The sequence below is a fragment of the Mercenaria mercenaria genome, chromosome 12, assembly GCF_021730395.1.
Source record: "Mercenaria mercenaria strain notata chromosome 12, MADL_Memer_1, whole genome shotgun sequence".
NCBI classification, from domain to species: Eukaryota; Metazoa; Mollusca; class Bivalvia; order Venerida; family Veneridae; genus Mercenaria; species Mercenaria mercenaria.
In genome coordinates, this window is record NC_069372.1 from 9,009,315 (window position 1) to 9,062,943 (window position 53,629).

The window sequence follows — 53,629 nt, forward strand, 5'->3', positions numbered from 1 at the left end:
GCGATGATTGATAGCATCTTTGATTTTGTATTCATTGTACTTCACTGGATCACTTTTAAGTTTTTGCCTTTTTCGTTCATAAGAGCTTTTCATCTTCAATTCTGGGCTCTCAACAGGACAGGATTTAGTCATCTTCATCTTGACTCGCAAGGGATACCTGAGAGATTAAAACAACTTTAGTACAGCAAGTTAATACCAATAAATTTAATTTGGTGGTAGTTGTGTATGAAGCAATGAGTCTGCATATATATATTTTTAAGTATGACTTCCAAGAATACCATTAATATTTAGATCTAGATACACAGTTTTACAAGACACTTGAGATCACTGTCAAAGGGTTCACAATTTAATACACATTTCTGTTGATGTTTTATTGTTGTTAAAACAACCTTTAAAATGTGACTCTATGACATGGCGTCAAGCTACATCAGTAATGATTTACTATGTTTATTAAGAACAGAACAGTAATTTCAATGTATAAGAGATGCAAATTATTATTTATACCAACTATTCTTGCTAATACAGATTAATGGAAACAATATGAAAATAAACCTGAGTGGAAAATTAAGACAGAATTTAGATGTAATTAAGACACAAAATTTTGTGTCTAGTTACAGCATAAATTTGTATCAATGACTACTGCGAAAATATTTGCATCTTGATCAAATTTTCAACATTTAATCACATAAAAACTCATAACTTTCAAAACTAACATTTTCTGCAACAATCGGATTAAGATTTCAGGACAAACCACAAATGCAACTGTAAGATGTAACAAGGACAGAGACAAGGTTGTGATGATAGTAACATGGACACGATGCTCTGGTGTCAAGTTACATCTTCACCATATATATTGTATTTTTAATATGTCCCACATGACACAATGTCAAACAACTTCCAACTTAAATGGAAAACTGCATAAAGAACAAAATACTTAATGCACAAATTTAAAATCACTAATGACTGTCTAAATAGGACATGATCATTATTAAGATGTAACTTTGAAACAAAAGTTCACGTCCAATTACATCATTGTTAAGTTTTTAGCTCACCTGTCACATAGTGACAAGGTGAGCTTTTGTGATCACGCAGCGTCCGTCGTCCGTCCGTCCGTTCGTCCGTAAACTTTTGCTTGTGACCACCCTAGAGGTCACATTTTTCGTAGGATCTTTATGAAAGTTGGTCAGAATGTTCATCTTGATGATATCTAGGTCAAGTTTGAAACTGGGTCACGTGCCGTCAAAAACTAGGTCAGTAGGTCTAAAAATAGAAAAACCTTGTGACCTCTCTAGAGGCCATACATTTCAAAAGATCTTCATGAAAATTGGTCAGAATGTTCATCTTGACGATATCTAGGTCAAGATCGAAACTGGGTCACGTGCCCTCAAAAACTAGGTCAGTAGGTCTAAAAATAGAAAAACCTTGTGACCTCTCTAGAGGCCATATTTTTCATGAGATCTTCATGAATATTGGTCAGAATGTTCACCTTGATGATATCTAGGTCAAGTTCGAAAATGGGTCACGTGGGGTTGAAAACTAGGTCAGTAGATCTAAAAATAGAAAAACCTTGTGACCTCTCTAGAGGCCATATTTTACATGAGATCTTCATGAATATTGGTCAGAATGTTCACCTTGATGATATCTAGGTCAATTTCGAAACTGGGTCATGTGAGATCAAAAACTAGGTCATTAGGTCTAAAAATAGAAAAACCTTGTGACCTTTCTAGAGGCCGTATTTCTCAATGGATCTTCATGAAAATTGGTCAGAATGTTCACCTTGATGATATCTAGGTCAAGTTCGAAACTGGGTCACGTGCGGTCAAAAACTAGGTCAGTAGATCTAAAAATAGAAAAACCTTGTGACCTCTCTAGAGGCCATATTTTTCAATGGATCTTCATGAATATTGGTCAGAATGTTAACCTTGATGATATCTGGGTCAAGTTCGAAACTGGGTCACGTGGGATTAAAACTAGGTCAGTAGATCTAAAAATAGAAAAACCTTGTGACCTCTCTAGAGGCCATATTTTTCATGAGATCTTCATGAATATTGGTCAGAATGTTCACCTTGATGATATCTAGGTCAAGTTCGAAACTGGGTCATGTGGGGTCAAAAACAAGGTCATTAGGTCAAAAAATAGAAAAACCTTGTGACCTCTCTAGAGGCCATATTTCTCAATGGATCTTCATGAAAATTGGTCAGAATGTTCACCTTGATGATATCTAGGTCAGGTTCGAAACTGGGTCAGGTGCGGTCAAAAACTAGGTCAGTAGGTCTAAAAATAGAAAAACCTTGTGACCTCTCTAGAGGCCATATTTTTCAATGGATCTTCATGAAAATTGCTCAGAGTGTTTACCTTGATGATATCTAGGTCAAGTTCGAAACTGGGTCACGTGGGGTTAAAAACTAGGTCAGTAGATCTAAAAATAGAAAAACCTTGTGACCTCTCTAGAGGCCATATTTTTCATGAGATCTTCATGAATATTGGTCAGAATGTTCACCTTGATGATATCTAGGTCAAGTTCGAAACTGGGTCACGTGGGATTAAAAACTAGGCCAGTAGGTCTGAAAATAGAAAATCCTTGTGACCTCTCTAGAGGCCGTATTTCTCAATGGATCTTCATTTAAATGGGTTAGAATGTTCAGCTTGATGATATCTAGGTCAGGTTCGTAACTGGGTCATGTGCGGTCAAAAACTAGGTCAGTAGGTCGAAAAATAGAAAAACCTTGTGACCTCTCTGGAGGCCATATTTTTTAAGAGATCTTCATGAAAATTGGTCAGAATGTTCACCTTGATGATATCTAGGTCAAGTTTAAAAGTGGGTCACATGCCTTCAAAAAAAATTGGTCATTAGGTCAAATAATAGAAAAACCTTGTGACCTCTCTAGAGGCCATATTTTTCAATGGATCTTCATGAAAATTGGTCAGAATTTTTTATCTTGATAATATCTGGGTCACACATTCTCAAAAACTAGGTCACTATGTCAAATAATAGAAATAACGACGTCATACTCAGTTCAACACTGGGTCATGTGGGGATAGGTGAGCGATTCAGGACCATCATGGTCCTCTTGTTTATTCATATCAGCTGATCACATGTAAAAATTGCTATTTTATGTTTAATTTTAAATACAAGGTACAACAAGCTAGACAAATTCCCTTACAAATGTGAGTTACATAGCTGTCAAATCCACTTAATGATACTTCACAGGTAAAGATGTATCATGGACAACAACATCTACTGCTTTTAAGTAGCAGGGACACCAAATATGTGCTCAAGTTACATCATAACCACTTATTTAATCATTGTTTGTATGTTTAGTACTTTTAATCAATAAATTCTTCCTTACTACACAAACACAGAGGGGTAGATTACATAAATTATATCCATGGTTTTGCAATGATAGTTTGTAATCTCTACCAATTAACTTTACTGTAAGATGTTACTAGGACAGCATCATGTTATACAAATGACAAACAAGGACACTAAATATGTAAATGTTACATCTTGGCAATTCTTTACTAATATTTAATAATTTAAGCCTGTTTTAAGAGTTTTGGAACGTTTAAATGAGGCACGGCGTGGCCATAAAATTGCTACTTGAGCATTATTTAAAAGTATTTTGAGTAAAACCGGCAAATAACAATAAATTGTTCTATGACGTAACTACGAAACGAGAATTATAACTTTTGTGTCAATGTTTGTCTCCTGATACCATTTCTTTATTTTAAGTTGTGCAATGCCTATAAAAATAAGACTCACTTGAAAACGTATTTAGTTTTGATATCGCGTACCACAAAGGGTTTGATGTTTCATTTATAAAGTATTTTAATTGAGAATTCAAAACGATGTAACCCGCCCGCTTAGCTCAGTAGGTAGAGCGTTGGTCTACGGATCACGGGGTCGTGAGTTCGATCCTCGGGCGGGGTGTATGTTCTCCGTGACTATTTGATAAACGACATTGCGTCTGAAATCATTAGTCCTCCACCACTGATTCATGTGGGGAAGTTGGCAGTTACTTGCGGAGAACAGGTTTGTACTGGTACAGAATCCAGGAACACTGGTTAGGTTAACTGCCCGCCGTTACATGACTGAAATACTGTTGAAAAACAGCGTTAAACCCAAAACAAACAAACAAACAAAACGATGTAACAAAGACCCTAAATTGTAAGTAAAATCTACTTAAACATGAAAAGACGTAACGTTTTTGCCAACTCACCTTTGCCGATCTGTTTTGTCCGCCATTTTTGCTCTACCGGTCGCTTAAGCCTTTTAAACTTCCGCTTTCTTCTTCAAAAATACACAAACTAACGAAAGTCCGAAATAGAATTAAAACTACTTTAAAAATGCCTATTTTTATTGATTGTAATGACGTAACATTTTAGACACGATATCTAGGTGAAAAAAGTAATTACACGAGAAAAAAATGCGTCGCTGTCGGAAAACGCACATTCGTACTCAATCGATTACGTAACAAGATTCGCACTCGATCATTAAACGTGATTTAACAAATTCTAAAAATAGGGAAATCGGCACATCCGCCAGACGTAACAATATGGACACGAAAGTTACGTCATTTTTAGGCGGTTGTATTTCATCTAAATTATGCAAATCTTGTGTTATTTGTCATAACTATTAGCATTATTTGAAACATTAAAACGTTATGGAACAAAATAATTATTTGCACCCAGAATAGGACTAACATTTTTTAATGTTGATGCAATTTCCACAAAGCCTTTTCAGAAATGAACAGGATTTTGTCCATAATTTGACATAATAAACTTTGTTTAATTTACTGTTTGCTACGGGACCTTTAATTGGTATACTTGAGGACACTTGCACATTCAAGACATACATAAATGGTGTGCAGTTATTTGTTCCTTTTCGAAGAAAAAACAGTTTAACTCAGTTTTGGTCAGATGTAACCAAATTGTGCTGGACACAAAAACATGCTCATATACATATCTCATTTGCTGACTACTTTAATGAAGGTTAGCCAGTGCTGAGGAATTTGTATGTCTTAAGTGAAGATTTTAAACCTGCTTTAGTGACCACCTGACCACCCAAGTTAAGCAATTAATTTCAAGACAACCACAGTTTATATTATATAAATTAACTTCATCAAATGACAGCATGACTAACATGGCATAGTATTTTTCAGTCAAGAAGTCTAACAGGATAACCTTTGAAAGAAATATGCAAAAAGGAGTCATGAAATAGAATTACCCATAGATGGGTACCATCACGTACAATCGATGGATACATCTTAAACAGCTCACTCCCTATTTCCCGGTAGTCCCCAGAACTGTTGTCCAATCCAATTTGTGGAAAGAATGTGATGAAATGATATGCACATTCTTGTATCAGTTTGGACCAAACCAGATGGCTCTCCTTTTGAATCAACTTCTTGTGAACGTATTCACTCAATTTGGGCATATTTTCAGTTTCTGGGCTGTTACACTGCTTTTGATAAGGCTCTGGCCGTCTCTCTGACCGATCTTTACATGGCTCTGTTCGTCTCTCTGACTGATCTGCAAAACATCACACTTTATTTGTACAAAAGAAAAACCAAGATGATCATGACAGTCTTGCAATGCTCACAAAGCCTTTAAACAAATAGATACAGATTTTTTAGTTTCATGAATGAACAAGTCCCTAAAAAAATGTTCGTGTAAATTTATTTGAAACATTTCAATTATTTGATTATTTCATCTTGACATTCTCGTTTAACCAATATTTTAACATATCTGTTGAGTATTATCTGTTAAGATTATTATAATATTTGATCAACCATTTACTTAATACTATTAACTTGCACATACTGCACCAAACCGACCCCCACACAACCAACTTAAATAAGAAACAATGTAATTTAGAATTAGTAATTATTCTTTTCCAACAAATGCTTTCTTCCATTCATCATATATCCAGCCATACGAGTTACTTCAGTGAAGACCAATTATAATGTTATGACCTGGCATTTATGAAAGAAATCACAGCAGTTTCAAAATATTTACCATTCATATCCATGGTTTGATTCTGTTCACTAGCATGAACTGTTAAAACAGCGGCTGCCCGTTTCCACTCTTGGCCGACTTCCAACACCATGATGACGTCATCTTTCGTGAGCAGGGATAAAACTTTCTGTCCCATCCACCTCTAGCACTGCCCGTACTTCATCCATCAGAGTTTAACTGCAGCTAAATATAAATAAGGAAAATAACTAAAATTAATTCTTTGTGCATAGAATTAGCAGTCTATGGCATTCTTATTATATGAAATGGGCCTAGTGTCTATAAAATTTTCTGTCTTACCAGAGATTATGAGGCCTATATTTTATCAATTAATTTAAAATGTAACTTATTTTAGTACTGTGGCTAATTGTTTATGTGGAAACAGATCATTTTACAAATTTCAATTAAACTTTTTATTAAAACGTAATGTCGCATAAACGAAAAATATGAAGTTCAGCAGGGTAGTTTTATTTCAATTTTCATATATTACCCTCTTCGATAATGGCTCACAATGCGCCTTTGGCTCAGAGAAGAAGCTAAAAACTAACCAATGCAACATCTATCAGAAAGTGTTCAGCGTATTAAGTTGACTGTCATTGTGTTGGTAAGAGTAGCTGTCCTTACCCATTGTTCATTGGTAATGTTTGTTTTTTGTTTTTGTTGGGTTTAACGTCGCACCGACAAGTATAGGTCATACGGTAACTTTCCAGCTTTGATGGTGGAGGAAGACCCCAGGTGCCCCTCCGTGCATTATTTCATCACGGGCGGCCGCCAGGGTATAACCACCAACCTTCCGTAAGCTAGCTGGATGCCTTCCTCACATGAATAATTCAGCGCCTCGAGTGAGGCTCGAACCCACATCGGTGAGAGGCAAGTGATTTTAAGTCAGCGACCTTAACCATTCGGCCACGGCGGCCCCCTCATTGGTAATGTACATTCACACAAAATCAGGAATATAAACAAAATGACTAAAAAGAGCTTACCTTTTTGCAGCACCTCTTCCACCAAGTGATTGTGCCACAATTATTTTCTTAGTATCCCTGCTCCTGTTCCATACTTTAAACAGCCTTTGTGGCATTTTGCCTATTTATGCACTTAAAACTGACGCTTTACTTTTAAAAAAGAAATAAAGAGCAATTTAAATTTTGTTCTGTATAGAACTTTCTGGTAACTGACTGATAGTTTCTTAATGAAAATAGTCCTATGTTAACAACAATTACCTTTATTAATGTCAGATAATTACCCATAAAAAGTTTATTATGGCCTTACGTACAAAGTTACATACCTGTGATTTAATATCTCGACAGGTATGAAAAACTTACACAATATGTGATAAACACTGCATTGTGTTATCAATTTAAACCCCCAACTGCCATATAAAAGCCACAAGATGGTGCTGGGGCAGGTTTTTATAAAAATTATGCATGTTTCACACCAGAGAGCCCTTTTTCAAAATTTTAAATAAACTACTGAATAAAAAGTTATGAAAAAATTGCATAAATACACATTGAAACATTCTTTATCAATTGGTGTTTTTATTTTCTAAAACAAAAAATTGTGAAGTATAGTTTCAAAAAATTATTTAAACCTAACTGCCAAAAATTTGAATTTGCCGGGAGAAGCTAATGAGGTCATGAACCCTAGAAGAACAGAGAATGTAAACAATTCCCACGTTGTTAATTTTATCAACAAACCTGATCAGCAGAAGGCTTCATATGTATCAATGGAATTAACACCTAGAGTGCATTGCAAAACTTTTCCAGAAAAGTAATTTTGAATTTTTAAACCAAGTAGAATATCATAATCATTTCTACAGTTATATTTTTATATGTTATTTAAGAAATGTTTTAAAGAAATAGGGAACTACTAATTACAGACATACAGTGATAAATTATTTCAAATAGCTTATCATTTTTAGCTCATCTGATTTTTTCGAAAAAAAATTATGAGTTATTGTCATCACATGAGCGGTTGTCGGCGTCGGCGTCGGCGTTGCCTGGTTAAGTTTGATGTTTAGGTCAGCTTTTCTCCTAAACTATCAAAGCTATTGCTTTGAAACTTGGAATACTTGTTCACCATCATAAGCTGACCCTGTATAGCAAGAAACATAACTCCATCTTGCTTTTTGCAAGATTTATGGCCCCTTTTGTACAAAAACGTTACGTCTTTTCATGTTTAAGTAGATTTCTACTTACAATTTAGGGTCTTTGTTACGTCGTTTTGTTTGTTTGTTTGTTTTGGGTTTAACGCTGTTTTTCAACAGTATTTCAGTCATGTAACGGCGGGCAGTTAACCTAACCAGTGTTCCTTGTTGAGTATTATGTTTAAGTCAACTTTTCTCATAAACTATCAAAGCTATTGCTTTAAAACTTGCAACAGTTTTTCACCATCATAAGTGGACACTGTACATCAAGAAACATAACTCTATCCTGCTTTTTGCAAGAATGATGGCCCTTTTTAGACTTAGAAAATCATGAGTAGGACAATATTTCTATTACACAAAAAAATCAGATGAGCGTCAGCACCCGCAAAGGCGGTGCTCTTGTTATTAGTCCTTATCACAGCAGCACTTGCTAATTTGTGCGTATTGTTCTGCATCCCAGACTTAAATAGTTTATTATTTCTGCATTTATTGCTAGATTTTCTCAATTAATGGACCTGCCAGCAATGGCAGAAAAGTTAAATGAATGTTTCACTGTTAAATTTACATTACGAAGTTTAAAAATCAGGAATGCTAGTCTCAACTCAATTTTTCATAGGATTGATACTGATATGGATGCACAATATGGATATTAAATAATAAGTTTTTAACCATCAAAACATGCAAACGGCATGTTCTAATCTCTGGCCTGGCCTGGCCCGATGAGCCCAATTTTCGACTTGGCCAGGCCAGGCCAGGTCAGATTTTATTGTACATAGAGAAATGAATGGCATGAAATCTAAATATACAATTACAATAGCAGGCAGTATTAACCTGCATTGTTTACTTGCTGCATGTCAAACAAAATGAGAAACCAGTCCCCTGGAGAATCATTAATTAGCCATCATTCATCTTATTTGAAATACAGATTTGCACTGAAGAAAATGGTGTAACTAAATGATAACTACCCATTTTTTTCTGTGATCAAATTATTTAAAGTCAACTTTAACACTTTTTCATTGATAAGTTTACCTGCTGCAATATAACTGAATATTTGCATGCATCTCTTTGGGAATTGTAATTACAGGTTGTGTCCCTTCTATCCTTAGCTGACCTTTTAACAGTTCAGTTGAACTTTTAATGTGTTTGGTTTAGTTATGATGTTCAATTTATGGAAGAGTAATAAAAATAATATTCATTGTGGGACCTCTAACTCATTGTCAGGGTGTTGGCATTTTAGATTATTGATATTTGTCTTGCACAAAAAAAATAATGGTGCATTGTGTTTATGTTATTTCTAAGTGATATATTTAATGCTAAAAGATGCTCTTGAGCCTGTTTCACAAAACTTTGTAGGATTTTTTCCACATACTTAGATCAATATAAAAACAATCTTACAAAAATATTCAGTATATGTATAACTTAAACTACAAAATTTATATATCGCTTCCCCGCACCATACTATCCCAGATTCTAGAACGGAGGTAGCATTATTTTAGAAATTGAAAGTTGTTGTCCGTTAGTATTGACAGGTGCCACTCTTAATTTTACACCATATTTGTAACCTGAAAATACCTAAATTGACCAAAATAACATGCAAAGTTTACCAATGACACAGTGGCGTAGTGATAAGTTCTGCGACTTTCACACATGTTACCATGGGTTCGATTTCAATTCAGATTGTTTTCATTAAATCAATATAATGTCATTTTATTGATACTGGTTTTATTCTTACAACATTTTATGGTAATAACTTGTATGTAGAAGAATGTCAAATACTTGTGTATTTCTTTCAATAAATGAACAATAAATCACGATAAGTGACAATTTTCCTGCATTCTGTTTAGTTTACAGAGGAAATTAAAAAAAAAATGATAATGAAAATGGTCAAACAGGTCACGGTTTCGAACTTACAGTCCCGAGATTGGTAGCTGAACGTTTTGTCAGCACAACTTTATCTGCATGTACAACCTGGCAGTAAAGAAATGTTTATATTTTATTTGGTTTTCAATATTTATATTTTTATTTATGTTTGGGCACCGATTTTTTTACGGAAGCATATGGAATATTCTTGAGTGCTAGTTCAATAATTTCGGACAATACTAAATAATCCTCAATAGACAAAATAATAAACTTAGTTAGCTTATTCATATTGGGGGAAAACCAAGGGCATACACTTATTTGTGGAATGGAATGAGATACTTATTCCATTCCATTCCATTCCAATATCTCATTCCATTCCATTCCATTCCAAAACTTACTGATTTGTTTACATCTTAAGGTCATACCTCGTTGCCCTCATTGCCAAAGTTCAACTTCAGGTAGACTGTTAGCTAGACAGTCTCCAGGGATATGACTTGCAGAAAATCTGGCAGTTAAATGTTATTGCTATATTTGAAATTATTCAAATGGCTATGTTTTAGTTGTTTTGCCAGGAATAACAATTAGATTCCTTTACAGTCTTATTTTATTTAATTAAGGTGGAAGAGAGCGGGTGGGATGGGGGTGGGGGATAGGCACTGATATCAGAATGAATTAGTTGTCTTGACTTGCTTTGAAACATATGGACAGGTTATTTATTCTGATATGGGCACTTGTGATTAAGACCTGCAAATAGGTCGGAAATCATTGGTACATATTCAATACTCTAATCTTTGTCAACATTTTCAAAGGAGAAGTATAAAAATAATATAACAGATTTTGATACATTTTTTAAAGTTATACCAGTATAATGGTATGTTTTATTAATAGGGGGGGAAAGTGTAAACACTTCAAACTCAAAACTTTTCACAACATACCACACCCAAAATGCGGACTGAGTAAAGTGAGATATTGGGACAATTGTTGTTAAGCTCCAGCGCGTGTAACTCTTGGCAGTGTTACAAATATCACTGGCACTGACTTTAACTTCCTGTCTGAAGTGAACATGGTCTGAACCACATTGGTACCTAGATATAGAATAAAAAGGTTATTTAACATTGTACTGTACAATACGAGATATATCTGGACTCGTACCCACCTGAGAAAACCATACTGAGCTCGCCTAGCGGCTCGTCCAATATGGTTTTCTCAGCTGGGTATATATAGCCGGCCACCATGGCGTCCACCTCGGGATCGGGAGGTCGAAGGTTCGAGCCCCATGGGGATCGTTCGTCCGGGGGATGTTTGTCATGGGACTCGTTCCAAAATGGCTGGTTCGTGAGCCGCGAGCTAGTTAAATGAATGGTTACAGACTCCTATCCGCCTGGCGCCTGGCATAGTGGTAGGAGTTGGGAGGTAATTGGTACGCACAATAAAGGTGTCTCATAAGCCAAATTGGCTGGCGCTTTCAATAGGGGTGACACTATAATAAACAAGACCTTTACCTTTACCTTTTATATCTCCGTATTGAACAGAACAATGTTAAATAACCTAATAAAGTAGTATTTAGAAAAAATGATAACCTCCAGCTTTTTTTTTAGAGAAGGCACCCATCTAGTATGGAAGTTGATCTAACAAATAAAGGCCCCATCACATCTGTCAAGAGCTTGCTGCATCCTAAGAATATTGATGAACACAGAGAAAATGTGTAGAAATCTGCACTTTTTTCAACAAAAATGCCATTACAAAGTTCCTACTACATCCTGCCAATGTTTGCATTACTTTCGTACTATCACACTCCAAATATGTCATATAAGATGAAACTACGTTATTGGTTTAGTTAATAAAGTCATACCATGCTCTTATATTTGCGTTCCACGTAATCACTGCATATGGGGGGATGCGGGTTATAGAATGTTTTTAGAAATCAACATAAAGGTGCATTTTCTGAACATATAAATTTTGTATAAATTTATTTTAAAAGAAAACAAAATACAAAAGCACAATAAAGGCAAAGTTTTAAATGTATATATGTCGAAAATGAGATCATAGCAGTCTCCAAGGTATCCCCTGGCCACTAATAACTCATGAAGTTATCACCAAACTAATCCATTTTAATACTGCAGAAGCTGCCAGATTTTAGCAGATATTTTCATTCAAAACAATTGACATTCATTTCCAAGGTCAAGTTATAACCTGTTTTATTTCAGTACAGTAGTGGTAATTTAATTTGAACCCAAGTTAATTTCCAGAATTACTGGATACATAATTAGAAAAAATTAAAGGCCAGTCTGGTGTAGGCCCCACACGTAAACTGAATGAGGAGCTTCCTAAATATGTGAATGTGAGCGAGGTCAAGAACTGGTTAGTTTGTTCCATCCAGGTGAATCAGCTGACTGACCCTGATAAAAGATATTAGTAGAGTATTTGATCCCTGTTGCTGATCAACTATACATGTACATATGGTCAGAGGAAGTATTTATAATTTACTGCTAGGATTAGTTGAGTGAAGAAAAATGGAAGATACATAAGTGAATTGTGTTGTACTCTTAACAGTTGAATTTCAAACAGGCACTGGTAACATGGTAAAAAAATTAGGGTTTGTAGGTCGGACATATTTTTTCTTTTTGGATATTTTTTTATTAAGGGATACTTTTCAGAAATTATTTTTGTGTCAAAACATGAATACAAATAAGGGGGTAATGCCTTTAGAGCATCAGTAAGTTGTCTAACATGAAAGATATTCTCCATGGCCATAAAAACATTTAAAGTCCGGCCAAAAATTTATGGTAGGTCGGGATATATCTCATTGGAGCAAAATTTTGCAGGCGAAATTTGTTTGTTTCTTTGAATATGCAATGATTGACATTTTGTGGCCCAGGAGCCTTTCCTTTTTTACTGAGCACTGGCAAGAAATCTCCAGCAGCTTTTATATAGCAGAGCCTTTGCTTTGCTAGAAAGAACTCATGTTGTTTTTTTTACATACGCCATGGCACCAATGTAGCAGATGTGAAAAATCCACAAAGAAACGTATAACGCCAGAACAGGAATTTGAATCCACATACACAAGGCAAACACTTTACCTCGCCATAAGGCTGGCTCAATGCTTATTATTTACAAGACAACTATATATATATATACCAAATTAGTTAACGATTTGATATTTATGTGGTTTCAAGATTGACAGATATAGTTTCTGCTATTTGATCTGCTAACTTCGTTTTTGGTCCCACATGATCAAGTTGCACAGACATGGTTTCCCAAATATCTGAACATGAGGCAATTTTTTTGACCCAATCAGATTGGCATCAGATTTGATTAAATTGTGGTCTCTAGGGTAAAAAGAACTCCCTCTGTGTTCTGACCTGGTGTCCACTTCTTTGTTTCCATTCCATTCCATTCCAAAATGAATGGAAGTTTGGAATGGAATGGAATGAGATACTGGAATGGAATGATATTATATCTCATTCCATTCCACAAATAAGTGTATGCCAAAACCATTCCACCAGTCAAGAGTCAATTGAGGTGGAGATCCCCTGATAATAGTCATAACAATTAATCAGGCATCACCTTTAAATTAGACATAATAGTTATGTTAGCTACAGGCTTATTCCCAGGTGTATAATTTTACAGAGTGAGAGTTCAAAATGTATTTATATAATGTCTGAAATATCCAAACTTATTCCGAAAGTAAGATTTTAAAGATGCTATAAAAATCACTTTCACATTTTACGAAATTGAAATCTATGGCCTGGCCTGGCCTGGCTTTGTCGAAAATTGGCTTCATCGGGCCAGGCCAGGCCAGGCCAGGCCAGGCCAGAGATTAGAACATGCCCATGCAAACTAGTTCAAATTTCTTCTCCAACTGACTATTGTTTACATTTGCCTGTGCATCATTGAAAGTGAGCTATTTTTTAGCTGACAGACAGCCTAGAGTAGCGTTGTTATTTGATTAGCTCCTCCTACAAAACTTACTGCCAGGGTAGTAAAAGTTGGGGCTTTAACCAGGTATACTGAGCATTTTATAGACTTTTTTAATGACTTGCTATATTATATTATATTATATTTTTGATACAAAAAATTAGACGGCTTATTTTCGAGTGCGGCTAATTTACGAGGCCTTTTGGCCTGTAGTGAAATGATGGCGTATTTTCGAGACCGTCTTTTGGGATTTCAGGGTATACAGACAAGGATTGAAGAAACAAATTCCACCATATCATACACTCAAATTGGTAATGTTACGGAGTAAGAAATAGAATGAAATTATATTATTTCTCAATGATACAGGACTGTAGAATACAATGTTTTTTCTACAGTTCTGGCTAAATCTGGGGCCTTATTTATGAAAAATCTAAGACCAGATTTAGGTCTCCCGCCAAAATATAACTAATATGATTTAACGGTAAAAATACTTGACCAATGAGCTGAATGAAATCAGCTAGGCCTAGCCAGTTTTGTCTCGAGTTATTTCACAAAGTGAAGAGATCATTATGGCATGGTATTTTGGTGAATCTGGCCCAATAAACAACAGTTTGCTATGTAACAAACATTACCCAGTCAGCAGACCTACAGTAATGACTAACAATGTACATAATTTCTAAAATCCTGTAATTTACAGCCAAATAAAATGGGTGAGGAAATATACTTCTGTACACAATACAATACTTATATCTGATCAGGCTTTTGAACTTTGATTCCCCTTACAAAATCACAGATACTGCTATATTTCAGCCTCTTACCGTTGTACTTTTATTTCTTTTGAAGACTAAAAGTAAATTCAAACAATAATTTCAAGGCTCAAGCGTCAGTTTCTACCTTTGCGCCAAAAATCAAACTGTGCTCAGAGTAATTTCCCCTGATCGGAGACGAGAGTACGAAACACGGAGAATTATATCCTTTTCATATGAACAATAGACTGTTCACGGTCAATTTAAGAAAAAGAAGTATCTAATATACAATGTATTCATGAATTTTGCTGAAAGTTAATAAAGAACTTATTTTTAGAGTTTAGAGATTAAAAGATTGACACACTTAACGTGGAATCCTGCCTTGGAAACGCCAGCGTTTCACAAAGGAAAACCTCAGATTGTGGTTTATTTTCAAGGTCACTAAAATGATTTCAGATACATTTAAATATACTCTTATACAGTCCTCTTTCAATTCTCATCAGTTGTTTAGCGCAAACATGATGTGATCTTACTAAATTTTAGTAAACACTTGTGTTTCATATCTGCACACCAGCGTACTTACTTTAACACAAGGCGTTCCATCATCACACACAAGCGTTTCAGTTTGAAACAGGTGTGCAGTAAACAGTCACATGCGTTTAACAATTGCACATTATGGGAACACCACCGTTTTATAAATGAACACATTTGAAACGCATCACGTGTAACCATTTTTTACAGTGTTGAAACAGTCTCAATTAAGGTCATAAGTGGTGATTAACGTGCATTAACATTATTCTATTCGTGGACTGAAAAATATGAAGCTCTTAATTGATCTGAAAACAACTCATAATGTAAATTCCTTACCCCACCCACTTTCGTATACAAGTGCTGAACATTTTGATAGGAAAAACAGAAAACAGAAAAGTGGCATGCATCAGTATGTATTTACCCTTACCAAAATAATGTACATTGATGTTATCAAATAAATAAGTGTGTTTTTTTTTTCATCCAGTTTTCAATGAAATAAGTCCGATTTTAGAAGTAACTCTGTTTTGTAAACATTTGAAGAAAATGGCGTAACTGCATAAGGGGAAATAACTTTAATGCAACTAAATGTAAGTGTCCTGCTATATTATAGACGAAATGTATTAATTGTGATTAAATTACATTTTAGAACAATCTGGGATTGGAATTATAAGCATTTGTACACTGTTACGTCCGTTAAAAGTAGCGCACCAACAAATTTTGCCTTGAATTTTTTCAATGGGGCGAGCGCAAGTCAAAAACAAACATAAATACTTTTTTTTGTGTTTCTGAAAATATACGAGCGGCAAATCCGATGAACACCTTTTTAATTTAGTGTGGCCTTATCAATAATTATGTTAACATTTTTATGTAAGGTTCATGTAACATGATAATTTAATACAAGGTAACTTTCAAGCCCGCTTAGCTCAGTAGGTAAGAGCGTTGGTCTACGGATCGCGGGGTCGCGAGTTCGATCCTCCACCAAATATCCGACACCGTCTCCTCAAATAAAACACACTTTTGAACGTTGGCGTTCATTTTTTGTGCCCCAACTTTTGGTGGGGGTTGGTTCCGTCCGTCCGAAAATGTTGTGTCGCGCCTAGCTCCAAAAGTATTTGACAAAGAGTCACAAAACTTTACAGGAATATTGGTCATCATGTGTTTTTGTGCACCTGGGGTTTCGCGTCCGGATTCATTCAGTCATATAGGAGTTATGGCCCCTGACTTTGTAAAAATTGGTCATTTTAGTGTTGTGTCGCACGTAGCTCCAAAAGTATTTGATAGAGAGTCACAAAACTTTACAGGAATGTTGATCAGCATGTGTAGTTGTGCACCTTGGGTTTCGCGTCCGGATTCATTAAGTTTTATAGGAGTTATGGCCCCTGACTTAGTTAAAAATTGGTCATTTTAATGTTGTGTCGCGCGTAGCTCCAAAAGTATTTGACCTAGAGTCACCAAAGTTTACAGGAACGTCGGTCAGCATGTGCAGTTGTGTACCTGGGGTTTCGCGTCCAGATTCATTGATTCATTCAGTCTTGTAAGAGTTATGGCCCCAGACTTCGTTAAAAATTGGTCATTTCAATGTTGTGTCACGCGTAGCTCCAAAAGTATTTGTCCTAGAGTCACCAAAGTTTAAAGGAATGTTGGTCAGCATGTGCAGTTGTGCACCTGGGGTTTCGCGTCCGCATTCATTCGGTATTGTAGGAGTTATGTTCCCTTACCTAGGAAAAAAATGTGTGTCCTTTGTCATGTAGTGTGGGCATCTGTGTCCCATGGACACATTTCTAGTTTAACATAGGCGTTACAGTATGAAACCCGTTATGTGCTGCCATGTTTTACAATGATATGTTTATAGTAAACTCAGTTCAAATATAGTTTATATACCAAAATTATTATCTAGCTATTTGTGTGTAGTGTATTTAAGTTCGGTCTCTATAGAATTTACTTGAGACTACTTAATTAAGAGCAGTGCTATTGTCCTTTGTTGTTGTTTTTTTTTGTTTTGTTTTGTTTTGTTTTTCTCTACGCCTTTTGTAAAATTCAGACATACTGGGTAGAAATATATGTATATATAATTGTATGGATTTTATGTCATGCATTTTAAAAAAGAATGTTATATGTATGTCTTGCGTCTTTGAATAATTTTTAGTATGTGCATTTTGTGTACCTTTAAGTAGTCGGATATACATGTACATGTATAATAATACAGCTGCCTATATAAATATTTGCCATTTACAGATTTTAGCATATTTGTAACAGTTTTGTATAAATTTGTACCAAATTTATGTCAATTGTTATAATCGTGATGAAATTCAAACTTACACTGTTGAGAATTGAAATATTTTTCCAAGTCTTTATCAGAATTTTATATATTTTTACTTTCAATTATATACATATATACTTAATGCCAGTAAAACGCAACATGATAGATTGTTTGAGTTCAATGAAAGTTTTTATAGTGTTTTTAGCTTACAAGAACACAAACTTCTTAAGGTGAGCTATTGTGTCAGTCAGTCGTCCGTCATGTGTCAACATTTGCCACATTTTCGGTCCAATCGTAAGGAAAATTGTTCAGAATATTTGTCTTCATAAAATTTCGGACGGGTTAAAAATTGGGTTCAGTTGGATACAAAACTAGGTCACTAGGCCAAATAGAAGAACAATATTGTGTACACTTTAGAGGCCTCATTTTTGCTCCAATCTTCCTGAAACTTGGTCAGAAGGTTTATCTCCTTGAAAACTCGGACGTGTTTGAAACTTGATCATGTGGTTTCAAAAAAAGGGTCACTAGGACAAATTTGTTTTCACTGTTACGGTATGTTGCTCTTGTGACGACCTATGGCTATCTTGTTACTTTTTTTCTCTGAAAAAAAAAAAAAACGTAAAAAAAATCATGTTCCAACGTCGAATTGGTTATTATTTCGAATAAATCGGTGAACCTATATTTGTTGCGTGAATTGGATACATAATTTCCAATATCATGTGGCCCCTCATCGATGTGGGTTCGAGCCTCACTCGGGGCGTTGAATTCTTCATGTGAGGAAGCCATCCAGCTGGCTTACGGAAGGTCGGTGGTTCTACCCAGATGCCCGCTCGTGTTGAAATAATGCACGGAGGGGCACCTGGGGTCTTCCTCCACCATTAAAGCTGGAAAGTCGCCATATGACCTATCATGTGTCGGTGCGACGTTAAATCCAACAAAACAAACAAACAAACAAACAATATCATGTGTGTACCTAAAAGGGATCGTTTTAACTAGAAAAAAACACGCTGCGGTAGTTAGTGAGGAGAGCATAGGTTTCTTTGTCTGTTGGGTTTAACGTCGCACCGTCACAGTTATAGGTCATATGGCGACTTTCCAGCTATTGGTGGAGGAAGACCCCAGGTGCCCCTCCGTGCATTATCTCATCACGAGCGGGCACCTTGGTAGAACCACCGAACTTCGTAGGCCAGCTGGATGGCTTTAGAAGCATAGAGTGCAACCAAACAGAACAATTGTAGACTCCGTTTGAATCTGTTAATGAGCATCAAGTACACGTGCAAAAGGCCTCATTCCCCGTATCATCGGCAACAGCGGAGCTCTTTCATATAGAAACATTGAAATCCAAGATTGCAAAAGGCAAGAATAGAAACAAGCAAGATTCAAGATTTAAATAACATGCATTAGTGTAGAATACAGGATTATTATGTTTTAAGAGATATCTGCGTTTTAATGGTGTTAAGTACATATGTCTACTGTTTGTAACATTCAGATGTAATTTATTGATATAATGCAATTTTATCATCTTTGTAAAACTGCTATGTATCTTCTATCAAATTAGTACGCCAGTCTTACACTCTATGAATAAAGTGGTTGAGCACTGTGACACATTGCTTGTTGTTCTTTCCCCGCCGATATGAAAGTATTTTGACAATTGTCCTCTCCCTTCTGTCTTCATTTTGTAAAGGTTTTGGAATACTTCCACTTGTACTCTTATTATTTGATGAATTATGCCCCCCCTCCCCCCCCCCCCCCCCCCCCCCCCCCCCCCCCCCCACCCAGAAAGGGAGACATATTGGTTTTGCACTGTCCGTCCGTCACTCTTCATTTCCTGTCAATAACTCCTGGAACCTTCAAACTTCATAGGATGGCAAAGCGTATGGAGTAGACGACCCCTATTGTTTTGGGGGTCACAACATCAAAGGTCAAGGTCACAGGAGCCTGAACATGGAAAACCTTTTACGATCAATAACTTGAGAACCACTTGACCCGGAGTATTGAAACTTCAAAGGATGGTTGGACATGGCGAATAAATGACCATATTGATGTTGGAGTCATTTTGTTAAGTCAAGGTCACAGGGGCCTGAACATGGAATACCATTTTAATAACTTGAGAACATCTTGACCTAGAATGTTGAAACTTCATAGAATGATTTGACATGCAGAGTAGATGACCCCTATTGATTTTGGAATGGCTATTCAATGTCAAGGTCACAGGGGCCAAAACATAGAAATGAAGTTCCGGTCAGTAACTTTAGAACTATTTGACCTAGAACCTTCAACTTCATAGGGTGATAGGATTTACAGAGTAGATTATCCCTGTTGGTTTTTGGGCCACTCCATCAAAGTTCAAGGTCACAGGGGACAATCCGTCCGTCACACTTCATTCCGATCAATAACTGGAGATCCTTTTTACCTAGAACCTTCAAACTCCGTAGGGTAAAAGAGCTTACATACTAGATGACCCTTACTATTTTTGGGGTTACCAGATCAAAGGTCAAGGTCACAGGAACCAGAACATGGAAAACGGTTTGTGATCAATAACTTTAGAACCATTTGACCAGGAACCTTCAAACTTTATAGGATGATAGGACTTACAGAGTAGATGATTACCGTTGTCTTTTTTTGTGGTCACTTGAGCCAAGATCAATGTAGTAGGGGCCTGAACATGGAGAAACCCATTTCTGATCAATAAATTGAGAACCACTTGACCCAGAATGTGGAAACTTCATAGGATGATTGGACATGCAGAGCGAATGACCCCTATTAATTTTGGGGTCACTCGATCAAAGGTCACAGGGACCTGAACATGGAAAATCGTTTCCAATTATAACTTGAGAACCACTAGGCCCAGAATGTTGAAACTTAGTGGGATGATTTGACATGCCAAGTATGTGATCCCTATTGCAGCCAATCATCAGTGTCTCTTTGACGTTCACTCCTGTCCCCATTGACTTCTTGCCTATTACGACTATGCATTGGTGGAAATATGCGCTTTTCTGCAAAACTTTAACTAGTTGTTCCACATCAACACCTGCATTGTATGACATAAGGCACGTAACTATTCCTTCTTTATTCTATATAGTTTTACCTGGGATCGCTCGAACTTTGGGAATTCGAACCCTCGGCTCAATTACTTATACAGTATTCCCCATATGCATACAGCGGGTACTTCAGAAAACGCTGTCTCAGGTTGAAATAATTGCACAGATATTTGTGGGATCCTTGTAAAAATTGTTCACGCGATACGTGAAACTCAGATGAGCGATATAGGGCCATCATGACCGTTTTGATAAGGTATGTCAATGTCCCAACATACAGAATTGTATACCCGTTTGTCACCAAAAAACCGCCATGGGGACATTTATGCATTTTACAAACAGCAGAAGTTTAGCACAATGTTTTGAATTAATCCATTAGTTCAGAATTATCTTACCAGTAAGCATCTTAATGATTTTTTTTATAGAATGAATATACAAACATGATTTAGTTTGAAACGGCTTACCTAGCATCAAGTAACATGTTACTGTCTTGAATTGGTCAACCGCGCGTCAAGTAACGTGTTGCAGTCTAGAAACAGCCTACCGTATGGAACGCGTTACAGTTTTGATGACCTATCACGCGTCAAAAATCATATTACAGTCCGGAAACGGCATACCGCGTGTTTAGTAACGTTTTTCAGTCTGGAAACGGCCAACCGCGCGTCAGGTAACGTGTTGCAGACTCGAAACGGCCAACCCAGTATCAGGTAACGTGTTGCAGTCTGGGAACTGCTTTACGTGTGTCAAATAACGTGCTACAGTCTAGAAACCGTCTGCCACTTACCAAGTAACTTTTTACAGTCTATCTAACATATTGCAGTCTTGAAACCGATTAGTGCGTATCAAGTAACGTGTTACAGTCTGGAAATGTTATACGGCATGCCACATAACTTGTTATTTTTTGTGCTCTCATGAGTGGTGGGGGCATATAGATTTGGTCTTGTCCGTCCGTCCGAAGTTCGTGACGCGCCTAGCTCAAAAAGTATTTGATAGAAATTGATGTAACCTTGCATAAGTCTTTATCATGATATGAACTTGCCCACCTCCTATTTTTCGCCTGGCTCCAATCCCTATTTTCAGTTATTGCCCCCGAAATAGTAAAAAAGCACATTTTCACCTTGTGAGCTCAAAACGTATATGACATAAATGGATGAAAACTTGCATGAGTCTTTATCATGGTATAAACTTATGCACCTTTTATTTTTGGGCTTGCTCCATCCCCTATTTTTAGCTCACCTGTCACAAAAGGACAAGGTGAGCTTTTGTGATCGCGCGGTGTCCGTCGTCCGTTGTCCGTGCGTGCGTGCGTCCGTAAACTTTTGCTTGTGACCACTCTAGAGGTCACATTTTTCATGGGATCTTTATGAAAGTTGGTCAGAATGTTCATCTTGATGATATCTAGGTCAAGTTCGAAACTGGGTCACGTGCCTTCAAAAACTAGGTCAGAAGGTCTAAAAATAGAAAAATCTTGTGACCTCTCTAGAGGCCATATATTTCACAAGATCTTCATGAAAATTGGTCAGAATGTTCTACTTGGTGATATCTAGGTCAAGTTCGAAACTGGGTTACGTGCCATCCAAAACTAGGTCAGTAGGTCTAAAAATAGAGAAACCTTGTGACCTCTCTAGAGGCCATATATTTCAAAGATCTTCATGAAAATTGGGTCAGAACGTTCATCTTGATGATATCTAGGTCAAGTTCGAAACTAGGTCACGTGCCATCAAAAACTAGGTCAGTAGGTCAAAAAATAGAAAAACCTTGTGACCTCTCTAAAGGCCACATTTTCCATGGGATCTGTATGAAAGTTGGTCTGAATGTTCATCTGGATGATATCTAGGTCAAGTTTGAAACTGGGTATGTGCGGTCAGAAACTAGGTCAGTAGGTCTAAAAATTGAAAAACCTTGTGACCTCTCTAGAGGCCATATATTTCATGAGATCTTCATGAAAATTGGTCAGAATGTTCACCTTGATGATATCTAGGTCAAGTTCGAAAGTGGGTCACGTGCCCTCAAAAACTAGGTCAGTAGATCAAATAATAGAAAAACCTTGTGACCTCTCTAGAGGCCATATTTTTCATGGGATCTGTATGAAAGTTGGTCTGAATGTTCATCTTGATGATATCAAGGTCAGTTTCGAAAGTGGGTCACGTGCCATCAAAAACTAGGTCAGTAGGTCAAATAATAGAAAAACCCTGTGACCTCTCTAAAGGCCATATTTTTCATGGGATCTGTATGAAAGTTGGTCTGAATGTTCATCTTGATGATATCTAGGTCAAGTTCGAAACAGGGTCATGTGCGGTCAAAAACTACGTCAGAAGGTCTAAAAATAGAAAAACCTTGTGACCTCTCTAGAGGCCATACTTGTGAATTGATCTCCATAAAAATTGGCCAGAATGTTCACCTTGATGATATCTAGGTCAAGTTTGAAACTGGGTCACGTGCCTTAAAAAACTAGGTCAGTAGGTCAAATAATAAAAAAAACCTTGTGACCTCTCTAGAGGCCATACTTTTCATGGGGTCTCTATGAAAGTTGGTCTGAATGTTCATCTTGAAGATATCTAGGTCAAGTTTGAAACTGGGTCAACTGCGGTCAAAAACTAGGTCAGTAGGTCTAAAATTATTAAAATCTTTTTACTTCTCTAGAGGCCATATTTTTCAATGGATCTGAATGTTCATCTTGATGATATCTAGGTCAGTTTCGAAACTGGGTCACGTGCGGTCAAAAACTAGGCCAGTAGGTATAAAAATAGAAAAACCTTGTGACCTCTCTAAAGGCCATATTTTTCATGAGATCTTCATGAAAATTAGTGAGAATGTTCACCTTGATGATATCTAGATAAAATTAGAAACAGGGTCACGTACCTTCGAAAGCTAGGTCAATAGTTCAAATGATAGAAAAACCTTGTGACCTCTCTAGAGACCATATTTTTCAATGGATCTTCTTGAAAATTGGTCAGAATTTTTATCTTGATAATATCTAGGTCAAGTTCAAAACTGGGTCACATGAGCTCAAAAACTAGGTCACTATGTCAAATAATAGAAAAAAACGACGTCATACTCAAAACTGGGTCATGTGGGAAGAGGTGAGCGATTCAGGACCATCATGGTCCTCTTGTTCACATTTTCACCTTGTGACACGCCTAGCTCAAAAAGTATTTGAGATAGATTCATGAAACCTTGCATGAGTCTTAATCATGATATGAACGTGCGCACCTCCTATTTCTCATGTGGGTCCGCCCCTATTTTCAGAGTTATGGCTCCTGAAATAGTCAAAAATACGCATTTTCACCTTGTGACGCGCCTAGCTCAAAAAGTGTTTAATAGAAATTAATTAAACCTTGCATGAATCTTAAACATGATATGAACTTGCGCACCTCACTCCCTATTTCCAGAGTTATGGCCCCTGAAATAGTCAAAAATGCACATTTTCACCTTGTGAGGCGCCTAATTCAAAAGTATTTCATATAAATTGATTAAACCTTGCACGAGTCTTTATCATGATAGGAACTTGCGCACCTCCTATTTTCTGTCTGCCTCCGCCCCCTATTTCCAGAGTTATTGCCCCCGAAATAGTAAAAAATGCACATTTTCACCTTGTGAGCTCAAAACGTATATGACATAAATGGATGAAAACTTGCATGAGTCTTTCTCATGGTATAAACTTATGCTGTTTTTAAAAGTATGGGCCCTGAAACAGTCACAAATGCACATTTTCACCTAACAATGTGCCTAGCTCAAAAAGTATTTGATGTAAAGTTATGAAACCTTGCTTGAGTCTGTATCATGATGTGGCCTTGCACACTTGGCATCCTTTTTGAGATCTTAGCGTTTATTACAGAGTTATGGCCCTTGAAATAGCCAAAATAGTGGATTTTTGTTTGTGATGCTCATAGCTCAACAAGTATATGGCCTAGAATACTGAATCCTTTTCATAAAATGTTTGTTGAGGCTATACCCCCTTAAGACTGCAAACATTTGAATTATTGCCCCTTATTTGTGACAAATGTACCAATGGGGACACACCCTATGTCCTACAGACACATTCTAGTTTATGTCTGAGAAGATGCACATACCGCCAACAAGATTTACAGACTCTTTATTCCAAACGAACGTAAAGCCTGACTCAGCATTTGCATAGTTATTTGACCTTCAGTCCTAGTCTCACGCTTTCGAGCAAGACAAAATGTTAATATTTATTGCTAAATGTCAAAATCCACCTGTTAGAGCAGTAATTTGGCTTTTCGTTTAAATGCGTCGAAAGATTGATGAGCACGTTATGTTCACAATGTAAATACATGTGTAGTGTCCAAATAGCAGTTAAAAATATTATTCCATGAAGTACAAATTCAGGGTTTGTTTATACGTTACGGTATCGTTGGGCAACGGAGGTTGTGGCACGTACTATTTTATTCCAATGAAACTTCATACAAATGATCGCCAAAAAGAGTAGATTTTTATAGTGTTAGTCAAGGCATTGCACTACCCATAGCATTACACTATGACAGACAAAATGTGCCTACTCGTCTTATTAGGTACACAAGAGTTCGCGCGTTTAATTATTTCCTCTTTTTACAGGAGTTTCAATGGCACTTAATTAATACACATACAAAGTATTTACGATATAGAATAAATGTGCGTGAAAATTTTTCAGTCAGTCAGACTTGCAGCTTTAAAGGCCCCTCCTCTCAAAATAGCATGACCGATTCATGGATATACTACCCATGTTTAAATTTGATTCCAACGAGACTATATAAATGAAATTGTGAAATAAGCCCCAAACTGAAGTGGTGTTTGACCACCGTAAATAGTGCAGTTATTTCAGGATGAAAGTGCTAATCAGATGCTGCGTGCTCATCTGTTATAGCCTTGTTTTTTCGAAATGATTATCTGATCGGTATCAAAATAACATGTTAGTCATCACGGTAAAACTCGAGTAACTTAGGCTATTGAATGCATAGTTTTTTCAGTGTGATTTTTTGCAACTTTCGCCTACACAATGTTCATAATTTATAACATCATAACTGCATAATGAATACATTCAAAACGCATTAATTTTAAATTTGAACGTTTAAAAGAGATAATGGTAAACAATATAAGTTACTTCTTTTGTGTAGACATTTGTATGCGACACCGGTTACATTCTATTCAATATAGTAAGAATGTAAATAAAACCACATTAAGGTTGAGCTGTTATCAGCTGTGATGGGTTTTCAAGTTCTTATTCAAACAAAAATTCTTACGGGCGCAACTCGGTGTTGACGTTCGTTTGAAATATGATATAAGGATATGACAGTTTGTTTTGAGCTGTGGGCACCATAGGATGTAAATTTGATACGTGAAAATATTTTTTAATTTTTATATAAAGTATACATTTTTTCCGTTTAGACATTTCGCTCGTTTGCAGGGAGTTATTATGGTGGTAGAATTTTATTACGATTTACTGTCGCAGCCATGCCGCGCTGTATATTTGTTTTTTAGAGCAGCTGGAATACAGTTTGAACCAAAGGAAATCGATCTGTTTAAAGGTAAGCCGAATATGTTAACAAAGACAGAAAATGCTTTAGTATTACAAAAATGAGCCGCACCATGAGAAAAAACCAACATAGTGCATTTGCGACCAGCATGGATCCATGCTGGTCGCAAACGCACTATGTTGGTTTTCTCATGTTGCAGCTCAAATAAGGATTTTTTGAACCCCATGACTATTTTACTCTTGTCCATATTCGAATCTTTCTACATGTTACCTGTTATTTTTCTTTAAAAACGCATTTTATAGTTTCATTATTCAAAACAATTATACCTAAAAGTAATATTAGAATCAGTGTTTTTAAAAAGTACCGTCCATCATTTATATATTACCATTCTTACATCTGACAGTTAAATTTTCAAGATCTGCACCTTTTATCTGACGGCACTACAGTTCATTACTGTAAATTAACCAGTACTGAAAACCTGCGTAAACGTAATAAGTCTAGCTCGCTTTCACTACATAAATAGTGCGCTGGTGTTTGTATATTTGCACAGTGATAATGGGTGTACATCTTAACAGTATTCTTTATCAGTATGTTAAAGTTTTATGATGTTTAGTTTAACGTCACACTAAGACAAATAAAGGTCATATGGCAATTTTGGTGGATTTTAATGGTGGAGAAAAACACCTCCAGTTGAACCTTCGGGTGGTATGTCAGGCATGGGCGTTCAGTAGGCATCAGAGTAAAACCACTGACCCTCCGTAGGTCAAATGGGCGGTATCCTCACATGAAATAAATATCAGTCAAAAGTTTCGAATCCATCTTGGTGGTAGGCAAGTGAATCTAAATCGGTGACTTTAACCATTCGGCCGCAGAGATGCCTACTTCTTAGATGTTTTGTGAAATGAAAAAGTTTATGTCATGTCGCGATATACAATTTAATGTATCACATATTTCGTAAACATAATTCTACGTGCAATGATTCTGGTTATGGTCTATTACGGGACTTCCATGACCGGGTTCGAATCATTTGCCCCTTGCCGATGTTGGTTCGAAATCTTGCTTGGAGTGTAGAATACTTCATGTGAGCCATCCTGCTGGCATACGGAAGATCGCTGGATCTACTCAGTGCCTGAAAGACAAAACTAGGGTCTCCCTCTACTTTGAAAAACTAAAATTGTCCTCATGACCTTAACTGTGTCGACGTCACGTGAATCTACAAGTAAAAATACCGGTCAGTTACTGAATTCTTAGGACATGTAAGTCAATAGATATGTAACCCAAAAACAAACTGAGAAGACAAATACGTCTAAGTTGTTAAATCTGTCCAGTGGCCTGTTTCACAAAACGTCTCCATACGAAGTTCGTACGATTTTTCGTACATAAACGTACAAAAATTTTAAGACGTTCGTGCACCTGTTTCACAAAACTTTCGTACGAAGTCAGTGCGAATGATGGTAAAATTATTTGGTTCGAACTTACGTCACAGATTGGCCATTTCTCCCCATGTAGAAAATGATTTCCTGTGTCATGATGAAATCTGTAATAAAGACCAAAGTAAGCATAAAACACATCAAACATACTTTATAGTAGATGTAGACTAAATGAAAGCAACTGGAAGTTCGTTATCCTCAGTTCGCGATAACTCTTAATAGAGTAATGTATTAAATATAATCAAAGTTCCTATTTCAGAGTAAATAATTTAATTTAATCATTTTCCGTAGTGATTAACTTAAAACAAAAACAAACAAAAAATAAAAAAGAGCATCCCGCGTTCAAGTGACGATAATACCTCGAAGGTTTTGTTTTCAAAATCAGACGATCTAAAAATAAGATCTGTTCAACAAGGTAGAGTATCTTTTTAAAAGAAAGAAAAACGTAATTAAAACAGCTTCACGTTTCACTATGTTAATATAAATCTTAAGCAGAACTACCGAACGCAACAAAAAGATAAGGGCAAGATCACAACTATGGGATTTTACAACAGCAGTTCCAACATAACTAAATATTAACAAATAGCATCAGTGTGTTTTGAAATACGGCATCACATCGTTGCCATAATATGATATGAAGGCCCCTACATAATTGTGAAAAGGTTAAAGTGCCTAGTTCCCAAATAAGTTCATTTATAGATCAGACAGCTTTTAATTATCGTGCATGTAACAACATACATATACATAATCGATATATACATGCAGGAAGCGTTCGAAATAGGGCACATCATACGATCGGATTCCTTTTTTTAGAAAGGGAAAATAGATTGATTCGGTGGGTGTACTTTGTACAATGCACTAAAGTACTAAGCCTAAACGTTGAATAAGAAATATATCAACTTGGATGATGTGGTTGTAAGATATTGTGTTTTACACATCGACACATCTTTTTATGGAATATTGAAATTTTAGACATTCGCTCAAAACAAACGTATATTGTCAGGAAAAAATGCGTTTACATGGTTGTGTAGGTACCGGTGATAGAATTTTATTTAAGAAATAATATATCTCAAACAGTGATGTGTCGTTGGCTGCGCCCTCGTGATATAATTCCTTCGCATCTGAACTCCAAACAATGATTTTATTCAAGAGCAAGTCACTCTTTGAGGTATGATATATCATTTCGATTCTAACATGCTATAAAGCTTATAATCTACATCTTTAAAGATGTCCACCATAATAACCACCACAATAATTTTGACATACAATTCAGTGCATGTATTGCGTGATAACACACTCTTATCATTTAAACAGGGAAGTAAATCGGTTGATGTTAGACTGTGCTCTTACGTATGGCAGAAATTCTTTTGCGGGTCCACATACTAATATATTTGAAGGATTTTTGTCACAGTCATGTATACAAATGTTTACTTATATGTGAAAGAAAACAGTACGTTGTACAATCGCTTTCAATAGAACTTTAACAAATATCTATTATGGATACACCTTTTACATTTTATTCAGTAAATTTTCCTTTTTTACTTATTTAATCATTCATTTGCTCACCAACTGGTCTCTCTTCATTAACGCGACCTGTCTCTATCAAGTCTCGTGCCTTATCCATTAGGCCACTGCATCTCGATATGTATTAAAAGGGTAGCTATTTATATTAACGAAATATTAAAATGAATATTTTTAATTCGTACCTTCATACGATTGTCGCAATTTGAGAACTTTTGTGAAACAGTTTTTTTTTATCTTACGAAATGCGTAAGAAGTTCGTAAGAAAAAATCTTTCGTACGAAGTTTTGTGAAACAGGCTCCAGGTATTCAATAATGCTTAAACATTTCATTAATTGTCTGTGTAATAAATATATTTGTCTAATGTTTTGCAAGTTTTGTCAGTGTCTTTGATATCTTTTCTCATATACATACCAATGTTCCCTTTGAAATACAGTCTGTAAATCACCTTTGAATACAAAATCCTGTATTCAACTACAGGTGTATTCAATGGTGATGTCAAATATAACGTCAGAAATGACGTAATGATGGCGTCTTGACGTTTCTTACGTCAAAAAGTTCACTGTTTCGAACGAGTTTTCACTCTTATTTATTTATAATTGTGGTCAGTGTCACTAGGAACAGATAGGTATATAATTAAAGGGTCATTAAAATCGTACCTTGAACTCGAGCCGAATACAGCATTGCAGATCAAGTTACTGTTATAGTAATTAATGTTTTCATCAATGTTTGTTTTACTTTAATTAGGGGAACACCATAATCCAGAATTCACGAAAAAGAATCCATACCACAAAGTTCCAGTTATCGACGATGACGGATTTCTACTTGCAGAAAGGTAACTCATCATTTCAATATATGTAATTGGCAAACCGTACCTCCATGAGTTATTGCAAATTTGTGGTCCCTCTATTTTATCTAGAATTAATCGGCAAAACTCTGCTAACTTTTTTTTACTTCTGCGAGTAATCGAACAACCTGGGTTCCTCTGTTACCTGCATGTGTAATCGGCAAAACTCGGGTCTCTCTGTTACATCTAGAGGTAATTTGCAAAACTCTGGTACCCATTTTTTTCTTGTATGAGAAATCGGAAAACCTCGGGTCCCTCTGTTACATCTAGAGGTAATCGGCAAAACTCGGGTACCCATTTTTTTTCTTCTATGAGTAATTGGTAAACCTCGGGTTTCTCCGTTACCGGTATGAGTAATCAATAAAACACGGGTCCCTCCCTCACATCTAGAGGTAATCGGCAAATCTTGGGTACCCCTTTACTGCTATGAGTAATGGGCAAAACAAGTGCTCCTCCGATTCATCTAGAGGTTATCGGAAAACTCGGGTCCCTCCGTAACGTGCACGAGTAAGCGGCAGCTTTGGTCCTTCTTTCAATTTCCTCAATCTGTATTTAATCTGTTGTCTATGATACAAAATTTAGTAAGAGACTGTTAACTCCAACGCTATGAGAAAGTTTACACATTCAAACAATTAAAACAAGTAATTTTCAGTGGATAAATATTTGAACAATCAAGTTGGCTGTCAAATAAAATTGGTACAGGTATAATTATTGATGTATGATAGCACTGAAAACATCTCAAGAGGGTTGTTTTAGTTGTACATTGTATTAGTTTAAAACATCGTTGCGATTTCCTCGATTGTTATCATACGGAACTTTGCAAAGATTATTGATGCACTTTTTTATCCATTTATGTGTGGAATGTTTGTTTTGTTTCGCTAAAAATCAACGACAAAAGTCTAACAGGAAAATTCATATTAAAGATATCCAATGAATACTTTTTTACAAAAATATTTTTTTAGTTAGATGTTTACTTCAGATGTGAAAAATCCTCTTCAAATATATTTAACTTTACTAAAAATAGAAATTAATTTTGTATGCGGAGCTACATTCATAATTAAATGTCTTGCAGTAACAGTTGATTGTTTAAAAAAAACCTTCAAGATTTTAGTGATAGTACACATTTGTACTGTGTTCTACCATTCCCATATATAGTAATGCATAGTACTGTTAAAAACACAAACTTGTTAATTTTATGTCTTAGTAAACTATATGTAATATTTGTTCATGTTTTCAAATATGAAAGGGTCTAGAATACCTTTAACCATTATCATGCCGGTGCCTTTGCGAGCAGTGTAGATCTTGATCAGCCTGCACATCAAGATCTGCACTGTTCGCTATTCAGTCAGTATATTTTTGTTAAGCACCCCTTTTAACAGTTAATAGTTCTGTCCAAATTGAAAGATGGACAAGTTCATTATAGAAAATTAGCAGGGTAAGGGTTCCACTGTACGAGTAATTTACAGAATCTTGTACATGATTTACAGTGCAGCGATTATGCGTTATATGGCGACGAAAGAAAATGTTGCGGATCATTGGTACCCCAGGCAAGACCTGCAGAAACAAGCAAAAGTCGACGAATTCATTAACTGGCAACACCTGTGTGTCCGCAAGCCTTGTGTAGATTTGTTTATTGCTAAAGTAGGTACTTTACTATTAACGTTATTGACGATTATGTAATGATTTGTCAATTTTATATGCTTACAATTAGTTTCAACGGAAAAAGTAAGCTATTTATCTGAAACACTGAAAGAGAATATATTATCTACATAATAATGATAAATAAATCTAATTCCTGGAATTTAAAATAACATATAGAGCTTTCAGTGATTTTTGGGCCGAAATTCGGCCCATTTCCATGTCCAAAAAAAAGTATTTTTTCCCCCTGTTTCTAAAAAAAAAATCCCTAAAAATATATATATTTTTTACATATATCCAAATCAACAAACCCTTTCTAGATGTACACGATAATGTAAACTGTACCGTTTAAAACATGAGACAATGTGCTTTTAAATAATTTTCTTTTGAGTGTAACATATTTATGAAAAAAAAACAACTTTTGTCACCACGCAAGTTTTCCCTATTTTAGTGGTTACGGCACAGCTTTACCCTCCTTAATACGGGCCCCGCCATCATTCCCCCAAAAAACAGGCTTTAATTGGTTGTGAAAGACTTGCAAATACCGACACAAACAAAGCCCAGTCGAGATATATTGAACGTCAGCTTTCATTGCAAAGATATAACTAATTTAGAAAAGTTGATACTAAGTTTTGTGTTGTTGATGTTTAAAATTTACAAACACTATTTTCTCTACTTCGTAGTTTAGAAGCCGTATCGGCATTGGTCGCTTCACAAAGGAACCGCTCGATGAAGCCAAACTAAAAACCTTTAGAGAAGAAATCACAAAAAGTATTGCACATATTGCAGATTATTTTCTACAAGACAAACCATTTCTTGCCGGGGACGAGATTTCTTTGGCCGATATTCTCGGGGCTTGCGAGATTTACCATTTACAAGGCGTAGAAGAAGACTCGTTGTACAAAGATAATGCGAAAGTGTCTGAATGGATTGAACGTGTCCGTAAAAGGCTTGAACCTGATTTTGATACTGCATCTATGAAGCTAATGGCGGTAAAACAAAAGTACATTAGCGCTAAGGAGTAACATTATACAGTCTTTTAATTAATTCTGTCAAGTCGAGTGTTTGTATCAACGAAACTATGCATTACAAAACTTATATAGCCTGTAATTTCAGTGAACTATAATAAGTCAGTGATGTTTGAACTGTTTTGCATATTTTCACTCACAAAACTATATAATAAAATAATAAAAAAAAAAACATTAATGAATTTGTTAAATAATTTGCTTTCAAATTGATGATAATGACATATATGGGTTCAATGTTTTTATTTTGTAAGATGTCTAAATTTATTTCTGAGAGTTAGCCCCTACCACGAATGTTCTTTTTGGACCATTATTTTACTTTTTAGCTCTGAACCCCATGCCGCGAAAATCGAAATACGGAACTACGATGGTGAAAGTCGAGATTATGATGATGAAAACTCAAAACTGCGATGATGAATATTGAAATCACGAAACCACGAATGTAAACGCGATCCCTCACCTCCGTTTCGAATTTCGTTATTGCGGTTTCGACATTATATATACCAGTTTCGACCTTAATCGTCGCTGTTTTGACTCTCAACTTCCTGTTGCGAATGTCTATCAACCAGTCATGTCGTCTGACAATCGCATGCTTTTATAAAGATTGATTTGAAATGCCTTTCTAAATTATGTATTGATTTAAAATGCCTTTTTAAATTCTGTATTGATTTAAAATGCCTTTCCAAATTTTGTTTATTGATTATGAAAAAGACAACTTCTCAAATTTACATCCATCTTAGAATCTAACATTGTTTTATAACTCCGTGCGAAATAATACATTTTGTACATCGTTCTGTAGGTAAACAAGTAATCTCTCAAACAAAACGTATGTTTTCTTGGCGGTTCAGCTGGATAGTGTAAGTACAAAAACCAACGGTAAATTGTTCTATGTAGCTAAGTCAGTCCTCTTAAAACCACAGTATCATCCTCTGTGTGGGAGCGCCAAATCAAGGTTACTCGAAAAAAGTCTTATGTACATGCGCATAAAATATTTCTACAGTTATACACATAAATACTTTATTCCAATAAATATCAAGTAAATGAACGCGAATTAAAGGCATTAGCAGTATATGATAAATACATAAAACAATTCGAAAGGACCGCTTTTAATCAATTGTTCAATTCATTTGAGAGAGGTCAAAAATTATATGATAACAGGGGGTCTCAAACCACAGCTCATTATTAGGAAACACTGTTGCTTCTAAATGTCTCTTTTCTCAGTCATTTGCAAAGGAAGTTGTTGTGAGTTTAATATTAATGACCATGACCCAACTGCTCCCATACGCAACTCAAACGTTGGTATTGAAATCAGCGTCTAGATTTCATTCATTCATTATCCTAACAGGAGTTATAAAAGTAACAGTGACAATTACACTACCAGTCAACTTTGTTCTTACTAACAGTTACATATTTACAAAGAGGACATCATTTCATCCGTAGCACATTCGCCATTTTAAAAGAAGTATATGTTTTATTGCTATAAGATGAATTATTTAAGAAATACATGTAATAAGTTCCCAAACGTGGTTTATCGTAGAATAACCCGAGTTTTGAGTTCTTATGCGTAAGAATGTATCACGAAAGCCGTAGGCCTGAGTGATAAAATATTTCGCATAAGAACGAAAAACAAGGGTTATTTTACGATAAATCACACTTGGGAACTTGTTATTTCGATTCTAACACGACATACTAGTATCAAAAATGCTGTATTGTAAATATTTCATGCTTTTCGGAATAAAAATATGTTTAAACTAAAAGTGTTAGAAAAAAATGGTAACTATTTTTTACGACCGTGCTACGCACCTGGATCGGATGACGTCATTGCACGCGAGTGGTATATCGCAGAATAACCTGAGATAGATTTTGCTCTACGTGTACGTAGGTTATTTGCTGGTCGTGTTAGAATCTACGATAAACCACGTTTGGGAACTTATTATTTCTTAAATAAAAGTAGGCATGTAGTAATATGCTTAATATTTCAAGGGATAATACATTCCGAGAAAATTCTAAAAGATACTAAAGAGTTGTCTCTCTTATGCAAATTCAACTAAAATGTATGATATCACGTTTTGTATAAGAGACGTCAGCTATATAGTAAATTCTTTATTTATAGAGGGTAACCCATTTAGCAAAAAGCTAATCCTCCACGGGGCCCTCTTAGGACTAGAATGAACAGTATTATGATCATAGTAACAAATATTTAACAGAAATCAAAGAAGAAATTATATATGCATAAAACCAAAAATACATGAAATGTAGTTAGAATTAAAATCCATTCATCCATCGATCCATTTTATACAGTTAAATTTAAAAAATGGCAATGAAGATGAGGTTTTGATTTCTACTGGCAAACAATTCCATACAATTGGCCCTGAGTATAAAAGACTACCTTTAAATATTTCACAGTTTGTATTTGGTATGTAAAAATTCAAATTTGTATTAGAACGCAATGGTAAGGATGTGTTATTTGTTGGTGGCTTTTGCAGAAACATTTCATTTATATAAGAAGGATGTAAGCCAGTTGACACTTTATACATAAAACATGCCGTCTGGGAAAAAAAGACGCTTATCAAATCTTTGAATATTAAGTAATTTCAATGCTTGATCAAAGTCTTGAAATTCGTTACCTAAAATAGTGCGACAGGCTCGTTTTTGTAGTCTTATAATTTTGTTTGTGTTAATTATAGACGTTTTTCCCAAAATAATAGCACAATAATCCAAGTGCTGTTGAATATATATGCTTTATAAAACAAAGTTCGATATGATACTGTTAAAAAATCTCTGATTCTATACAACAGCCAAATATATGATGCTACTTTTTGCAAACATGTTTAATATGAGTATTAGGATTAAGATTATCTTGAAAGTGTATGCAAAGAAGTTTTTCGTCTGAACTTTGTCCAAGTAAAATATCTTTGAAGTTAAGCTTAAGTATTTAAATAACTCCATTTATCCTGTCACTTGCAGTATTTTCGACCCGATATCAGGGTGCCGTACATCTTTCTTGATATACCGTCAGTTGACACGTGACCAGTGATATACGGTCAATTGATCATGTGACCTTATGATCGATATTGTTGTCATAAGACAATTTGCATTGAAACCATCACCATTGTGTTGGAAATGTCCGAACTAAGAAAATGAGTGGTCAAATAATGAGTTTTTATTCAAAAACGAAGAAGTTATTGCGATTTTTAATTGTAACCACATTACTGTGTTGGTGATTACGTCATTATATAAGTGACGTCATTACGAATATGACGCCATCACACTTATTTTTGTAAAACAAATTGCCAAATATCGGAAAATGAAGTAATGACAAGATAAATAGAATAATAGGTTAGTGCCTAAGATGGAGAAAGTTTATCTGGCTCGGCTCCGGACGTTAACAGGTTCGCCTTCGGCCCACCCGATAACCTCCTCCTTCTCGCCAGATAAACTTTCTCATCTACGGCACTAACCTATTATTCTCTATACATTTACTTACTTTTCTGAAAAGAATATTTTTCAAAAAATACATTGATATAGACTCTACACATTTTTACATATAGTTATTTTTCTTCGTTATTTGGTAACTTTGTAATAACATCTTATGCGCCATTCATTGTTAATAAAATTAAAACTTTGAAATATGGCCATATATATGTCAGGAAAAGGTGAGATCAATAACACTACTAAAACAAATTTGAGTCATTTTAAGGTATAGGTCTATGTTTCGGAGAAAAAAAAATTCGAACGTTATCAAGTCATAGAAAGAAAGCATTGTTTTACATGACAATTTAACAGCATATAAAACATTTATATTATTCTACAAAACCATTGTCAGTTTACTCATGTATGCATTCCGGAGAGGGACTGTGTAAAGGGGCCACACTTCTGGACAGTTCAGCGCCTTTAAAAAAAACTCATCATTTTTAAAACGCTGTTATATATCTTCGTTTTGATGCATTTGCAACATCGTGCAAGTGTTTAAACTTTACATAAATAGGTAAAACATCGTTTAAATTGTTTACATTTATTTCTTTACAAATGGCATTCAATCGGCTTATTTAAAGGGGGACAACTCATTTAGAATATTTTAAGTATCCAACCCTGTGGGACAGAACAGTTAAACATGTATTGGACAGATAAGTTGTGTCTCAAGATGTTCATTTACTCAAAAAAATCTGTTGTTTTGTGATATACTGCTAAACCTTAAAGCTACTCTAGTGAAATTATAGATTAAACACATACATATGCAAATCTTTTACTGTCCCGGAAAATTTCTATGCGTTTATTTCTCGTAGTTTGCGATAATGGGTTTGTCTTTGTACGAAAGCTACGCAAACAATGCTGAATAACTCATCCTCATCCGAGAAAACTTGCATCTGGTAGTAACCTTTTGTAACTTATGAATAACAATCTGTTTCATGACATAGAACTCTAATACGGGGCAATATGCAAACGTGCGTGCGTGCAACATAATATCAGACTGAAATGAAATGAACGCCACGAGCTGGACTAGGAAAACCCCGTCACAGACAGGCATGTAAGATCCTTATAATATAAAGTTTTTATGCAAAAATGAAAAGAAAATTGTCTTCGCTGAGTTTCGAACCCACACGGCAACAGATCTGTTGAAAATAAACAGTTGATACGAAAAATTGAAATATGTTACAAAGATGTTGAATACTTAAATCTGTCTATAGACATGGTTTTCTAATGTTCTATAAATCACGATGCACTTTGTAAATAAATACACAGTAATTTGAGTTTATCCCGTTAAACTGTGATTGCACTTTTATGATAAAAATAGTTTTAACATTTTTCCCTAAGTATTGTATATAAATACAAATATAAGATCACTTTCACTGGTACGACCCTTTTCATTATCATGATCATGAATCAGTAAAACCAAATTATCTTGTCTGTCCTATATTTTATCTGTAACTACATGCACTACATATGCACTACTTTTTAACCTTTTTTGATTTGTTATGAGGGTCGGTTTATACTTTATGACTGTTATTTTTGACTTTATGTTTTTCGTTACCGCAGTTTTAATGAAATTTTTCTCGTTTACTTTTGAGTAAATGTTTTACATAAATTTTGCGGTTTTTGTATGACAACTTTTTAAAAAAAAAAAATTTGATACCGCTTGTTTATAACCTCATAATATCATTTCTGTTTTTACTTTGTATTGTATATGAAATTCTACAGACAAAAACAACAACAACAACATCAACAAAACATCAAAACAATACTTTTGAATTAATAAAGTTATTTTGAAAAATGTAAGAAAGACTGTTTTCTTATAAAGTTGCTTTGACTACAGTATATATCTAGTTGTTGGAAGAGGGTTAGGGAGCCTTTATGCTTCTTATATATGGTCAATCAAACCACTTTTAGATTTTGCCCAAACATTTTCTTCGTAGCCCTTAACCTTTAAGAACTGAATATACATATTAACCGAACTTATGAAATAAGTGGTACATCGAGACGCGGTGGACAAAGAAAAACAAACGACACCCGAAGCCAATCTGCATCTGCCCACATGACTTCGCATAAAATGTTTTAAGATGATTAATCACATTTAAGCAACATTTAATGACATTTTTCATCTTACAGGTTTATCTAATGGACGAAAAGATCCATTACATAATGTTTGATCCCTATTAGAAATGTATGTTTAATTATTTTTATGACTTTTTGTAATTACTCCCCTTTAATATGAAGGTATTCAAAAAGTGGACTGTTTCATTTGATTTCAATTTAATTTATAGTTTTGTATTTGTAGTTCATAGATTTTGACATATTCCAATAATCTGAACCAAAAGATCATTTTAAAGTGGTGTATCTTCCTAATTTATTAATTTCAAATCTATCCTGTTTATTCAAACAAGAAAGGTAAAGGGAGGTAATATTAAATTTATAGACTTGCATTTCTTACGAATTCCGGCTAGATATATATTTATTAATGTTAATCTTTGACAAATATAATACACAATAGCTATTATATTCATATAATTCCGTAGGAAAAGTATAATTCTTAAATTTATACATATGCTTAAATAACTTTATCTTTGTTTGGCAACCAGAATAGGGAAATACTAAAGTGAAAATGAACATGTATTTAGTATTCAGTGAACACAGATAAGGACAAATGATCTTTTATTAAACTTTTGACCAAATCCATTTCTTTAACAAAATCTGATTATTCACCTTAAATATAGATGATTGTTAGCTAGAAAATGGCTAGAAAAAGTTATTTGTACAGTTTTTCATGGGTCAAGATACCGCTTGTAGTCATACTCGGTACTTACAAGTATATTGTTTTAGCGTGTCTCGTGACAGCACTTCGGTTATGCTCAATGTCCTATTTTCAAAGTCCGGAAACAGTATTGTTAATCTTTGAAATAAAAACTTTTATGTTTGTTGACATGTGTAATAAAATATAGATAGTGCTATAATCTGATGTAAAAATCAGACAATTATTTTCTGGTGAGAGAATGTATAGGCAGTGAAACTAAAATGCAGACTTCAACTAGGCACTACTTATTTCAAATGTGTGTATAGTTAACTGCATAAAAGTGCACAGCATGAAACACAAAATAAGGATCTTTTTCTGAAAATTTGTTAGTTGAGTAGAAAAAAGATCCATGGTAAAATATTTCGACTAAATAGAGACGAACCCTCTAAAACCTTTTTGTAGGCCGAGATGACTACGAATTTTTTTTTATTTCCTGCTAAACAAGCACCTTTTACCTCTTGGCTTGAAAAAAAAAGCATGCGTAATTACTTCAGATAGATCTGAGAACAAACCTGAGGAAAAAAATGTCAATATCAAATCAAGAAATACACTGGGATGTGATATTCTAGTGGTTAATTATTCCTACATTGCACCAGTACTTACTTTTCCAGAGAGCAGATTTGGAAAGGTTTCGGATAAGCTTTAGATTTCCATCACTGTCAAGCTACAACAAGTTAGTATAAAGTAAATGCCTTGGAGAAAATGAACATTTTCTGTAGTGACATTTATCAACCAACAGGCTATTTCATCTTTTAGAAGTTAAAACCCACAGAATTTCGCCAGATGATATAAATTGTTAAAGCTTCTGGTGAAAAGAAAAACTATTTACCTTTATTATTATATATCGGACAAAGCACAAATGGAATAAATATAAGAAAAATGACGAGTAGGGGTCTGTGGCCGAGTGGCCATGACTTCGAATCACTTGCCCCTAACCATTGTGGGTTCGGGCTTCGCTTAGGGCGTTGAATTCTTCAACTGAAGGAAGCGATCAAGCTGGCTTATGGAAGGTCGTTGGTTCTACCAAGGTGCCCGCCCATGATGAAATCAAGAACGGAGGAGCATCTGGGGTCTTCCTCCACCGCCAAAAGCTGGTAAGTCTCCTTATGACCTATAATTGTATTGTTGTGTTAAACCTAACAAAAACAAAAGAGAAATATGAACAGGCTGCATTCCTATGGATAAAGAAAGTAAGGGTTAGTCCCTAGAATGTACAGTCGGTTCGCGACCTTGGACTATCATTCCAATTTAACGACAGCTATATCGGCAGTTTACACGAGATATCCGTGCTGTCATTGTCAAAATCTACATTGATTCATATTTCATACTCTACATGTATAGAAAAGAATTCAAATGCTATCAACAATCGCGACATCACGTTGTGGTCAAAATGCCATTTGAAACTAGACTTTCTTCAACTTTCAATAAATTACTGGGAAAAAAAGGCAAATGAAAAATTTAAAAAAAAATATAGTATAGAAATATTGTACACATGTAAAGGTTATATCCTTTTCCTTTTCCATTGTTGATATTGTATCAAAATCTTTGAGACACCCCTCGAAGCAAAACTATATAACAATTTGTTGACATTTAGCAAGATATTACACACTGTGCTGCAGAAATAACCTAAGGATAACTAATTGCAGTAGGAATGGTTCTGGAACTTTATTATGACTTACTATCACAGCCGTGCAGGGCTCTGTTCTTCTTTCTCAAATGTGCAGATATTGAGTTCGAAGGAAAGAAAATGGAACTTTTAAAAGGTAGTTATTACTATTAAACTCAGGCAGCTTCGGTAAAATTGCTGTGTTACCAACTGAAATTTTGGATTTCCTAATCGACATAATGTAATTTTGAATGACGCATTAAGCACTATTTAGATTTTCGAAAATACATAGGAGGTTAGTTGGGGTGCGGGTGTGTGTGTGTGTGTGTGTGTGTGTGTGTGTGTGTTGGGGTGGGGGGTTACTAAAGCATTATTTTAGAAAAGGTATATATGCGGGAGAAAATTACCTGGGGTGTGTGGGGTGGGGATGCGTCAAACAGATCGTTTCAATAGCTATAGTTTGGATGTTCAATCCTACTGCAACCAAACTGCGGGTAGCTTTTATGAAAACTAAGGTTAGGAACGTATTTATGGTCACTTGAGTGAAGGTCAAACCCACTGCTACAATAAAAAGTAAAATGGTTTCCGCTCAATATTTTTAGTTAGGAATGAGATATGTCGATGAAACTTTGTGTGTAGGTAGCTTAGGTGAAGCTGACAGTTGGGACTGCATTCTGGGCCGTAAGCTTCAATGTAAGGTCACTCTTACTAAATTAGAAATACCGTTCCCGCTCATTGTCTTTAGTTTGAGTACACTTGTTTTCATCAAACTAGGTGTGTACATAGCCTTTTTCAGGTCAATTACATTGATACTAAAATAGAAAATGTTTTGTGTACTTGTACATGCTAATGTTTGCATTGAAAAGATGGCGGTTGACATTTTAAATACTGACACTGATCATAGCAATTGACTGCAAAACTACAGACATCGAAGATGAATCATTATGAATCTGTATTTTGCATTGAAATACATGACAATAATTACAAAAAGTAATACAATAAAAAAGAACATTAAGATTATTACATGAACATGATGTCGTGTTTATTTTTCGATAAAAAGATAGCGTTGTCAAAATATAGAATCCCCGCTGCTGTGCAACCACTACCACATTTCAGACGTATATATAAATTGGAATTTAAACTATATGGAGACCTTTCTCATTCCCCGTCAATAAAAACACAGAGTGCAGTCAGTCACTATTTGTTAAAAGTCAGTGCATCCTTCAACTGATAGTAAACTGTAGACATACAGACTAGCTGGCGATAAAAGCTTTAAAGCATGCAGAAACTAATCTTATCTGGGCAGTTAACAGAATTCACATGCGAGTTAAAGGGTCTTTCTCAAATATGCTTAATTTTCAAAACATAGATGAAGTGATATTTATATTGATATTTTATGAATATAGTGTGCAATACAACTAAAATTCCTGCAATATTATTGTCCGTAAGTATTGACCTGGCACTCATGAATATTCCGTATAGTTCCGTAAATTAATTTTCGGTGTCCGAACATAAATAGCGATATAAAATATAAACGATAACATTACAATACTTTAAACTGAAGAAAAACAAGCTCTATTCACGTACAAGTGATTTCGAACCCGTGGTAACGAACGTGGAAGTCAGACACGTTACCTCTACGCCACCGTGTCATCGATTAGTTTTACATGTTACTTTAGTAATGTAGATACTTTCAGGATACTAATATTGCGTAAATTAACGAAAACGCCCGAAAATATTTGCGAAGATTAATGAGTGTCAGGTCAATACTTACGGACAATACATTAGAGTTATTTTACAGACTATACATACGTATTTTATAACAAATTGATTCTAATGTAACTCGTTGAATAATATTGACAAAATGCTCGGCATAGCCTCGCATTTTCTAATTTTATTCAATTCGTGTTATAAATTCAGTATGAAAAGGCATGTAATATCCTCTATATACGTGCAACAAATTAACAATTAACTTCATATTCTAACACGATCCGCAGCAATTGCTATATAAACATATAGCGAAATCGCCCATACATGAATCTACGATAAAATATGGTTGGCTGTTACATTTCACCCCCTTCGACTGTGACATAAGAGATTCTACTTCTGTTCCATTACAATACGAATTATTTCAGGGCCAAATGGTTGAAAACAACATTTCAAAAACATAATTATGATAAAAAGTCATATTGACTTATGTGTAGGACCGTAAAACACGTTTTGATCTTTACGAGCGAATTCAATTAGCCCAATTATGATCCAGCGGTGACGTCATAAATGTATGACATAAATTATGACGTCATTATGATGTGACGTCATATAAAAGTTAAGCTTGTAAGTATAGGTTATAGATCATTTATTGAACTTCTAATGCAATTAAGTTTGCCGAAACGGAGCATAGCGTAGTGAAGGCAAAACTTAATGCATTTAGAAGTTCAATAAGTGATCTATAACCGGCTTAAAGTTTAACGCCCCAATTTAGGTCAAAACTGCAAAAAGCTCTCTCTGAAGTAAACTAACCACGCCTTCTGTTAATTCATTGGCTAGTCTTATCTTCACTCATGGTGGAGAAGTACATGTTTACTACAACTTTATACAAGGTCATTTTAGTGCCAACCTTTAACAAAACAGCGGTTGATCCAGTGCTGATTTTAATTTAGTTTATATCATAAATACATCAGTCTTATCGAGTACTTTGTGGAACACGATCTTATATTCTTATTCAATGGAAATATAATATGCAGGTTTAACTCGTAATGATGTAACAATACAAGTCAAGCAACTACATGTATAAATAAAACAAGACAAAGTAGAATTTTAGTGCACCCTGGTTTATTTTTAGACCAGTAGAGGTAGTGAAAGATACAGAAAGGTCAAACTTGATCTATGAAAGTACAGCTTGCATAAAAATATTTGAGCCGCGCCAGACGTCTGGTCAGGATCTATGCTGTTCGCTTTCAAAGCCTATTGTAATTAGAGAAACTGTTAATAAGCGAACAGCATGGATCCTGACCACACTGTGCGGATGCGCAGGCTGGTCTGGATCCATGCTGGTCGCAAACCCACTATGTTGGTTTTCACATGACACAGCTCATTTATCTACTTGGTCCGTTTATTAGATCTACATAGACACATTGCTTGTATGCAGTCCCTGCTTTGGTAATTGCTCCGCCTCCTAGAATGTGGGAAATCCATAATAGGCGGAACAATGAATACTCATTAATTTGAACTACTTCATGATTAAGTGGATCAGATTCTTCAGTTATGAAACAATATGAAAATAAGTTGGTTACTTTTTTGAAAATCCCTCGCTTGTCATTGGATAAAAACGATGGTTGAACTATAACTCGTAATATCGGGTCAACTAACCTTATTTGATTATTCTGTTCATAAATAATTTGAAAGCAGTATAAATACTTTCTCTCAAAATTCTAAAAAAAAAATGAACAAAATTTAATGTCTATACGTTGCAACACTTCCTAACCATGGGAGTAAATTGTAACTGCATATGATCCGAATGACGCATTACGCTGAAAATGTAGTACTGTAAAATGCGAATTATTTGCGTTGTTAGAATCGAAATAATAAATATGTTCCAATAATTTTATCAGTTAATAAAATATGAGCAGTCGTTCGGATGCGGCTAATTAAATCACTCGTGCTGCGCACTCGTGATTTAATCATTACGCATCCAGACTCCTACCCATATTTTATTAACTGATAAAATATAGGAATAGATTTATTATTTCTTAATTATGGAAAGCATGACAGGTAGAGAAGAAGCCATACGGGGGTATGCAAGTTGTTGTATCAGTATAAATACGTTTTGCTGTGAATACTACTGATGTCTCCAAACTTTCTTAAAGAGAGATAACTCGTTGTTTGCATGCATTTCAGGGACCGAAACATCTTCTGTCGGATAGTGGTTCCAAGTTGATTTCCTTTAGTTGAGTTTTCATTGAAATGAGCTTTGATGCTCCAGAGGCAAAACGTGCACACTCGTTTTGTATTTTGTCTAATTGGTCGAATTGGTTCTGAACATATTTACTTCAAAGGATGTCAGCAGATTGGTTTGATTATTGATGTAAAAATCACTGCAGGGGATTCACGGTCGGGAGAGTACTTTAACCTTTAGCCTGCTGGCAGCAAGTGATTCTGCCTTTGCGAGCAGTGCAGACCAAGATCAGCCTGCACATCCGTGCAATCTGATCATGGCCTGCACCGTCCGCTATTCAGTCAGTAAATTTTCAGTGAAGCCCCTTCATATATTAAATGGTGTTGCCCAAATTGAATGATGGACTAGTCCATTTTAGAAATTTAGCAGGGTTAGAAATAAGTGGCGCATAATATTAATCCCTTTCTGATAATTGTTGTACTTCTGCTTTTGAATGATATAATAAACTCATGCATTTGGAGAGTGAATGCAGGATTCAGGATTTGTGTGAAGTTTTGTTGCTCATGAAACCATGTATACGTAATTGGGAATACCAATAGTAAGTTGATTTGAGGAAACGTTTATAAAACAGCAGATGAGCTAGGAATTCTGCGATGCTAGGAGGTGTTGCAAACAGGTGTTTATTCAAAGGTATGGAATAGATGCGATAGTTTTAGATATAGAGCAAAGAAGATAAATGGAATAGAAAAGCAAAATACCAAATTATCGCATTTATACGAGAGTATGAGATTTCTTTTCGAAGGACAGATTGAGCAAAACACATTGTAACTTGTAATTTAGCAATAATTAAAGTGAGGAATCATGGTAAATGTGGAATTCGAGATACCGAGTATCAACTGTAATTTGTATGTTCTCTATTCCTTTCTAAAAAGACTCATTTGTCACTTACACAATATGATATGTTGTTTTATATTTCCTAGGTGAACATCTTACTCCAGAGTTTTTGAAGAAAAATCCTTTCCACAAAGTTCCTGTCATTTTCGATGATGGTTTTGGTCTATCAGAAAGGTAACGTACACTATTTGATTCGCAAATAGTGCGTTTGCGACCAGCATCCGCGCAGTCTGGTCAGGATCCATACTGTTCGCTAACAGTTTCTGTTATTGCGATAGGCTTTGAAAGCGAACAGCATGAACCCTGACCAGACTGCGCGGATGCGCAGGCTGGCCTGGATCCATGCTTTTCGCAAACGCACTATGTTGGTTTTCTCATGGCGCGGCTCAATTCAGTATTAGTTTGTATACCCAAATGAGTAATGAAGCATATAAACTGAAAACAAAATAAGTGTATTCAATGGCAGTGTTTTATAAGACAATAGTGAAGTTGCGATTCCAAACTATTATGATTAGCGTATGTGCGGGGTCTTTATTCTTTATTTCAATGAGCGTCTGTGATGTCAAAATTAAGAAAATTACAATTACTCTTACATTAGCCATGTACACGTCCAGTATGTATCTGTAAAGCCAAAATCTGAAGTTTTAAATATGTAGATTGTTATCGCGTTTAACATTTAGCATTTTAAATTGTTTGAATTTTTGACCTAAAACATACCAATGATAATTTATTTTAGCATAGCAATTATGAGATACATAGCTATAAAGTACAATCTGGCTGACCACTGGTTCCCAAGAGCGGACTTGAGGACACAAGCACGTGTAGAGGAGTTCCTGAATTGGCAAGCATCAGCCGTCCGAGCACCATGTAGCCTAGTTTTCAAAGCATTGGTAAGTAAATGTTTGGTAGTTTTTCGTCGTGACAATTGGTGTTGGTAAATTTCGTTCGAATACGGTTTTCTCCGTATATGATTTCTGCAGTTTGTGGTTCTTACGAATGGGCTAAAGTTTCGACCGAATAATACCGGAATCGCACGGAAATAACCGATTGCCAGTGCAGCTTCCCTACCTTGAATTGTTTAATTGTTGGTGGTTAAAGACTAGGTCCCGGCTGGTAAAATAGGACATGTATTCAAATCCAGCATAACTTTGATTAACCATTTTCGATATTCTTGTTATGTCATCGAGTCCACTTTAACTTTGAATAGCTACTTTGATATTTGTTAGGTCATGGAGTTCATTCAAGTTATTTCATAACGTCTTCACTTTAGAGTTCCACTTTACCATGTGCTTAAGGGCGTTATGGATGCTACACATTACATTATCCCTCGTGACCAGACACACCATCACATCTAGTCTATTATTAAATCTACTATGTTTTTTTTTTTTTTTTTTTTGCTATCTGCGCTTCAAAAAATGTCAACACGATGGTCTTTAATTGTTCCTTTTCACTTCGTTGGCTAAGTCTGTGTTTGCTTTGTCATAGATCTATGTTATGTGCGAGTTGTTCGCGTGCGCGTCCATGCGTGAACTGCTTAGGGTTGCAGTTTTAGGAGGCTGCATTGTATGAAGCTGGACTTCCCTGTTTGATCTTTATCCTTGCTTTTTCTCATAGATTTAGTTTAAACCCCATATAAGGTATGAAAATTGCTTTGGTACACAATAAATCGTCAGTCTGTGATTTTGAATGTTTCCATTTTATCATTTTACTTTGACGGTCAGTATTTTTAAATAAACATGTGTTTACAATACCCTTGATAAAGACCTTAAAAATATTTTGTTAGATTAAACGGCGTGTCGTTTCTTCTAATCAGCCCCCCCGCCACATACACACACAAAACCAAAAACGTAGGGCGTTGGTACGATCTACATTTTTTCTAACGGTTTTGTTGAACTCATTGTGTAGAGAATACAGCATAATACTCAAGCTGGTGAGAGAATGTAATCATCGAGGTACCATTGATATTGTTTCACGTTGAAAACGTGATATGCAATCTCTTCTTCTTCTTCTTTATAGTACAGATACCAATCATCTGGAATATACTCGTACTGGCATCTCTCATGAAAAAATGCATCCTTCTATTTGTATGATAATCACTTGAACTTAATGTAACATTGCAAATCACAAGAACGTGTATATGCTTAATAGATTGATGCGATTGTTGATAAAGAATAAGAAGAAGAAGGAGAATAAGAAGATATATATCTTTTTGTTTTTAAACTTACTCATTTGTTTCAGATGACAGATAAAGTAGGGATCAGATTTTATTCCAAACAACCAACGGACGAAGACATTAAAGCGGCTAAAGAAGAAATATCTAGAGCTGTTACTCACATCGCAGACTACTTCATTCAAGATAAACAGTTTGTAGCAGGGGATAAAATGTCAGCGGCAGATATTGTTGTAGTGTGTGAGTTGTACCAACTGCACCCGGTTGATCAGCTCGATAGTCTGGTAAAATGTAACCCTAAAGTAAAAGCATGGATGGAACGGGTAGCAACAACCTTGGGACCGGAGTGGAAGACGGTAAATGCTGCCATTGATTCTTTCAGAGAAAAGTATATGAACGCGAAATAAAGATTATGACAATACAACACATGTATCACCTCGAATGGAATCTTATTTTGTGTGACATCAAAATCACCCCCACTCTTTATATACAGTGATACATTACAAACACATAATCATGATAAGCTTTGAAATCTAACGGCACTGGAAAGGAGAAGGTTACACTCAATTCAGTTCCTTTTTTATACCTCATTTTCAGTACTTCACAGCATTTCAATGATATGAAAACCATATATAGTCATTTAGTAAAATAATAATAATAAAAAATATTGACATGTTATGTTACATATAAGAACAGTAATATCTTCTGAAAAACATCACCCTCTGAAAATGCTCCTATGAAAATAGAAGTTATGTAGACATTTTCTCAAAGAATAAAACTAATACCTGGAAATTCACAACAAAAATGGTCTAGATCTTTTCACAATACAATCAGCAATAAAACTAAGCCAAAAATTTAACTGCCACATCCTCATATGACTCATTGTACCAGATTTCATCAACAGCATGGAGCTACATTTTGGACTACTTTACATGTTACACTTCCTGTTTGGTGTAATCAGTCCTACAAGTTTCTTGCATTTCTAATGGCCAAGAGAAACAAAAGATGATGTCAAAAGCCAGCTTATAGCAGCTTATGATTGCCTGATTCTACTCCATGCTATGGGTAGTGTGCTAGTTTACAAAATTGTCTGTATTATACAGTTGCCCTGCAGCTCCTTAGTACTTAGCCTGGATCACTTCGTGACCACTTATCGTTCGATTTATTCATCAAGTACTGAAGTACAGATCGAGTAAGCGGCAAGAAATGATTTTTGTTTAAATCTACATTAGTAATGTTCAAATTAAAAATTGTGGAAGTAAATAGTAGCCGGAAAGATAAAATCGTTTCATGGTTTGTTGGTGAAGCGGATTTCCTCGACAGCGTATATCCAGTATCCGGTCACTAACAAGCCGTGTTACTAATGATGTCAATATCTTTACAAAATCATTATCAAAATGGAAAGCATTTCTGCATATTTTGTAAATTTATCTGTTTGTTCAACAACGCCTTTTTTTTATTTATTTGTCTTTTACTTAATATTATTTACAATCGCAAGAATAAACATGACAACAGCTTTTTTTAGATAAATCATGATGCGTACCCCTGTTATAACGAGACATTTAGACATCATGCTGTTTTTACTTGCTTATCTATTTGCCTATATTGAAATTGACTCACTTGTCAATGAGGTAAATACAATATTAACTCAAAACAAACAAATATCTCCTTTGTCTTAAAAGCGCCTTTTCCAAAATAGTTTTCAAGTTTTTATTTTCATGTCATGGCCCTTTAAGGGCATGAGACATTTACAATTACAAATAAGACAATACATTATAAGACAACAAAGTACAAAATGATATTGCAAGTATACTGTAATTAAAACACTGAGCAACTGCGAGGGTCCTGTCCCCACCGATACCCATGTGCCCCCTATGACTCAAGCTAAATTCCCTCTTACAACCATCCAGAGAAGCACACAAGCACCATAGAAAACAGAACCCCAGCAGATGCACAACACTCGACAGTAAAATATGGCAAATGAATTAAAATGTAAATATGAGCAAAATTCTCGTATGACAGAGACTGAGAAGTTAAAAATGATTTTCTGTTTATGTACAAAGTGACATGATTTTCTTGCAAAATATTGCTAACTTGAACAAAGTATTTTTATCTTCACTGTTCATCAGTTGTGAAAACTTTATAGCGTTAGGATTTCTGAAACAATACTGGCTTAAATACGATATATACATTTTTTTGTCGAACCGGCTTGTGGTAAGTTTGAAAATGTCTTGTCAATGTATGCTCGTTATGAGGTGCGTTAGCGCGTTATTACGTCCGTCCGACATTGTCTGGACAATACCTTTGCCTTACATTAACCAATCTTTTTTATGTTTTGCATAAATGTTTACGTTAATGAGAAGGAGTTTCGATAATCACAAGTTAACGGTCGTGAATGAAGTGTATTAGCAGTATTTCAGTGATAGTTATATCTCAAGGACAAGTTTTAATTAATTTTAAGTTCTTTTGAAAAAAATCGAAACAATAGCTGTCGATAATTTGTACAACAACAAGAGAATTCAAACCGCAGCCCCTTTAACGAAATAATGTTGCTTCTAAACGCTTTTTACTTATAAGTTTGAAGACGAACTTTTCAATATTTTAGTACAGTAAAGTTGACCCAACTGGTCACATATGCAATCTCTACCTTCACGTTAACTGCTTATAGCAGTTAGTACAATGCCCAACTTTATAGTGCTACCTCACTGGAATATCGCGCCGTAGACACGTGACATAATACTCAACCCAGTCATATTATACTGACACCGGGCTGACCAGTCCTTGCACTATCCTCTAAATGCTGAGCGCCAAGCTACGAAGCTACTAGTACCGATTTTTTACGTCACCACTGATCTACATGCTACGCATTAATTAAAAGGACATGTGTTTGAAGCTCATTCAATAAAGATATATGCATTTTATAACTCTTAGTAAACTAAGTTGGTGTGATATTATAATACTTAACTAGAGCTTCAAGCGCTTGAGATAAAATTACCTGTATACCAAGTTTCATTGCAATACCTGTCCATCAGCTCGTCATCTCAAAGACATTCGCTATTCTATTGCATGTATTTTACACTGTCGAATGATGTTAAAAGCACCGTAGGTAAGTAAGTAACGAATGATATTAAAAGTACCGTAGGAAAGTAAGTAACGAATCGTAGGTAAGTAAGTAATGAATGATATCAAAAGTACCGTAGGTAAGTAAGTAACGAATGATATTAAAAGTACCGCAGGTAAGCAAGTAACGACTTTATTTTGAGTGAATGGCATACATGATAAACCAGTAAGTAACTAAGAATGTTATTTATTATATTTGCAGGGTGATAAACACCGCTAGAAAACTCTAAAAGATATTAAAGAGTTGTCTCTCTTCTACAAATATGTAACACAAGTAACATTTGTGAAATAATGATAATGATAAACTGATAATATGTTCTCTTTAAAATGAATAAACTTACTCAAATAAGAAATCTTTTGAATATCATTAGAAATACAGCATGCAAGACATCACATCGTCAGTCTTCATTACCAGACTTTCGTAAAAGAACGGTGACTAAAATTAAGTCTAGCTGCATCAGCTTTTGGTAAAAGAACAGTGACTAAAATTAAGTCTAGCTGCATCAACTTTTCTTAAAAGAACAGTGACTAAAATTATGTCTAGCTGCATCAGCTTTTGGTAAAAGAACGGTGACTGAAAGTATGTCTAGCTGCATCAGCTTTTGGTAATAGAACGGTGACTGAAATTATGTCTAGCTGCATCAGTTTTTTGTAAAAGAACGGTAACTGAAAGTATGTCTAGCTGCATCAGCTTTTGGTAAAATAACAGTGACTGAAATTATGTCTAGCTGCATCAGCTTTTGTTAAAAGAACGGTGACTGAAAATATGTCTAGCTGCATCAGCTTTTGGTAAAAGAACAGTGACTGAAATTATGTCTAGCTGCATCAGTTTTTTGTAAAAGAACGGTAACTGAAAGTATGTCTAGCTGCATCAGCTTTTGGTAAAAGAACAGTGACTGAAATTATGTCTAGCTGCATCAGCTTTTGTTAAAAGAACGGTGACTGAAGTTATGTCTAGCTGCATCAGCTTTTGGTAAAAGAACGGTGATTGAAGTTATGTCTAGCTGCATCAGCTTTTGTAAAAGAACGATGACTGAATTATGTCTAGCTGCATCAGCTTTTGGTAAAAGAAAGGCGATTGAAGTTATGTCTAGCTGCATCAGCTTTTGGTAAAAGAACGATGACTGAAATTATGTCCAGCTGCATCAGAACAAGTGTACTACAAGCCAAGTATCTAAGCTTGGCCAATCTGGTTTCTGATAAGAAGATAACAATATATATATACGGACGTTACGCCCCCCCCCCCCCCCCCCCCACACACACACCTTTTTAGTAAAAGTATACAGCATGATAAAAAGTAAAAATGTAACCTCTTCCACGCGAGTCATTTAAGACGAGAATAGCAAATATCGAATGAATACCGCGAAAATGATTTCCCCGAGAAGTAATTAAGTTAAAACTTCCCGACTAGAATAAAATCAAACGTAAAATAAATCTTTCATCAAAATTTAAGTGAAGTTGTTAGAAAAGTTCAAACCAAAGCTATAATTTCAACACAACAAAACTATAAACATATAAGCATCTCGCCTTAAGTTTCTTTACTTGCGGAAACATGTTCTATCAGCTGTAGCCGTATAATTGCTATACTTGTAATTTGAGCCGTGCCATGGGAAAACCAACATAATGGCTTTGCGACCAGCATGGATCCAGACCAGCCTGCGCATTCGCGCAGTCTGGTCAGGATCCATGCTGTTCGCTAACAGTTTCTCCAATTTCAGTAGGCTTTAAAAGCGAACAGTATGGAGCCTGACCAGACTGCGCGGATGCGCAGGCTGGTCTGGATCCATGCTGGTCGCAAAGCCACTATGTTGGTTTTCCCATGGCACGGCTCATTTCTTCTTTTGGGTTTGAAAAGAAAAAACACCTTGAACTCTGTGTTCCACAAGTTGAGAAAAAGGAGTGTTCTATATTTTAGCACAGCGTCCTTATATCTTGCTCTGCTTACAATTAATTTAGTACAAAATGAACAAGTTTAAGAACAGTCATCGTTTCTACAATATTTGTATTGGATACAATCGTCACATGTTGACCTTTTATAAGTCATGTTCTCTTTAAAAAAATTCTTAATAGTCCTTTATGATTGATGATTAATGCCGATATATATACTGTTTCTGTCCATATATCTGTCTGTCTGTCTGTTTCTCCATATTACATGCACTCAACAATAAGCATCGCGGCAGGTGGTGATGGTACTAACTTGTCTAGGCGAAGATTCAAGCGGGTAAATATCTAGCAAGTGGCTGCCGTAATGACAATGTTTGAGATTTATACCTATCAACCAATTCGTCGCGAGTTGGCAACGTTACCGCTCAAGCTGTTATCTTAAATTATTTATTCGGAAATTTATTCATCTCCCAAACTCGATTCAAACACTACGTTAACTCACAAAAGTGAACAATGATAAACCAGCAGTTTCAAAACCATCGAACAGTATATAATAGTAAGTCCTACCATGCAAACAGTTTGAACATTTAACACAAATGTGACATTGATTCCACAAAATGTAATACTAAAAAACTAAACCATCATTTAAACAAACGTATGTTGTAACTAAAAGGTCAACTAAAAATCAACAAGCGGGACTTTAAAACCAGACAATCTTGGAGGAAACAAACGTTTTTAATATTTTTCTAGTATTTTTCTAATGTTTTTTCCCACTCAGTCTTTCCGTTTCGGCTAAGCAGAAATGCTCCAAGAACCTCAAAAATACGCCCCCCCCCCCCGCCCCCAATGCTTAGCATAGAAATTGAACCTAAATTCGCCCAAAATTGCTCAGAAAAGTAGATTGCAAGCTCAGGTAAGATTAAACACAAAGTTTTGATATACCGGCATTTAATTTAGTTTCAGTTATATTCATAAAGTCTAATGGGAGCTGACAATGTCTCGGTAAATTTAACTTCAGTGTCAACTAACACATATGCTTGTGATACGGCCAACAATTATCCATTTATAAGTGGAGCCTGAAGGGGAGACGTATGCTTTCTCAAAGGCGTCCTCTAGCGGCAGCTGTTGTAATAAAATAATAACAACAGTAGTAGACAATGATAATGATAATATTGATACTGTTCATGATGATGATGATGATGATGACTGTGCTAATGTTAATGAAATATTTTGATATGTTTGGCCTGGACACTCGCACGTCATTTTGGCTCTTCCTTTTGCAATATTTTCGTTTGATTTCGTCTTTTGTTCTCGCGTGGTTGCAG

At 35.5% G+C, this 53,629-nt stretch overlaps 2 protein-coding genes across 2 annotated transcripts; both read left to right on the forward strand.

The window, feature by feature from the left end:
- Window positions 1–25,662: 25,662 nt before the first annotated feature.
- LOC123534451 (glutathione S-transferase theta-1-like) lies at window positions 25,663–32,627 on the forward strand. Its single transcript, XM_045316711.2, has 4 exons — window positions 25,663–26,036; window positions 29,684–29,771; window positions 31,271–31,424; window positions 32,105–32,627. The coding sequence occupies exons 1-4, from the start codon at window positions 25,925–25,927 to the stop codon at window positions 32,444–32,446; spliced, it is 696 nt and encodes a 231-aa protein (XP_045172646.2). The 5' UTR covers window positions 25,663–25,924; the 3' UTR covers window positions 32,447–32,627.
- Window positions 32,628–40,310: 7,683 nt separating this feature from the next.
- LOC123535246 (glutathione S-transferase theta-1-like) lies at window positions 40,311–47,968 on the forward strand. Its single transcript, XM_045317833.2, has 4 exons — window positions 40,311–40,498; window positions 45,217–45,304; window positions 45,867–46,020; window positions 47,369–47,968. The coding sequence occupies exons 1-4, from the start codon at window positions 40,387–40,389 to the stop codon at window positions 47,705–47,707; spliced, it is 693 nt and encodes a 230-aa protein (XP_045173768.2). The 5' UTR covers window positions 40,311–40,386; the 3' UTR covers window positions 47,708–47,968.
- Window positions 47,969–53,629: the final 5,661 nt, after the last annotated feature.

Excerpts from the sequence above, each read along its gene's own strand:
- LOC123534451 (XM_045316711.2), top strand. The coding sequence starts at position 25,925 with ATGGTGGTAGAATTTTATTACGATTTACTGTCGCAGCCATGCCGCGCT. Across the intron at positions 26,037-29,683 it reads GGAAATCGATCTGTTTAAAG|GGGAACACCATAATCCAGAA; the intron begins GTAAGCCGAATA and ends TACTTTAATTAG. Across the intron at positions 29,772-31,270 it reads GGATTTCTACTTGCAGAAAG|TGCAGCGATTATGCGTTATA; the intron begins GTAACTCATCAT and ends CATGATTTACAG.
- LOC123535246 (XM_045317833.2), top strand. The coding sequence starts at position 40,387 with ATGGTTCTGGAACTTTATTATGACTTACTATCACAGCCGTGCAGGGCT. Across the intron at positions 45,305-45,866 it reads GGTTTTGGTCTATCAGAAAG|CATAGCAATTATGAGATACA; the intron begins GTAACGTACACT and ends AATTTATTTTAG. Across the intron at positions 46,021-47,368 it reads GCCTAGTTTTCAAAGCATTG|ATGACAGATAAAGTAGGGAT; the intron begins GTAAGTAAATGT and ends CATTTGTTTCAG.